Raw genomic sequence first — 72089 nt, 5'->3', positions numbered from 1 at the left:
TGAGTTGCTGTTCAATTCAGTGTACCTGTGCTAAGAGATGTCTATAGGATCTTACCCAGTTGCCATCTTGCTCTGCCTCCCCTAATTTTTATTTTGCAAGACATAGTTTATCCTTTGTCAAATTTCCCCAGGCAAATTGAGGTAGAATAGAAAAGAAATAAAATTAGAAAAGAGACAAATGGAAGAAAAAGGAGACTAAATTGAATCTGAAAGCATTTTGCTAAAATACCTCCTACCTTTTCTCATGAGGCCAGCTTTATTCCCAGGCCTGTCATTCCCAAATTCTTGAGAAATCTGTAAATCTTAAGGTTACTCTGACTTCACTCAAAATCTTAACATTACTGGAAATTCACTCACTTATGAAAATTGCAATGCACAAACACAAGTATTTTTACACTAGATTAAGCAAATAGGATATAATAGTAAACAAACCTATAACATAGGATTCATTCCAAACATGTATTGATCAGATAATGGAGACAATGATTTGGAGAATATTCAGACCACATAAAGCATCTTGTGATCAACATGCTGATGTCATTCTTACATATCTTCCCATGTCCTCTCCTCATGAAGTTTCCTTTAAAAGAAGAGCCCAAGAACCCCAAAGCACTGCTTACCATTCTTGAGATAACCTATGTTCTGCACTAAAAATACATGTCTTCACTTTTGCTAAAATTCAAGGTGTCCTTAAATTATTTTCTGCAATGTGTCAAGAGCCTAGAAGTTCCAAGTAGAGCTCTCTTTTTCCTCTGAAGAGATGCCTCCCAAACCTTCTTATGGTGACAAAAATGTTAGTTTTATTGTTTCTTATTCAAACTTTTAATAGCCTATTTTTTTCTAAACATTTTAAATATACTTATTTAATATTTTTTTCTGTTAATTTCAATGTTAATTGTCCTTTGAAGATTATTTTTTTAATTCAGCAAGTTTGTCATTTATGTTGATTATTGAAGGATTTTTTGTTTTTGTTTTTGTTTTTCATGAGTTTTGATTATGAACTCAACATTAGGCATACAAATATACAGATGAAAAATAATTCAATATTAGGAATCCAATTAAAGGAATTCATCGATTTCATATGTCAAATGGGATAAAATACAGATAGATCTCACAGAGGTTAAATACTTTGCCCAAGGTAACAAAGTTAATGAGTGGTAGTAGGGATAGAATTCAGCAAGGTTTCTTATGCTAGCTGTTGATTTTCTTTCCACTGATCACACTGTGTGAATTAATTTATTAACTTTTTATTTGTTTTAAAGTGAGTAGCAATAAGTAACTTTAACACTGGCACTGTTTATTTACAAAGAGACTCTAAGATTCTGAGAACTCAAGACAACATCAAGATTGTGGTATTTTTCTCCTCTCTCATTAAGAAAATGTGGCACACCCTTTAAAAGATGATTGCTGAAAATCATTCATCTTCAAATGACCTTCTTTTGTTGTTGAACTTCAAGTTGGCAATAAGATAATATGCAAACGTCATAGATTTCAGTGATGGAGCATGTAATTAACACAGATTTTCATTAGGAAGATGTAGTAGTTAGCTTATCATTTAACCAACGTTTTAGAGGATTTTTCTTCTGCTGCAGTTTGCACTAGGAATATTTTATCAAATATTATAGAAAGTCAAAAGGTTGAGTCTTACTTTTCTTTTTACTTGGCTTCTCAAACATCTGCTAAAGAACAGATTTATTTTGACAAGGGAATGTTTGATCCCAGCTGGTTGCTTTGAATAGTGACTTAATGAGAGCTAGCCTAGTAAATAGACTGCTTATATATTATGAAGTCTTATGTTCTATATAGTCATCTGGATAAGTCTTCAGATCATATGAATGAAAAATGTTCATGGCAAAATGCTGAGAGATGGCCAGCAGCTGCTGCTTTTTGGAGATGGGGCATTAGGCCAACACACATATGAAGATGTGTGAATTAACTTGGCTGAGCAAGAATGCCATTAAAAGACCCTAGTACTTGTGACAATCTTCATTTCTCTTAATTATTTCTAATCTGATTCTTTTTTCTTGCTTAATATAAGAATCTGTTAGATATATTAGATTAGACACCAACTTAGGCTTAACTTCCAAAGGACAGTGTTCCATTCTTAAGGCATAATTAGCTGTAGGTGGTGAAATAATAGACACAGTTCACTACACATGAAATTAGCCAACTGTTGGCTTTTTGGGCTAGTTTATGGAGCAACTGACCACTTGAAAGTTATTTAGTGAGTTCAAGCATCCAATTACAGATAACAATTATTTGAGGATCTAATTTGTCCTCATGTAGTTAATTCAGAGCAGACAATTCTATGTGATTAAAAGAATGACTGTGTAAGCTCATTTATTATAAAGGTGTCTTGTAAGCTTGCCTAGAACACTGAGTGGACAATGCAAGAGACTCAGAATCATGGTAAGATCATGCAGATATTATAGATTTATAAAGACCAGCAGGAAGATTTGAAAAGTTAGACTCAATCAACAAACACATAACAATCACCTACAGTCTGTGCCAGGCACCAATCTTAGCACTGGGAATACAAATAGAAAGAAGATTTAAGTTTCACATTCAAATAACTTGCAATACATATTTTTATACTCTGTCTAGCATTCTGTGGTAATAGTCATAAAGCCAAAGTGCTATAAATGTTTTGATGAAAATGACAAAATATTTTAAATCTAACTGCATACTCTATTTCTACTCTTACTCCAAGTTGCTGTAGTGAACTCTATGAATTTTTGCATGGTCAGCAACATCTTGGCCAATAAATTCATATTAAATTATCCCCATCTTAGTTTCTAATATACAAGATATTAATAGATATAACCCACATTGGGGTCTTCTACATGTTTCAGAATGAAAAGAATTAATGAATGAATGATGCACAGAAATCATACAAAAACTTAAGACCATTACATATATATGGTAAAAGTTGAGAAAAGAGAGATAAAAAGAATAGAGTCACAAACAAACTCTGGTTCCAAAATATAAGCCGTGAGCAAAAGTAAAGGTGCTGGTGAAGTACTTTGTGAAGGAGTAATCATAAAAATAAGAGTGGGGCTATTAGAATGCAATATTCAAGTTCCAGCTCCAAAGCCACTAGCTCTAGGAAGCCTTCCCTGTATTGAAATCATTTCCCCTATATTTCTTAATCAAAACAAACTTCCTTTTTTTAGTGTTCAAATAACACTGTATATGGACTCATTTTCTTGTTATGTTCCAGCTTTTGAAAAGTAGATTTGACTAGATTTGGACCTTGAATAAGTTGTTTATCCTCTTTTTACCTTACTTTGATCTGTTATGAAATGGGAATAATAATACTTCACAAGATTATTCTGATGGAGCACAAAGTAGTATTCAATTTAGAGGGGTATATGAGAGAATGCTTATAACATAATTTTAAGAGTTCCTGGAACATAATAAGCATTGAATAAAGTACTTGCTATTATAATTAACATTATTTATTTTTGAACATATTTATTTTTTCAATTAAATGTAAATTCCTTAGGGGAGGAACAAGACCATATTTAAATACAGTACATTTTACATATTAGGCTCTAAATACATTTTTTGTTGAAATGTATTGAAATACATTGAGGAAAATTACAGATTAGAACTAAGTTGCTTCACCATATTGCACAGCTTAAACAGAATGTGTTTCACTAAGAGGTCTTATGGTCATCAGTTAAAGAGAGGCTTATATAGTTGAATGAAATGATAGAACAGAATGCAAAATAGTTATATATAACTACAATGATGTGATAAGGGAGGTAACTGGATAAGATTATGGGTATGTTAATTTGCTGGACTATAGTAATCACTTCACTCTGTATATTCATGTTAAGATAAGCATATCAAAACATCATATAATATGCCTTAAATATGTATAATAAAAATAAGCATATCTTCTACAGAAACAAATTTTAAATGAAATAGAGGATTTGAACTCAGTTTGGGAAGGAAGATTTTTTTTTTTTTGCTATTGTTTTGTTTACTTTGCTCCAGACATTCAGATGGATATTTTACTATTCTGGAATTACTTTGTAGTGATTTTAACATTACTGATTTTAATTTGGAACCTGGTCAAACTTCCACAAAAAATTACTCACTATTTGAGTTTGGTGGGTTTACTTTTCTTTTTAATAAATGATGAAATAACAAAGTTTATAAGGGAAAACTGTTGTTATAATTTCCTATTAATAGTATCACAAGAGAATTTTCCACTGGGAAAAAAACATTTGCTATTTAACATTTTTTTAAAGACGAGAGAGACAGAGAGAGAGAGAGAGAGAGAGAGAGAGAGAGAGAGAGAATTTTTAATATTTATTTTTTAGTTTTTGGTGGACACAACATCTTTGTTGGTATGTGGTGCTGAGGATCGAACCCGGGCCGCACGCATGCCAGACGAGTGCGCTACCGCTTGAGCCACATCCCCAGCCCCTGCTATTTAACTTTTAAAGATAATGGGACCTACTTTTTCCTATAAAAAGAACAAAGATGGAGGGATATGTAAAATTGAGTAATCTTTAGATATAATAGTTAAACCAACCCAATATAAAAGTGATATAAAAGTGAATTCTATGATGTATATCCATCAAACAAGATGATGTGCTTGTATTCTGTGTGATGATTTCTACTTTTAATATTCTTAAGAGAAAAATGCTGCTCAATTCAACTATAATTTGTTCTACTGTAATACATTTTTTCTACTGTTAGAAGTGGACCTAGGTGATCTAGAGCACATTCAGTCTTGCCCATAAAATTATATAAATAATCTCATATGTTTTCCTTTTTTCCAATTAATCACTGGATATAGTGACCATGAAGTACCTAGACAAGGGAAAGTTATATAATAGAACAATCTTTCTCTAAAGGACCAAATGAAAGTTGCCAACTTATAACACACCTTATTCTGTGGCATGATTGAGAAAGCATATATATTGTGTATGTGTGCCTGTGACTAATCATTGATACTTTTCCTTTTTTATTGTTGTTGCAGCAGCTTGCACTACTTTCCTGCCTAATAAAGTTACATAGAAATGGAGTACTAATTACAGCAAACAACTAAAATATGTGGCATAAATTTAGATCTCAAACAGTAGGTGGTAAAAAAACATAAAAGACTACAATGTGTAGAATATATCATTGGAAATATTTACTAAAAAGCTCTAACCTCTACAGACCTGACAGTGTAGACCATAGGTCTGCTGTTCTTGTAGCTCAGGGGCAATTAGTTAAAGGGAGCAATAGTTGGTTATTCTTGTATTATGTTAGACATACAATTTTTGATAATTTTTTCACAATGAAATAAGCTTAAGTAAAAATTGACTAGTTTCCAAAAGTGAAAATATCTGTGATCATATTCTTACAGTGAATAATATGAATACAGGGAAAAATTCTATAACTTCAATATAGAGAGATGTCTTAATATATTATCCTTGAAGTATATGCTGTATTGTCACATGTGCCCTTTCAGTAATTATCACCAGAGTGATGGAGATAACTACTGTATAGTGTTTGATGTTACATAGCCATGATTCACTACCAAGGATAGCTACAATATGCTTTCAACAAATTTCTTTTAACCACTAGGCCATTAGTTTATCAATATTTTTTAAAATGACTTTTAAATCAGCAGTATTAAAACTTAAAACTTATTGAAATAACAGATTTAAAACTGCTATAAGCCTCCATTTTGGGTATATCATGGGTTTAATGTAATGTTATCCCTCAAGTGTCAGCCCTCCTTTCTGTTTCTATGTGACAAGTATTCTAAATCAATTTAGATTATTGTCCTTATGAATGTTTATTTTGGTGAAAATACACAATCCAAAAATCCAATCTGGCTTAAGAAAAATGATACCAGTGAGTGACTTTGTTTTGTTTTCTGTTCTATTTGTTTTTATGGTACCAGGGATTGAACCCAGGGGCACTTGACCACTGAGCCACATTGCCAGCCCTATTTGGTATTTTATTTAGAGACAAGGTCTCACTGAGTTGCTTAGTGCCTCGCTATTGCTGAGGCTTGCTTTGAATTAGCAATCCTCCTGCCTCAAACTCCCAAGCCACTGGGATTATAGGTGAGCACCACCATGCCCAGTCCATGTACTCTTTCCCATGATCAGTGCTTTGTTCTCAACTATAAAACATTGCAAGGCTCTAATTTCAGAAATTAATCTTGAGACTAGCACTAGAGAGACTGGAAATTGCTGATAAGATGTATAATGACCTAAAAAAGAAGGATGTGTTTAGCATACACAGTCAGTAGTTAGGAGGACAGAACTCTAATTCACCATATTTTCACACCACTCTCCTCATACTGCCAAAAATCACTCTAAGTGATCAATATCTTTTTATTTCTGAACAAAGAAAATAAAGGTACTGTTCAATCAATGTATAGTATTAAGAGAAGTGATTGAAAAAATAGATGCCTTCCTAATGAAGTATACAAGGTGTTTAGAATATGACAGACCCTGCCATATGTAGAGTTTGCAATACACATTGTTTTGTTTCTTTGAACTGCAATATAACTATGTAAAGTTCGTAGGGTGAGGATTATCATAAAAGTTTTATATGACTTATTCCCAATTTCTCCAAAAAATAGAAGACAAAGGTGTCTGTAAACTTGAGCTGTGGGACTTCAATTTCACCTAATTTAAAATTCACTGTGACTGAAATTTCATGGGACAGTTTAGTATAGGTGCTGAGCACATAAATCTTCCTAAAGCCCGTCCATTCTTCTTTCTTCCTTTCTCAGTTCATGGCTCAAGGAAGGAATTTTAAAGGCTCAAACTCTGTGAGGAAATTGAAGTTGCTAATACTAAAGAATTCTCCTACATCCACTGCAATAGGATTGCTGAATTCATTGTTTTTTTTAAAAAAAAAGTTTAGAAAGTTTGCTTTTCTCTTATTTTTATTTTACTATAAAAATTAGCATGCTGTGCAGCTGGGCAGAGCACTTGCCTAGCATATGTGAGGTGCTGAGTTCAATCCTTAGCACCACATAAAAATAAACAAAGGCATTCTGTCCATCTACAACTATATATATATTTTTTTAAATTATCATGCTGCTAGTTGAAGAATTTGAGTTTATAATCTAGTTTTTTGGGGTTGAAGTGGGGAATGGACATTGAATCCCTGAGCACTTTATCAGTGAGCTACATCCTTCATCCTTTTTATTTTTAATTTAGCAACAAGGTCTCACTAACTTGCTTTGGCCCTTTATCTTGCAATCATCCTGCCTGAGCTTCCAGACTCACTTGGATACAGGCATGTGCCATCACAGCCATTTATAATCTAGATTTGATGCCAATAATTAAGTATGTAATTTTAGATAAATTGACAATTGGCCTTGCATATATGAATATTCCCTATTTTAAAATGGTGATGGCCATTTAACATACCCAATCACCCAGTAATTAGATGTTACAATAAAAGAAGATACAGAGGTCAAAATTGTTTTAACCAATCTGAACTAGGAGGGAGCTTGAAAGGATTTCAAATGCTGGCTCTCCCACTTGCCACCTGTGTTAGCATGGGTAAACTGCTCAAAATAGCTAAGTTTTCTAACATGTAAAATGCTGACATGTATATGGTTTATAAGTCTAAATTAAAAAATAGGAAAACTGTGGGTCAGAAAGGGACATATATAGTAAATATTCAATATAAGTTAGCTGGAGCATCATGGCAATTATAGAATTGTGAGAGTCTAGGTCAATAATAGGCATTAAATCTAATTTTGTTTTCAAAAAATTGAAATAGAGCCTACAGAATACTTGAAAAGGATATTTGACCTTTTCTAGATATATGCATTGTTAGGAAAATTTCCCTTTAGGTTTACAATTCTTATAATTTTTAATAATTTGTCTGAACCCTGTTGAGGTATACAAATCAATGTGTTTTATATTAGAATATGATACCTATCATCCAACAACAAATTTTCTCTTTTATGGGGTAATAATAATTGGGTTTTAACTTTTACTTAAATTACATGATTTTAAGATTATTTCTTTCTAGTTTCCAAGCATTAGAATATCCAATTTGTAGGTATTTAGTAATTTGTTTACTGGATAAAAGTTTTGAGAATTTCTATATGTCAGATACTATGCTTAGAACTTGAAAAAAGAACACAGAATAGATTTAGACTTAGACTTTGTAGAGCACATCTCTTGCATCATTCATACCAGTAACAATCCATAAAACAATTTCACAAAATAAGAAAAGAAAGTAATCAGTTCATATCCAGACACAAAATTTTAATTTCAAAAACCACAAAATCTGTAACCTGTATTAATTATTCAAATTTATAGATAGTATACTAAGCATTGGGAAAATATTTGAAATGTTCTGTAAATTTTTAATTGGAATACAATATAATTCTTGATGGACTCATGAATAATCTATATGAGGAAAATAAAAAAAATGTGATTATTGGGTTTGTTTGTCTTAGAACAATTGATTTGCTAAATGATACATCATAATCATAGTCAAGAGCAGTATACTCTAAAACTATCATTGTGTTCAGGTCACTGATTTCCCCTTTACCTTAATTTTTGTGATGGTTTTGGGAGATTAGAAAGCCTTTCCAAACCTTGGATTTCTAAGATAATATGATTAAATGAAAGCATAACACCAAGATTTTCTTTACTCAAAACTAAAAATATAATAAAAACAATTGTGAGTGACATCTAGGAGAATAAGACAGAAGTGAACTATGTAAAATAAATTTGTCATTCTTGCAAAGTGGTAAATTTTTAGAGAATAAAAGAAACATCCAAAATTTGATGAGCTATTGTTCTTCCACATACTGAGAACAATTAAAAGGTTAAGAAAATAACTAGATACTTCTATTTTTAAATAATGTTAGTACTGCCAAAAAGGAAGAATGTACACAGAGGATGTAAGTAGATGGCCTATGAAGAAAGATATAAAATTTCCTTTATTGTATCCAATAAGTTATAGATTTTTTTTGTAACTGGCCAGGAAGAAGATAGAGAAGAAAGGCATGATGGTAATGATCACCTAGAACTAATAATCTATGGCAATAAGGAAGAGTATTTTAGAAATATGAAGAGAGCAGAATTTCTTAGAGTAGGCTGTATAAATTCTGTGTGTCAATTTGACTTATTCACTCATTCACAGAGTATCTAATTGGTCAAACATGATTCTGGGTGTGTCTGTGAGGATACTTTTAAATGAGGTTATTATGTGAATGGGTACTTTGAGTAAAGAAGATTGCCCTCCCTCATGTTGACGGGCCTTATCTAATCAGTTGAAGGCATGGATAAACAAATTTAATACTCCCCATGAGTTGCAGGCATTTTCTCCTGCATGATTGTCTAGGTGGCACAGGCTTTTACTTACTCTCAGACTTAAATTGAAATATTAGGTCTCCTTTTCTATTATATCTGCCAACTTTACAACTAAAACTTATCCCATTGGCTTTCTTGATTCTTAGTCCTTTGGACTTAGAATGAAACTATCACAAGGATTTTCCTGGTTTCATAGCTTGCTGATCATATGCATATGTTGGGGCTTCTCAGTCTGCACAATCATGTGAATCAATCCTTTATAATTCCTCTCTCTTTCTCTCTCTCTCCTTTACTAACTGTTCTACATCCACACTAATATGTGCGCACGCACACGTACACACATACACACACATACACTTGCACACATTATTTTGGTTTTGTTTCTCTGGGGAATCTAGACTAATACAAATTGGTATCAACTATGGTTCTAGTAGAATAGAATGTGAAGGATGAATTTTCTAAATTGATTCTGTGTTTCAAGAATGGGCTTACTAATATCATTAGATTTAAAGATGTCAATGAATCTATTTCCCTTAGTCCATAGAATAACTTGACAATATCATCACTGAATATTCCTAAATAACCACTTATAATAAATAAGACCTGGGTAACTTTGCATATGATACTTTAAAATATGTTAGAAAACTAACATATATCAAAAGATTAGCGGATTGCTCCCAGTGAGGAAAGGAAAGGGTTTATGGATTTAAATTCCCAGGATAAGTGATACATAAATGATCTGAAAGTTTCTGTGTCTGCCCTGAAGGAGCCTCTTATCTCCTATAGCCCAAGGAAATCAAACCCAGAATCTCATCCTGTGACCCACTGAATTATATACAAGTTGAACTCTCCACCTCATAGGGTGCTTACTGTTAAAATGGAGGCATGATTGGGAAGGAATGGGATTCTGAAAGTTGGAATTGGAATGTGTGGAAGACTCTCATGGAGCCAGGGATATGAAGCCTCTAAATTTTAAGGAGTCATTTTGCTCAGTCCACTCACAATGGAAGCAGTCTGTCAAACCTCAGTGGGTTCCAACCCTGATTGAAAGAAACAACCCTGTAGTGTCTGAGGAAACTGTAATTCCGAAGGCGATTACTGTGAAAGACAATGCTGAATCTCAAGATATTCCCTCTGTCCCTCTTTGCATCTAGAGCTAAAATTAGAATCAGTCCTAATAGGCTCCTAAAATTGAGGTTCACCATACCACCTATAAGGAGGTATGCTATACTCCAGAACTACTTGACTTTTTTGATTCATATAGACAGAAATCTAGGGAAAATGCAATGGAATGAATATTAAGGATATGAAATAATTTTGAAAGGAACATTAAGTTGGATCAGGTAAAATTTGTTGACCTAGACTCACTTAAAAGAAACTCCACATTTAACATCAAAGCTTAGGGTAGGGCTCGGTTGTGGCTCAGTGGTAGAGCACTTGCCTAGCACATGTGAGGCCCTGGGTTCAATCCTCAGCACCACATGAAAATAAATAAATAAAGATAATGTGTCCATCTACAACTAAAAAAATATTGGAAAAAAACTTAAGGTATTAGGAAGAGTACTCAAAGTGATTTTTTTTTGGGGGGGGGGGATTTGGTTGACTGAAACATGGACCAAATGGTGGCCCAAGGTAAATAGATTAGAACTACCAGAACTGCCTTGGTTTAATGGAGAGTGAATGTTAGTAAAGGCAGCCTCATATGCTGTCTTTTGATGCCCACCCAGCCACATAAGAATCCATCCTGGGTCCATAAAAAAATACTTCTTTACCAATAGAGGGTCTATGAAAAAAGAAACCCACATGGTCTATGATGGGCTTATCACCTTGGGTGTAGCTATTTATTTCTGTTTCAGATTCAATGAGGGTTCCTTTACTGCTTAAGCATGTATGTCAATGACCCTCAGGCACCCTTGGTACACACGTTTCCATATTCAAATTCCATGGGGATGGAATTAGTTTTCTTCCTTCTACTGTGACACAAGATAAATGACTACAAGCCAAATTCCCTGTGTCAACTCCCTAGGCAAGGGAACCCACTAGCCATGAGTGATTTGCTAAAACTACCATAGTTTCCTTTGAAAATAATTTATGTCATGTTTTGGGTTATTCCATGGGACTTCAACCTAAGGAATATCTTTCATTGGTGTAGCAACACAATAGTGGATATATTCCCACAGATTGTGATGGCTTTGGGTTCCGTCAACCACAAGGTAATGTAGCCACTGAACAATGGAGTAAGCAACTTAGACTACAAATCAAGATAGAACATGTTTGAATCAGCTTTTTCATCACTATGACTAAAACACCTGACAAGAAAAATTAGAGGTGGAAAAGTTTATTTGGGGCTCATGGTTTCACAGGTCATAGTCCATAGTTGGCTGACTCCATAACTCTGGGCCTAGCATCATGGCAAAAGAGCATGGTAGAAAGCAACTCAGAACACGGCAATCAAGAAGGAGAGAGTGAGTTCCAGTTACCAGGGGCAAAATATAAACCCCCAAAGGCACACTCCCATTGACATACCTCCTCCTGTCACATTCTACCTACCTATAGTTGCCACTCAGTTAATTCATATCAATGAATTAATATGCTGATTAGGTTAATTCTCTCATAACCCAATAATGTTTTTCACAACCCAGTCATTCCCAATCACAAACTTTCTTGCATTGTCTTACACATGAGTTTTGGGGAGTCACCTGCTAATAGGATAGTATAGCTATCTGACTAAGGCAATATGGACATTGTGTTCAATACAAGGAGAACGTGGCACTACAGCATGTTAGAAATATTGAACTCTAGTGATGAGTGTGGAAACAAGTTACACCTGAAAAATCTCAATCTCAATATTCCCAATCTTGAGAGAAGTTTGCAATTCAGCTTGCCATAGTGTTCCAGACAGAGCCCCATGCCTGGATCTGGAGGCATTGCTTCCCATAGGCACTTCCATTCTTGGGACCCCACAGGATATGGCACAGGATTATAGAGTACTAAGGCATTAGGGTCCTTTCTAGTAGTGCCAGGGACATCTAATCCTTTCATTATTGTGGGCACTGTTATCAGATATGTCAAAAAGGCAATGGCTAACCACAGAGGTAGTAGCTTTAGGACTAAGAAAGATGGTCGGGGTTTTTCTCCTTAAACAGCTAGTATCTCAAATAATAGATAGGAAGGCCCCTGATAACAATAAGTATGGGAATTTGGAAGAGGCTGATCTTTCCTTCATATTCCTTCATAATACTTAGGGGTAACTGAAGATTACCATGCAGTAGCAACAGGTAGAGATTTGAAGTATTACTGTCTCTGGAACCTATGTATTCTGAGCATTTCTTCTAACATGCAAATAATCCACATATGGCCTGTTGTGAATCTGACAGGGGTTCCAAAGGCCATCAAAAGTTCCAATTGAAGAGTGACACTCCCAGTGCAAGTTCAGATCCACAGGATAACTAATACCCCATGCATGAAACTTACCTACAATATTAACATAAATTCAGATACAGATTTTAAACAGTGTTGATGGTTTGAGGTAGTCTACACATTGTGCAACTTAAGTCTATGCCAACTAACTCATGATTAAACCAAATGTAAGCTTTGTAAGAGTGGACTAAAGACTCATAATGACTACTGATGACTAGAGAAATGTGTCTTCCTCCACGTTATATATTCCTCTGTGGGGCATTCTGAATTAAATGATATGCTTCTTATCATCAAGGCATAATTTTTGGGAAATAAGGCTCCTCAGGTATTTGCACAAAATAACACTTTTAGTTGGAAGGGACCTGCACAGAAGAGTGTTGCTAGAATGAGAGATGGATCATCATCAAAATCTTCCTATTTTTTGTGTCTATAAATAGTTATAGAAGGACATGTGTTATAGCAGTGTTATATTTCTGAATTCCTTTTGTGCTATAAATCAGAAATCATATTATTATATTTAATTCCATTGTATTTGATGATTTACCAGATAGAAACTCATGTCACTGTTTTGAAAGCAAAATATTAGAAATTGCCTGATTTCTCAAACTTTTATCATCTGGTTTTGGGGTCATTTATTTCATAATCATCTGAGAAACAGACCAGTGTTTATTTTTCAAATTAAATTTACTTTAACTGATAGACAAAGTTGCACATATTAGTGGGGGACCATGATATTTTGATACATGTATATATTGTGTAATGCTTAAATCAGTGCAAATATTATCCTCTTAAACCTTTATCATTTCCTTATGGTAAAAGCTTTCAAAATTCTTTCCTCTAGGCTTTTGAAACGTACAATTCATTAACATTGTCTATAGTTACCCTACTATTCAGTGGAACACCAAGAGTTCTGCTACTTTCTAACTTAGTACCATTGATCAACCTTTTCCCATTCCTCCACACCCTATTCTGATATCTGGTAAACACCATTCTACTCTCAGATTCTATGAATCAACTTTTCTTTTCTTTTTTTAGATTTCATATATAAGTGAGATCAGTGTGGTACTTATCTTTCTGTGCATGACTTTTTTCACTTAACATAATAATTTCCAGTTCCATATATTTTGTTGCAAATGATATCATTCTTTTTATGGCTGAATGGTATTCTACTGCATAAACATACCATATTTTCTTTATCTATTCATCAGTTGATACACACTTAGATTGATTCCATTTCTTCACTATTGTGAATTGTATGGCAATGAACTTGGAAATGTGTATGTCTCTTCAACATTCTGATTTAATTTCCTTTGAATGTATAACTGACAAATATTCATTTAGAACCTACTGTATGTAAGTCACTGTTTTAGGCTCAAATTATAAGATGGTGAACTAAAGAACATAAAAATCAATGCCCTCAAAAAAGTTATATGCCTCTAACTAGTCCACAAATTCTAAATATGCATTTATTTAGAATACATATACATATCTAAATATGTATGTATTCAACTTTTATTTAGAGTCAACTTTGCATATTTAAAAGCTTTGGGGAATTAAAGTATTAATTTCAATTAACTTTGAAAATAAAAGCCTTTTAATATTGACAGATTCATCTTATCACTAGTTTTGAATATATTGCTTTACAAAATTGTCAAGTTACAGATATAACTTATTAAGAATTTGGAAATTGACTGTCAAATGAAATGATTGCCCAAGATGGTGTTCATTGTCAAACTAATCAGACTTACTCTGTCAGAAGTCTGACTTCCAATTTTTTCTTTTCAAAAAAATGTATTAATATGCTCTCCATGACTGCATCTCACTTTTGAATTTTAAATCTAAGATGGATAATACACAAAGTATACCTTAAGTTTATCACCTATCTAAAATAAAGCACCAGAACCTTCCATACATCTTAACAATGCTCTCTTTGTTTTGCTCACACAAAAGGCCACTGATTGATGAATTCTTTGAAATTACATGGGGATATGGAGGAAGAGAGTTCATTAAATAAAATTGTTCCATCACCATCCCATCCTCCCATGCAGCTGAATTCAGAATCTGCCAATACAAGTCCAAACAAAATATTTCTGCTACTATTTTTCATATAAAGAAAGTTTCACTGATATTCCAAATTTCCTCCTTCCTTCTAGGTTGTCAGTATAATTAAAAGCACTAAAGTAAGAATACAGATATGTTGGTTGCCTTTCTTTTGTAAAGTATGAGAAGGACAATTTTAAAGTGGACATGTAAAGCAGAACCTGTGTGAGGCCTGGACCAGAGGATTATTCAGACAGGTCAATTTAGAAAGAGAACATAAGGAGGTGGATGATCTAAGAACTGTCATTCTTAGACATAACCATCTCTGTAGAGCACTTGGAAATTCTTTGTGTACTCCCAGGAGTATGTCTCTCACATTAAAGATCACTGGTTTAGCGGGCATTCACTTGAGCACTGCTGTGTTTAAATCAGTAGGTTAAGCACTGGGTTGTGGGAGGTTAGAAAATCCTCTAAGCTTCAGTCTCTGCCCTTTCTGAGTTGAAACCGTGCCCCCCAAGTGAGCAAAATTAAGGCAAAGTCAATGTACAAGTTGAATTAAAGATGAAAATAGCCTACTCTCAGGTTCCAAAATGTGGGGTTTAGTTTGTTGCCTTACTTCTGTTCTGACAATATGGATGAAGGCTGGAATATTACTGTCCAGGTCTGGTACAGGCTATTTGTTTGGAAGCTTTTCAAATTCAAAATTGTAATATTTAAGAGACATTTCTCTGATATTCCTCCCATTCATCCTTTTTTATTCCACAGTGTTTTAAAATAATTTTATTGTGAAATAATTTGTATACCAAGTCTGCACATAACGAATACAAGTTGATGAGTTTGGGTACATGCATTTACACAGGAAAAATCACAATAATCTAGATGGAATATATATATGCAACACTTCCAAATTTTTCTTGCTTTTTGTTTGTTTCTTTGCAGTATTAGGGATTGAACCCAGGTGTGCTCTAACACTAAGTAATATCCCCAAACCTTTTCAATTTATTTTGACACAGGGTCTTGCTAAGTTGCCCAGGCTGGACTCAAACTTGTGAGTCTCCTGACTTAGCCTTTAGCGTTTCTGGGACTACAAACATGCACCACACTGTGTTTGGCTTCTCTTTTTTTTTTTTTTCCGTGTGTGTGTGTGTGTGTGTGTGTGTGTGTGTTGTATTTTGTTATTGCTATAAGAACATTTCATGTAAGATCTGCCTTCTTACCAATTATTTTGAGGAGTAAATCGTTTATTATGCATAAGCTCTAAGAGGACATAGCAAGTCATTCATATATATACTGTTATTCCAGGGTTTCTACAATAAGTGGTTGATTTTCTCAATTTTTAAATTGTAGAAATTTATAGGATAAACTATGATAATTTAATACACATGAACAATGTTTAATTAGCATATCAGGTGTTATGGTTTCCATACATGGTGTCGCCCAAAAGCTCATGTGTGAGACAATGCAAGAAGGTTCAGAGGAGAAATGATTGGGTTGTGAGAATCTTAACCCAATCCGTGAATTAATCCCCTGATACTACTTAGGTCAGTGGTAACTGAAGGCAGGTGGGATGTAGCTGAAGGAGGTGGGAATTGAGGCATGTGTTTGGAGTATATATTTGTATCTGGAAAGTGGAGTCTTTCTGCTTTCTGATCATCATTTTAACTGCTTTTCTCTGCCACACTCTTCTACCATGATGTTGTGCCTCACGTGGAGCTCTGATGAATGGAGCTGGCTGTCTATGGATTGAGATCTCTGAAACTGTGAGTCTCAAAATAAACTTTTCCTCCTCTAAAATTGTTCTTGTCAAGTCTTTTAGTCACAACAGTGAAAAAGCTGAGTAAAACATGAGGGCACTTAATGTCTCCATCTCCTTATTTTTTATGTTTTACAGTACATTATTGTTAACTATGGATATATTGTACAGGGAATCTCTAGAACTTAATCATTTTGCATAACTGGAATTTCATACATGTTTAACAAAAACTTGACATATTGCTCTCTACTCAGCCCCTGACTACCATGCACCCCTTAATTATTTTATCTGGTGAAAGAACTGTTTCACTCTGGAACACTGAGAAATCATCTGGGTACAGTGGTAAAGGCATGCTGCATACTGTCTATAGGTAGGGACCTGTGCTTAGTACTGGGACTAGTATAGACTGGAAGACTTAGAACTTTGCACATGAAAAATCATAGTCTATTAAGGAATTTGGAGCCTGACCCCACAATATATAGATCAGAGCCAACTTTTTCTTCTATCAGATGCAGAGTCTCTGTTTTGATATCAAGCTCCTTGATCCATTTTGAGTTAACTTTTGTGCATGGCGAGAGAAAGGGATTCAGTTTCATTTTGTTGCATATGGATTTCCAGTTTTCCCAACACCATTTGTTGAAGATGCTATCCTTCCTCCATTGCATGCTTTTAGCCCCATTGTCAAAAATAAGATAGTTGTAATTTTGTGGATTGGTCTCTGTGTCCTCTATTCTGTACCATTGGTCCGCCCGCCTGTTTTGGTACCAGTACCATGCTGTTTGCTCTGTAGTATAGTTTGAAGTCTGATATTGCTATACCGCCTGATTCACACTTCCTGTTTAGACTGCTTTTGCTATTCTGGGCCTTTTATTTTTCCATATGAATTTCATGATTGCTTTATCTATTTCTAGCACAAGAGTTAAAAATAAGAATCAAGAAATGGGACTCACTCAAACTAAATTTTTTTTTTTCTCAGCAAGAGAAACAATAAGAGAGGTAAATAGGGAGCCTACATCATGGGAACAAATTTTTACTCCTCACACTTCAGATAGAGCCCTAATATCCAGAGTATACAAAGAACTCAAAAAATTAGACAACATGATAACAAATAACCCAATCAACAAATAGGCCAAGGACCTGAACAGACACTTCTCAGAGGAGGACATACAAACAATCAACAAGTACATGAAAAAATGCTCACCATCTCTAGCAGTCAGAGAAATGCAAATCAAAACCACCCTAAGATACCATCTCACTCCAGTAAGATTGGCAGCCATTAAGAAGTCAAACAACAACAAGTGCTGGCGAGGATGTGGGGAAAAGGGTACACTTGTACCCTGCTGGTGGGACTGCAAATTGGTGCGGCCAATTTGGAAAGCAGTATGGAGATTCCTGGGAAAGCTGGGAATGGAACCACCATTTGACCCAGCTATTCCCCTTCTCAGACTATTCCCTAAAGACTTTAAAAGAGCGTACTATAGGGATACTGCTACATTGATGTTCATAGCAGCACAATTCACAATAGCTAGACTGTGGAACCAACCTAGATGCCCTTCAATAGATGAATGGATAAAAAAATGTGGCATTTATACACAATGGAATATTATTCAGCACTAAAAAATGACAAAATCATAGAATTTGCAGGGAAATGGATGGCACTAGAGCAGATTATGCTAAGTGAAGCTAGCCAATCCCTAAAAAACAAATACCAAATATCTTCTTTGATATAATGATAGCAACTATGAACAGAGCAGGGAGGAAGAGTAGGAAGAAAAGATTAACATTAAACAGAGACATGAGATGGGAGGGAAAGGGAGAGAAAAGGGAAATTGCATGGAAATGGAAGGAGACCCTCATCGTTATACAAAATTACATACAAGAGGAAGTGAGGGGAAAGGGAAAAAAACAACTGAGAGAAATGAATTACAGTAGATAATAAATGAGGATAGGAAAGGCAACATAATTAAAAAAAAAGAAAGGTAGTAGAATGAAACAGACATTATTAGTTTATGTATGTATGTGACTATATGAGCAATGTGATTCTACAATATGTATATTCAGAAAATGAGAAATTATATCCCATCTATGTATTATACATCAAAGTATATATGTGCATTCTATTGTCATGTATAATTAATAAAAACAAATTAAAAATTAAAATAAGAAAAATCAAAGTCTAGTGTCACTCACAAAAATTGTTGTAGATGTTCTCAGCATTGAAGCTGAAGGCCATAAAGGAAGATCTGTACAACAAGGTGAAAATCAAACAGAAGAAAAATAGAATTGAGGTAAGTAGAGAATGATTAGAAGAACATTTTATGAAGAAGACCCTTGTAGGCCTGTGCGATTCATTATTCTTCTAGTATACAAACTCAAACAGGGAAAATATAGCCCTACATATCCAACAATAATTGAACCAGGGAAATTGGTGCAGATTTGAATGTTGACTCTATTAATTTGCTCATGGCACAACTTGCATACCAATGCTCATTTTGTCTTTTAAGAACTTGAAAGATCCCCAATTTACCAAATTATTCCCTGTAGATGCCAAGGTTATATGTAGCCTTTTTTCTTTGTCTCATTGGAAGACATTGATTGGAAGCCCTATTAAATATCTGAAGCATCAAAAATATGACCCAACACACAAAACAATTATATTAATAAAGACAATAAAGACAATAAAAGAGAATTGCCAAATATTTCACATTCACCTTGGACATCTCTAATAGAGGTTATGAACATGCTCTGAGGGAGTTGACTTTACAGGTAATACACATATGGATAAAGAAAATATGGTATACACAATGGAGAATTTTCAACCATACCAACAAATAAAATCCTATCATTTGAACTAAAGTAGATGGAACATAGAACAGCATGTTAAACAAAAGCCAGACATAGAAAGAAAAATAGCCTATGTTTTCTCTCACATGTGGAAACAAGCAAACAAAAAAGGTGGGGTGAATAACCTGAAAGTAAAAGCACAACCTCAATGTAGCAAAATGCATTTTACTGTCATATATAATAATTAAAAAATTTAAAATTAATAAAAAATAACTACCTGAAAGGTAGGGTAAAGGAACCTGGGGAATGGGGGAGAAAGGGGAGAGGCAAAAAGGGTAAAAGGTAGGATCATTATGATCAAAGCACAATGTTTACATGTATGGAACTGTCACAGTGAAATCCACTAATTTTGGCAACTAATATGCATTAATAATTATAGTCGATATATTTAACGAGTTGCTAAAAATATACTGTTCTGTAGAAACTAATATTCTGCATCAGTGCCCATGACAAGGATGTACTTCTGGTTCTGGCATGTGTACTGTGCACAATGATGCAATGTTTAATAATACTTCCATGTATATGATATCTTTAGTTTCCATACAATATAATGTGTGTTTGTACATATGTGTTTTACTTAATCATCGAAAGACACTCCATGTCAGCTACTACTTCCATTTTTAATAAAGAAACTGAAAAACTGACAGCATAAATAACTTTGTACAAAGCTACTCAGGAAGTCAGTGGCGAAATAAGCTTATCGACACATTTTAAGGCTCCAAAATCTATGCTGCTTCCTTCAGGCCTTGCTTTCTCACAAATAGACAATCAGCTTTGATACCACATAATGCTTTGATAAATCTTGGTTGCTTCTCAAGAAGCGTTACTGTGAGTACTTCCTACATGCTCTTTTAAATTAAACTTAGGTCTTCCACAAATGTGAATGCTGCTTAGAGTTTACAGTTTAGTGGAATAGCAAACAATCAAAGGTTACCACATAGGCAAGACAAGGCAAATGTAGGATCTGATATTTTCAAGTTTTGCAGCAATACAGAATTTTTTGGTTAGAAATCAAAATCCTGGCCCAAATATGCTTACTGATATGAGGTAGTAAAACAATCAGATTGATGGTCATATGGGGCATATTATCTTCTCTACCTTAAATGTCCTTTTATTTATATATCGTACTATGAGTTAATGATATGTGGTATGACATATACTTTTCTTTTTGATATTGAAGCATTTTCCTGATGATTTATAGAGATAAAGACATGCAGCTCCAACAAACATGCATTCAAATGTATTTCAAATGGTTACAAATATAGGTAAAGAAATGAAAATGAGTTCAGTTCCAAAATTACATAAAACAGTGTGCTGTTTAGATATTATAACTAAGTTAAATACTTTTTGGCAAACACAAGAAAAAGGGTGCTCTTAGAATGTTTTTTTGCCAATGCTCCAGATTTACAGTCTCTAACTTGTATTATGATAAAATAAACAGGGGTGAAGAGACTAATTTTTGTTATATCTCTGGTTTTATGTTTTCTGCTGAAAACTCTTTAGCAATCAAAAAGAACAAATGTGATTCCTATCAGATAAAAACTCTGGCTGCTGGGGCTGGGGTTGTGGCTCATTGGTAGAGTGCTCACCTAGCACGTGTGAGGCCCTGAGTTGGATCCTCAGTACCACATACAAATAAATAAAGATATTACGTCCAACTACAACTAAAAATAAATATTTAAAAAAAAAAACCTCTGGCTGCTAATGAACATGTAAAGTATGTAGAACTTCAAAATCTGTCCCTACAGTGCATTCCATTTTATGGGTAGCTGTAATCCTTAAAGAGCTCTTGGATAAAAGTTATCATCAGTATAGGGTATGGCTCATCATGACAATGGATTCGCTTTGGTTTTACACGATGCTTCTCTGAATGGAGCCCACATATTAGTCCAGAATATTTAGTGGGACAATTCTCAACTCAGATGTTACCAGCCCATGTAATATAAAAGACACTGCCCTGTTATTAGTTTAAATGTTTTTTTGTAGCTAAATACTTCCAAATTTATGAAGAAATATCAATCTGAAACCTAAAAGTCAAGCTCATGGCATGGTTTTGAATCTTTTACATTTGTGCAAGAATTTCAGCTAGAGAAAAAACAGTTTATCATAACAGACAATGTTCAAGCTATTAGATAAAACATCTATATTTAATCAAATTTTAAAATAAGGGGATGATGTTACCCTTATTACTTCATTCCCTGTACAACACATGATAAAAATACTTTTGCTCAATTTTTTGATGCAAACTCTATATCATGGATAAAGAGGTAAAATTGTTTAGTGGTGTTATGAATCACCAGTTTATGGAACTGGTAAAAAGTAATGGAAGACAGCAAATTTAATGATCTTATGGTCCTTGCCAATGCTCATTCACTGAGTCATGGATGAATTTTACAAAGATTTACTATACCATTAACTTCGACTCAAGATTTTCTTAAAAAAAAGGAATTCTTGCCAAATTTTCAATAATGCCATGATTTACATTTTTCTCACTGATATCATACTGTATCTCCATAAGCTAAAATTGAAGCCCCAAGGAAGCAAAAGCATATGACCTAGCTAGAAGGGTACAAAAATTTTTATGGAAATAGAACTCTTTCATGATATATCAATAATAATGACATTACACATTTTCCTATCATGAATCAACATGTGGAAGGTATTAATTATAGTTGACAGAATTATATATAGTGACTATAACAACTAAAAGTGAAATGTGAAGAACACTGTGTACTTATTGATGTATTTAAAGTTACTTTTAATGTATGAAATATCCCCTTTGATTTAAATATTATAAATATTGAGTGGACACAAGAGTTAGTAAAATATTAGTTAGTTAATCTAAAAGTTAACATAATGAACAAACATAATTTGAAAGTGATTTGCTTTTGCTTCCAAGTCAAATCAATTATTTTTTAAAAAGATGAGCCATTTTTAAGATTTTTTTTAAAGAGAGAGTGAGAGAGGAGAGAGAGAGAGAGAGAGAGAGAGAGAGAGAGAGAGAGAGAGAGAGAATTTTTAATATTTATTTTTTAGTTCTCGGCGGACACAACATCTTTGTTGGTATGTGGTGCTGAGGATCCAACCCGGGCCGCACGCATGCCAGGCGAGTGCGCTACCTCTTGAGCCACATCCCCAGCCCAAGATGAGCCATTTTTGATAATGTGGATACAAATATTAGAGCAAAATTATTTTTGGTGCCTATTTTAATTACTGTGTCTGTTCAGATCTTTTCCACTCCTCAACTTAGTGTCTTTCTAATTTTTGAGCTAAAAGAGTTATTTGTGTATTTTAGATGCATATTCTATGAGATATTTATCTTGCATATGTTTTATTCCATGCAGGAGAGGAGGATTAGTGCCATTATTGAAGAGGTTAAAGGCACATGCCTTTGTTCTTCTGCCATCTTAACACCATTCTAGCTTCTTCCACACATGAGGATACAAAAACAATGGGCCATCTTTGTGGCACCAGACACCAAATCTGATGACCCCTTGATTTTGGTCCTCCCAACATCCCAAACTCTAAGAAATAAATTTCTATTATTTATAAGTTATCTAGGAGTTTTGTGATAGCACCAAGAACAGATTGACATGAATGAGTAGGCTTAAATGAACTAGGAAATTGAAAGGGCTCTTATGGAAGACTAATGAGAGAAAAGCTGATTATACAGAATTATCCTAGGGAAATTATGTATTCCTGGAATAAAAGAATACCTTAAAAATCTCCAAGGTAATTTCCAAAGGATTTAGAATAGTGTCGTTTATTTCACATGTAATTCATAAATCAAAAACTCACCAGGACATTTTAAAAAATCATTGGAAGAAAAAAAAAGTAATTGGAAGATAAGAACTCTAATTCTTGAAGCCTAGAAGCCTATCTAAGACATCAATCATTAAGAGGGGCAAATTTTTAGAAAAAGTATTTTCCATCATTTGCAGATTCAGAAGGTAAATGATCTATACATCTTTACCTGAAGAAAAATGTTGAAAGTTGTCCTTTAACGACATAACTGAATCAGAACATAAATAAACATAATATAGACAAGAGAAAGTAGTGTGAGATTACATTATATCTTACAGAACATTATAAAATGATAAAAACAATTTAGCAACACTTCCAGACAACTAAAAGTAAAGAAAATTGATGAAAAAATATATAAATATCCAGATTTTTTTCATACTAATTAAGTAAACCCCAGTCAAATTAAATGCTTATTGATTATATATTGATGGTGGAAAATGGGATGGAAAACTTTAGTATACCCTTATTAATTTATTCAGAATCAAGTCTTAAGATTAAATAGGGGGGACAACATGGCGGCCAGCGAGGAAACAGCACTGTCAGTGCCTCCGCTGTAACGGAATCAGAAAGAATACACCCACAGGCGTCCTACTGAGAAACCTCTAGCAAAATTCAGCTGAAAGGAGACCTGCCTGGAACTAGTAAGTTTAATTGGAGGTGGCAGCGTGTCCCAGACGCCTGAATCTCGGCAACGCAGAGCTGGGACACAGTCGCAGAGCTGGGACACAGTCCCGCAGGCTGCCGCCAAATGGCTGCAGCCCACACGTTGCGGTAAACAGAGGAGCGGGCGCTGTCTGCCTGGTCCCACGCCGGCGGCTCTGGGAACCGGCCCCAGCCGCTGGTTGCAGCGACCTTGGGAGCGAGCGCTACCTGCCCGGACCCACGCCGGCGGCACGGTGAACCAGCCCCGGCCGCGGGTTGCAGCGACCTTGGGGGCGGGCGCTACCTGCCTGAACCCACGCCGGCGGCTCGGTGAACCGGCCCCGGCCGCTGGTTGTAGCGACCTTGGGAGTGGGCGCTACCTGCCTGGACCCACGCCGGCGGCTCTGGGAACCGGCCCCTGCCGCTGCCCATACGTTGCAGTGATCGTGGGAGCGGGCGCGGCCTGCCTGGACCCACGCTGGCGGCTCTGTGAACCTCCGCCAACAGCTGCTCACACGTTGCAGCCAGCTTAGGAGCGGGCGCTGCCTGCCTGGGCCCCCGCCCATTGGGCTCTGTGAGTGGTCGTCAGCTGCCGCCAAACGCCCGCTGCCCACACGTTGCAGCGACAGTGGGGACGGGCGCTGTCTGCCTGGGCCCGAGCCCGTCCAGCTCTGTAAATTGACACCAGCCGCAGACAGGCGGCCGCTGCCCACATGCTGCAGTGAGTGGGGGAGAGGGCACTGCCTGCCCGGCTCCAGCAGGCCCAGATCTGTGAACCCCCTCTGGCGGTGCAGGGCTCCAGACGACCACATCCAAACTGCCAGCCCAGCGCCACAAACGACCCCCGCCGGGCTCAGCAACAGGCCCCGCCCACAGGGCGAACAGCAGGAGTGGAGACCCGCCCAGTCCGGGAGGAAGATCTGCTGCACAGAGATTGAATCCCGACCACTGAGAGGAGGAACTTGGCCCGGTGGCCACAGCGCCATCTACTGGAAAAACAGTTAATCGCACTCTAGGACTGCATTTATAAATATTTTTTTTTCTTGTTATTTTTTTTATTTTTTTTTATTTATTTTATTTTATTTTATTTTATTATTTTATTTTATTAATTTTTTTATTATTATTATTATTTTTTTTATTGTTGCTGTCTTTTTAAAGGATATTTTTAATCCATTTTATCTTATCTTATTTTATTCCATTTTTAAACTTCATCTCTCATTTCTATTATTATTAGTTGTCCTTAAATTCTCTTTAATTCTCTATCCTTTTCTCTCTTTCCTTCTTTTCCTCTGTCTTTACATTTCTTTTCAATTTTCTTATTCCCCATTCCTTGAATTCTACCTGCTTACTCTCATTCTCTTTAGTGACCACCTCCCTTCCCTTCTAATACCTTTCATCCCAAGCATCAAATAAATTTATAGGAGTAAACAATAGCTCAACAGTCAAACAGAACAAGAAGCAACATGAGCAGCTTCAAAAGGCAAGGAAGAAAAGGAGTACAAACAATGCAGGATAGCCTAAATATTCAGGAGGACCTAGAGTCATCAGAAAAATGGTCATATAAAGAGCTCAAGGAACACCTTAGACAGATGGAACGGAACCTTAAAGAGGATATGAGACAGCAAATTCAAGCAGCGAAAGAACACATTGAGAATGTATTACATAAACAGATAAAAGAAGAAGTTAAGCATCTGTATCAGGAGATAGAGATTATAAAAAAGAATCAAACGATAATCTTAGAAGTGAAGGAAACTATAAACCAAATTAAAAACTCAAATGAGAGTATCACTAATAGAATGGAGCAAGTAGAAGCCAGAACTTCAGATAATGAAGACAAAATATATCATCTTGAAAAGAGTCTAGCCAACATTGATAGGACAGTTAAAAACCACGAGAGAAACATCCAAGAGATATGGGACAACATAAAAAAACCAAATTTAAGAGTGATCGGGATAGAGGAAGGGATAGAGAGTCAAACCAAGGGAATGAGTAACCTGCTAAAAGAAATAATTACAGAAAACTTTCCAGAAATAAAAAAGGAAACAGATATACAAATTGAAGATGCATACAGGACACCGAGCACACAAAATCACAGTAGACCAACGCCAAGACACATTGTTATGAAGATATCAAATATACAGAACAAAGAGAAAATATTAAAAGCTGCAAGAGAAAAGAGACAGATTACATTCAGGGGTAAACAAATAAGATTAACAACGGATTTTTCATCACAGACGCTGAAAGCGAGAAGATCCTGGAACAACATATTTCAAACACTGAAAGACAATGGATGCCAACCAAGAATTCTGTATCCAGCAAAATTAAGCTTCAGGTACGACAACGAAATAAAAATCTTTCATGATAAACAAAAGCTAAAAGAATTTGTAGCCAGAAAACCAGCATTGCAAAGCATCTTGAACAAAACACTACACGAGGAAGAAGTGAATAACAATAACCAAAGCCAACAATGGGAAGTACCTCAATAAGGACAGATGGTGGGGGGAAAGCTAACAATGGAGAAACAAACTAAACTATAAAAAAAAAGAGATAAATAATCAAACATGGCTGGAAGTACAAAATATACATCAATAGTAACTCTAAATGTTAATGGTTTAAACTCTCCAATAAAGCGACATAGGCTGGTAACATGGATTAAAAAAACAAATCTAACAATATGCTGCCTCCAGGAGACACATCTGACTGGAAAAGACGTACACAGGCTGAAGGTGAAAGGTTGGGAAAAAATATATCACGCACACGGGCCTCGCAAGCAAGCAGGCGTGGCCATCCTCATATCGAATAAAATCGACTTCAAGACTAAATCAATCCAAAGGGATAAGGAAGGACATTATATACTGTTAAAAGGAACCATTCACCAACAAGATATAACAATTATCAATATTTATGCACCAAATAATGGTGCTGCGACGTTCATAAAACAAATTCTCCTCAAGTTCAAGAATCAAATAGACCACAACACAATAATTATGGGTGACTTCAACACACCTCTCTCACCATTGGACAGATCCTCCAAACAAAAGTTGAATAAAGAAACTATAGAACTCAATATCACAATTAATAACCTAGACTTAACTGACATATATAGAATATATCAACCATCTTCTAGTGTATATACATTTTTCTCAGCAGCACATGGATCCTTCTCAAAAATAGACCATATATTATGCCATAGGGCAACCCTTAGTAAATATAAAGGGGTGGAGATAATACCATGCACTTTATCCGACCATAGTGGAATGAAACTGGTAATTAATGATAAAAGAAGGAAGGGAAAATCCTATACCACATGGAAAATGAACAATATGTTACTTAATGATCAATGGGTTACAGAAGACATAAAGGAGGAAATCAAAAAATTCTTAGAGATAAATGAAAACACAGATACAACATATCGAAATCTATGGGAAACAATGAAAGCAGTTTTAAGAGGGAAATTCATCTCCTGGAGGTCATTCCTCAGAAAAAAGAAAAACCAACAAATTAATGAACTCACACTTCATCTCAAAGCCCTAGAAAAGGAAGAACAAAACAACAACAAATGCAGCAAAAGGCAAGAAATAATTAAAATCAGAGCAGAAATCAATGAAATTGAAACAAAAGAAACTATTGAAAAAATTAACAAAACTAAAAGTTGGTTCTTCGAAAAAATAAATAAGATTGATAGACCCTTAGCCATGCTAACGAAGAGAAGAAGAGAGAGAACTCAAATCACTAACATACGGGATGAAAAAGGCAATATCACAACAGATGCTACAGAAATACAGAAGATAATTAGAAATTATTTTGAAAACCTATATTCCTATAAAATTGAGGATAGTGAGGACATCGAGAAATTTCTTAAGACATATGATTTGCCCAAACTGAGTCAGGAGGATACACACAATTTGAACAGACCAATATCAATGGATGAAATTGAAGAAGCCATCAAAAGACTACCAACCAAGAAAAGCCCAGGACCGGATGGGTATACAGCGGAGTTTTACAAAACCTTTAAAGAAGAATTAATACCAATACTTTTCAAGTTATTCCAGGAAATAGAAAAAGAGGGAGCTCTTCCAAACTCATTCTATGAGGCAAACATCACCCTGATTCCGAAACCAGACAAAGACACCTCAAAGAAAGAAAACTACAGACCAATATCTCTGATGAACCTAGATGCAAAAATCCTCAATAAAATAATGGCAAATCGGATACAAAGACACATTAAAAAAATTGTGCACCATGATCAAGTAGGATTCATCCCTGGGATGCAAGGATGGTTCAATATACGGAAATCAATAAATGTTATCCACCATATAAATAGACTTAAAGATAAGAACCATATGATCATCTCAATAGATGCAGAAAAAGCATTTGACAAAGTACAGCATGCCTTTATGTTCAAAACATTAGAAAAAATAGGGATAACGGGAACTTACCTCAACATTGTAAAAGCTATCTATGCTAAGCCTCAGGCTAGCATCATTCTGAATGGAGAAAAATTGAAGGCATTCCCTCTAAAATCTGGAACAAGACAAGGATGCCCGCTCTCACCACTTCTGTTCAACATAGTTCTAGAAACACTGGCCAGAGCAATTAGACAGACGAAAGAAATTAAAGGCATAAAAATTGGAAAAGAAGAACTTAAATTATCACTATTTGCAGATGACATGATTCTATACCTAGAAGACCCAAAAGGGTCTACAAAAAAACTACTAGAACTAATAAATGAATTCAGCAAAGTGGCAGGATATAAAATCAACACACATAAATCAAAGGCATTTCTGTATATCAGCGACAAAACTTCTGAAACGGAAATGAGGAAAAACACCCCATTCACAATATCCTCAAAAAAAATAAAATAGTTGGGAATCAACCTAACAAAAGAGGTGAAAGACCTATACAATGAAAACTACAGAACCCTAAAGAAAGAAATAGAAGAGGATCTTAGAAGATGGAAAAATATACCCTGTTCATGGATAGGCAGAACTAACATCATCAAAATGGCGATATTACCAAAAGTTCTCTATAGGTTTAATGCAATGCCAATCAAAATCCCAATGGCACTTCTTGTAGAAATAGATAAAGCAATCATGAAATTCATATGGAAAAATAAAAGACCCAGAATAGCAAAAGCAATACTAAGCAGGAAGAGTGAATCAGGCGGTATTGCAATACCAGACTTCAAACTATATTACAGAGCAATAGTAACAAAAACAGCACGGTACTGGTACCAAAACCGGCGGGTGGACCAATGGTACAGAATAGAGGATACAGAGACTAACCCACAAAGTTACAACTACCTTATATTTGATAAAGGGGCTAAAAGCAAGCAATGGAGGAAGGATAGCATCTTCAACAAATGGTGTTGGGAAAATTGGAAATTCATATGCAACAAAATGAAACTAAACCCTCTCCTCTCACCATGTACAAAAGTTAACTCAAAATGGATCAAAGACCTTGATATCAAAACAGAGACTCTGCGTCTGATAGAAGAGAAAGTTGGCTCCGATCTACATATTGTAGGGTCAGGCCCCAAATTCCTTAATAGGACACCCATAGCACAAGAGTTAATAACAAGAATCAACAATTGGGACTTACTTAAACTAAAAAGTTTTTTCTCAGCAAGAGAAACAATAAGAGAGGTAAATAGGGAGCCTACATCCTGGGAACAAATTTTTACTCCTCACACTTCAGATAGAGCCCTAATATCCAGAATATACAAAGAACTCAAAAAATTAGACAACAAGATAACAAATAACCCAATCAACAAATGGGCCAAGGACCTGAACAGACACTTCTCAGAGGAGGACATACAATCAATCAATAAGTACATGAAAAAATGCTCACCATCGCTAGCAGTCAGAGAAATGCAAATCAAAACCACCCTAAGATACCATCTCACTCCAGTAAGATTGGCAGCCATTATGAAGTCAAACAACAACAAATGCTGGAGAGGATGTGGGGAAAAGGGTACTCTTGTACATTGCTGGTGGGACTGCAAATTGGTTCGGCCACTTTGGAAAGCAGTATGGAGATTCCTGGGAAAGCTGGGAATGGGACCACCATTTGACCCTGCTATTGCCCTTCTCGGACTATTCCCTGAAGACCTAAAAGGAGCGTACTACAGGGATACTGCCACATCAATGTTCATAGCAGCACAATTCACAATAGCTAGACTGTGGAAACAACCCAGATGCCCTTCAATGGATGAATGGATTAAAAAAATGTGGCATCTATACACCATGGAGTATTACGCAGCACTAAAAAATGACAAAATCATGGAATTCGCAGGGAAATGGATGGCACTAGAGCAGATTATGCTTAGTGAAGCTAGCCAATCCCTAAAAAACAAATACAAAATGACTTCTTTGATATAATGAGAGCAATTAAGATTAGAGAAGAGAGGAAGAGCAGGAAGAAAAGAATAGCAATAAACAGAGTCATGAAGGGGGAGGGAAAGGGAAAGAAAATGGGAATTACATGGAAATGGAGGGAGAGCCGCATTGTTATACAAAAATACATATAAGAGGCTGTGAGGGGAATGGGAAAATAAATAAGGAGAGAAATAAATTACAGTGGATGGGGTAGATAGAGAGGATGGGAGGGGAGGGGAGGGGAGGGGGGATAGTATACGATAGGAAAGGTAGCAGAATACAACAGATACTAATATGGCATTTTGTAAAAATGGGGATATGTAACTGATATGAGTTTGAAATCTGCATTGGGGGTAAAAATGGGAGCTCATAACTCACTCAAAGCTTATGTAAGAAATATGCTATGTCAAGAGCTTTGTAATGTTTTGAACAACCAATAAAAAAAAAAAAAAGAAAAAAAAATAAAATTGATTTTGTGAAAAAAAAAAAAAAGATTAAATAGGAAATTATTTACATTCAACTATCATCCATTGAGCATATATAATATGCCAAAAACATGATGTAAGCTTTATAAATATTCTTTATCTGTGAATTTGATGATATTTTCATTTTATAGATGATAGAACTAAGGCTCAGAAATTTTAAGTCACCTTCACAAGGTTGCAAAATTATAATAAAGTTGGAACATGCTCAACCGCCTTAATACAATTTCAGGGTGTATTTCCCACTAAAACATATAGAACATAAATAGAATATGATCTTCTCAAATCAAGTTAATTTCCTGCATTCTCATCTAATTTTCTAATAGTTGGGAGGCCCAGATTCATGGAATGAACTTAGAAAATGGATTTGTTTCAATATCAATCTATTTAGAATACACTATGATTTTTCCAAGAGCTTTAAAAGGTGTCGCGACCCCCTTGCCTGCAAGGAAGACGCAACAACAGGAATCTTCTTTCAGCCGTTTATTCAGGTCCTTGATATTTCTTCTTCCTCTCGGATGCCTCTCCCAGCCTTAATAAAGCATCTCAAGCCCCAATGCGAAGCTGCCACGTGGAGCTTTCTCATAGGGTGTTAAAAAACCATGCGCCAACTCTCCCAAATAAGGAGTTGTTTGTTACAGACCACAGCGGAGCCAGCGCCATCTTGTAATGGCGACCACAGTCCGCAGAAACGGCTCACCACAGTTCCCCCTTTTGTTTTCCAAAAACAATACAGGCGAGAGTAGAGGTCCTATCCCACTGTGCAGAAGTGGCTGCATAGTATGGCTCAGCCCCAAGGAGGGCCCTTCCCCAGATCTGAGGCCATATCAGCCGACGCCTTTTTTCGTGGGACGGGGCGTGGACGCGTCTAACCCGCATGCAATAGGACATGCTCTCCTTGAGGTCCACTTCAAGGATCACTCAAGTGCAGTGCCTTGCCTCGCATCCTGTATCGTGATGATGGTGGACGAAGGGGGATGGCTGAGGCTGAACTGTGGCTGTATAGAAATACAACGACAAACAAGTTGGCAACACCCTAAAAGAAAGGCACGGGTCTTAAGGCGATAGAAAAGCACTAGTGTGGAAACCCATCTGCGTGCAATGGCAGTAAAGCCGGCAGAGTGCAAGGGCTTTCCAACACTAAGAGAATAACAAAGAAAGACATGTCGATCCCAGTGCAATGTTCATAAAACTTGGGGTGCAACGACCATGTCAAAGATTTACTGTTTAATCTGCGCAAGCCAGACTTGAGGTGAGATGCCATTTTCTAAAGCTGCAAGAGCTTGTATGATCATAGCTTTATCTGGACCAATTTCCGGCCAAATATTCGCCAATGATACGGGAGGCATTCCTGGAATCATTAAATCATGAACCGGCATCAGCATTGGCCAAGCCCGTGCCGCTGCCCACCACTGCATTGGTGTCGTCCATGTCATCGGCACCAGCACCAGAGCCAGAGCGCTCAGCAGAATGAAGATCCTCATCACGGGATTGCTGTGGTATTTCTTGTTGCTGAGTAGCTGGCGTCAAGACTCTTCTTGTCAGGCGTTCAGGGACCCACAATGGTTCCGTGCGATCCTGGGGAAAAACACATACAGATCCTCGTGCCCATGTCAGCACGGGGTCGGGGCCGTTCCATTGGCCTGTAAGAACATCTTTCCACTTAACATAGCCAATCACAGAGGGCTGAGGGGACACATGTCTATCGGCCGCAGAGCGACCGTGAATATCCAAATTCAAAAAATTAATGGTAAAGAGAGCTAAGGACAGGCGTTCTTTAGGAGTATGTTCAGCTCCTATTCCCCCCTTATGTTTTTGTAAAGTTTCCTTTAAGGTGCGATGAGCACGCTCAATAGTAGGCTGCCGCATAGTGGCAAGCACACATAATTGGAAAGGTTTATCACTTTGGAGCCTGCATAAAGTAGCATGTTGTATAGCTTCTTCTACTGTCATAAGGGCCGCTCTAGCCTCTTTAGTGAGGCTACGAGGGGAAGTAAGATCTGGATCACCCCTAAGAGTCAGCAGGGAAGTGATTATGCAAACTAGGCAAAATTAGCAATTGAGCAATCTGATCTCCTGGGGAGACGGACACAATGCCCCCTGGAGCTTCCACCATAACCTTTACTATCCCTACAGTATCAGGACTTATGACTCCGGGGAAAACACGAAGACCTTGTAAAATAGAGGATGCACGTCCAATTAGCAAACCTACAGTGCCAGGTGGTAAAGGCCCTTTGAACTCAGTTTCCACCAATTGGACTCCCATCTTAGGTGTTAATACGAGTCTGGAGGTGGAACAGAGGTCCAATCCCGCGGCACCTGTAGTGGCTCTCCGCGTTTCATGGGATGGCGTAGAGATGGCCATGTCTCGGGTTCGGGTGTAACATTCTCCACTGCTCCATATATTTGTGGGCCCTGGGGTCGAGGGCCCCGTCGGCCGTTTTTTGGCCCAGCTGAAATAGGTTGTCCATGAATGTCCCTCACTGATCTACACTCTTTTGCCCAATGCTTCCCCTTTTTGCATCTTGGACACAACCCCGGTAGACGAAAGCCATTGGAAGGGCCACCGTGAGGAGGTCCAGTAAAATTGTCTTTTTTGGGACATTCACGTCTGACATGACCGGGTTGACCACAATGGAAGCACGTTCCGGCGGCAGGACCGCCCCCTTTTGCAATCCGAAGGACAGCAGCTGCAAGACCTGCATTAGTTAAAGGTCCTCCAATCTCTCTACACACCTTCATCCATGCTTCTATGCCTTTGTTCTTATAAGGAGCGATTGCTGCTTTACATTCCTTGGTGCATTGCTCAAAGACCAATTGCTTAACAAGGGGCATGGCTCTATCAGGATCCCCAAAAATCTTTCCAGCGGCGTCCACCATCCTTGCTACAAAATCTGAAAAGGGTTCTGTAGGGCCTTGTATAATCTTGGTCAAATTACCAGATACCTCTCCTCTGTTTGGAAGTGACTTCCATGCCCGAATGCAAATGTTATTAATTTGATCATATACCTCAAGAGGGAATCCTGTCTGTTGATTAGCAAATCTACCTTGCCCCAAAAGCATGTCCTTATCCCAATGAGGATGTCCCGCCGCATGGTTTTGGGCGGCCTGTTCTATTGCGCCCTCTAACACAAATGTTCTCCAGTCCAAATATTTACCTGGGGAAACACAAGCCCGAACAAGGCTAGCCCAATCAGAGGGAGTCATACAGTATCTAGACAGACTCTCCACCTGAGTTAGTGTGAAGGCGGCATCCACCCCATAAGTGCGCACAGACTCCGCCAGGGTCTTCACAATTTTAAAATCTAAAGGCTCATGGAATCTTCCCCTATTATCGTCCTGAAAAACTGGATAAGCAAGACCCATCTCAGCGTGAACAGCCTTCCATGTTTGAGCATGGAAAGCTCTCCCCGAAACACCCCCACCATACGGCGGTGGATCCGGAGGATCACATTTCTTGAACCCCTGCTTATCTTTGCTCCCTTCTCCTACAGCTAAACTCCCTAGCTGGCGAGACAGCCTCCCAAGCTCCTCCTCCTCATTCTCCTCTTCCTCTGACCCACTTTCACATGGAGGTGTGCGCAGCGCACTGAGATCTGGATACAATCGCCTCTTCCCCTGTTTCACGCTCCGCACACTTCCATCCTCCCGAGATACCTCACTTCCTGCCGTCTCTGATTTCTCCTCATGTAATTGTTCTAGAACTTCCTGTCCTTTAGTAAGTGCGTCATGACATCTGTCCTCTGTGAGGCAACTACGGACTATTCTCCAAAGGGGTATCACCCCGCCCTCTAATATGCCCTGCTCAGAAGCAAAGTCAAGATCTTTGCCTAATTTATCCCAACTAAGTATGGTAAGGCTGCCCGAAAATGCAAACCACGGTGCAGCAATATCTATCTTCTGTAAAAATCTCTGTAAAGTACGATGCTTCACTTCCAGGCCCTTGGAACGTAACAGGCCATCTAGGGCCAGGAGAAGCGGACTTGAAGATGCGGCACCCATGACACAACAACAAAAGAAACACAGAAAACAAAAGACACAGACAACAAAAGAAACACAGAAAACAAAAGTGAAAGTACACATTGCAGCTGCAATAAAATATGAGGCTCTCTCTTTCTTTGTAGAGGAGCTGACCCCGCTTTGGTCGCGGATCCCACTTACTGGGACTATCCCCGCTTTGGTCGCGGGTCCCACTTACCTGGGACTATCCGGTGCACCACCCCTGACGACTGAAAGTTCTGGTTCCCGGGTTTCGGCACCACTTGTCGCGACCCCCTTGCCCGCAAGGAAGACGCAACAACAGGAATCTTCTTTCAGCCGTTTATTCAGGTCCTTAATATTTCTTCTTCCTCTCGGATGCCTCTCCCAGCCTTAATAAAGCATCTCAAGCCCCAATGCGAAGCTGCCACGTGGAGCTTTCTCATAGGGTGTTAAAAAACCATGCGCCAACTCTCCCAAATAAGGAGTTGTTTGTTACAGACCACAGCGGAGCCAGCGCCATCTTGTAATGGCGACCACAGTCCGCAGAAACGGCTCACCACAAAAAGGCAAAGTACTTTAAAAAGACAATGAATGTACAAGGCCATAGTATAAACTAATCAAGAGAAAAATTATAATTTGGAAGATCCTTTAGGGTGTTTTTTACTTAAACATGGATGTAGTCAGCAACTTAATTTCATTGTTGTCCTGTAAGTTGGGACAAATCAGTTAAACTAACTTTGCCTTAATTTCCTTATTTATGAAATGTGAACAACAGTAGTAATTAATAGACTACTGTAAGTATGAATTATTTTAATATATATAACAGGTTTAGAAGAGTGTTTGGTACTGAATATACAGTCAAAATATATTAAATATTAATTAGCAATGAATTCAGTTCTGATATGACCCTAATACTCAGATATGCCATGCTAGCTATTGCTTGGAGATGGTCAATGGAAATTAAATACCTATTGTAAAAATCTATTAGAATTGTTGCAAAGTTCAGCCTGGCCTCCATCTGAATTCTTTTGAATCCATGAATTATAAATTAAATTAGAGTATGTATTTGATAGAGTAAATATCTCCAACAAAATGCTAAGCAAAGGAAAAAATGCTTTTTCACATGTATGTCTGCATCTGTTTGTCAAAATAATTTATATATAAAATTTCTAAATATATGCATATTTAATAAAAAGGACAGTTGGATTTTATGTTATGAAAAATTGGAATCAAACAATTACAGGTTAACATCCTGTTTGTATTTCATTTAATTTATAGATTTATTATATCTCAATAACCTTAAAGTTAGAAATTTCTCTGTTATAAAACCATAGCCCAAATTTAATATTCAACATGAAATATTAACATATTGAAAATTATTATTTCTATTTGTATTCTTTCTTTAGATAAACATATAATACCAAGAGGTCAATTTGAGATAAAGAAAAGGAAAATGCTAGTTTTTGTCAGACAAATTTTATATTGGTATTTGGATATAAAATATTAAGAAAACATAAGAAAAGACTATATATATTTTGCCTTGGACAAATGTAAACTTCTAATTAGTAATATATCTAAGCATGAGAAACAGTTTCTGTTAGTCAATTATTGATGATAACATTAAGCCTTAGATATATGAATCACCTCTTTTCTTATATGACTCACATAATCCATACAACTGTTAAAACGGAGGGTCAATTCATGACTCCCAGGAATGATGTAAAGTCTTCTTCTAAAAGTTAAAAAAAAAAGTCACTGTTGACAATTTGTAAATTTTTAGCAGTGTGGGAACTTCCAGAAGAGACTGTGACATACTCATTTACCAATGAAATAGTTATTTTAAAAAAGCACGTAGCTGGGAGGGACCCAAGATGGAGGGCTAGAGGGAGGCTGCATTCTGTGTCACTCCATCACCTGGGATTCAAGTAGTGGGAATACTGTTTTTCTGTGAGTTATTAATGGAGGTGATAAGTAACAGTTGCCTCTGCACAGGATACCCGGCTGCTGTCCACATGCAGGACCTTCAGCCAACACTCCCATGTGGACCCCCGTCTACCAACATGGGACTTCCCCAGTTGCCTCCATCTTGGGACACTGCAACCACTGCCATAGTTCCCTACATGCAGTAGCCTGCACATGAAGACACAGGACAGGGTCTGGTGACAGCTGTCAGCCACAACACTGCACCCCACAGAACTGCATCTCTGAACATGCAGTCAAATGCCACCACCCAGCCCCATCTGACCCAACTCCTTATTGCTGAAAGCAGCCGCTTCCATCTTGGGACACCTTTTTCACCTTCTTTAGTTGGGGCAACTCCAAGCTTGGGACACCTGCTGGGGCCTATAAATAAAATCAAGGTACCTATAGTCCCCAACTCCCCCTCTGCCCCACAGCCACTAACCCAGCACAGTGCTTGTGGCTACTCAGCCAGTGTGTAGCTCACAAAGCCTGGCCCTGAACTGCTCAGTACAAAACAACTCTCCATGCAGATGTGCAGCCCCCAGAGAGCAGCCAACAAGACCTCTGGCGAGAGAGAGGTTCCTGATTGGGAAATAGAAAGGGAGGGGGTGAGTGAAATACAGTTTAGAGACTAATTTAGAGACCAGGAGTTGTGAGGATACAGGCGATATAAGGAGATAAGAACAGGTGCCCACATCACACAAGGGGGCCCCAAAGGAGATATTTGGGGTACAGTCTCCCATCAGGGAATGGAAAGTTCTATACCCCACTTCCAGGAGCTCTGTCCCCAAGACCAACCCTCACACCCTAATAACCTTCACCATCCTGAGGGTGGAGATACTAGCAAACAACAGAAAACCCCACCTATTGGATGAGAAGGGAAGCAGAAAAGATACTGATCTCCAACAGAAACAATCCATGTATATTCCTTAGAGAATTTTTTTTCTCTTTTCTCTCTCTCTCTCTCTCTCTCTCTCTCCTCCCGCCCTCACACCCTAACATTTGTAAAACCAAATACTTTTTATGAATTAGGCTACTGAGAACTGGGATGTCTGAATAGTATATTTCAATTGTATTGTATATTCTTTTATCTCCTATTTTTACATTTTTATTTTAATTAATTTTTATGTTTGTTTTCTGTACGCTCTCCATTGTCTTCCAACTTACTTGTCTCCCCAAAATTACTTTCTCTCTCTTCTCCTGCTACTAACCAACTTCTTTAGATTCATCTTTCACACTTCCTAAAATCTAATAACTCTATCTCCTAACCTGCTACCCCTTCAACATCTCATCTTACACCTCACCCCGGGTTCTTTGTCCACTGTCTGAAACTATAGACCCTTTTGCAAATCTACAGTTTATATTGTAGATAATAATTGAACTCACAATTTCTGTATATTGTGACAAAACCATAAACATCTTAATAGCACCTACTTAGTATAAGGCTGTATATTGTTTGTATTGAGATCTGTTAATATTGTTCTCCCCCTTAAAGGAGAGGCATTAGAAACTGCAGGACTCTATATACCTATAGGATAAAAACTGTAACACTTCAGATCCACAGAGCTAGAAGAGAAAGCACACAAACAACATGAAAACACAAGGGAAGAAAGTGTACCCAACAAACAAAGATATTGTATTATTAGAATCCATGGCAAGTACAACAGAAGAAATTATAGATAAGGAGTGTAGGATGTACATAATTGAAATGTTCTGTGAATTAAAGGATGACATAAGAGAGCAAATACAGAAAAGCAAAAGATCTTTTTTGTAAAGAGCTACATAAGCAAATACAGGAAGCAAAAGATTACTTCATAAGGAGATATAGGTTCTGGAAAAAAAGCAAACAGAAATCCTTGAAATGAAAGAAACAATAAACCAATTTAAAAGCTCAGTAGAAAGCATCACCAACAGATTAGATCACTTAGAAGATAGGACTTCAGACAATGAAGACAAAATAGATGACCTTGAAAAGAATGTTGACCACATAGTGAAGATGGTAAGAAACCATGACCAGAGCATTCAAGAATTATGGGATAACATAGAAAGACAAAATTTAAGAATTATTGGGATAGAGGAAGGAATAGAGTTCCAAACCAAAGAAATGAACAACTATTCCATGAAATATTATCAGAAAAATTTTCAAATATGAAGAATGAATTGGAAAATCAAATACAAGAGGCTTACAGGACACCAAATGTATAAAATTACAAAAGATCCACACCAAGGAACATTACAATAAAATACCTAGGATACAGACTAAGGAGAGAATTTTAAAAGCCACCAGAGAAAGGAATCTGATTACATATAGGGGGAAAACAATTAGGATATCTGAAGACTCTGAATGCTAGAAGATCCTGGAACAACATACACCAAGTTCTGAAAGAAAATGATGCCAACCAAGAATCTTATATCTGGCAAAATTAAGTTTTAGATTTGATGGCAAAATAAAAACCTTCCATGATAAACAAAACTTAAAAGAATTTATAACTAAAAAGCCTGCACTACAGAACATCCTCAGCAAAATATTCCATGAGGAGGAAATAAAAAAACAACAATGAAAATCAGCAAAGGGAGATATTACACTAAAGGAAAAACTAATCAAAGGAGAAACCAAGTCAAGTTAAATACTAAAAATAAACAAAAATGGCTGGGAATACAAATCATATCTCAATAATAACCTTGAAGGTTATTGGCCTAAACTCACCAATCATAAGACATTGACTGGCAGATTGGATTTTTATAAAAGACCCAACAATATTCCACCTTCAAGAGTTTCATCTCATAGGAAAAGACATCTACTGACTAAAGATGGGAATAATCATACCACTCACATGGACTGTGGAAACATGCAGAGGTCTCCATCCTCATATCCAATTAAGTAGACTTCAAGCCAAAGTTAATCAAAAGGGATAAAGAAGGACATTTCATACTGCTTAAGGGAACCATACATCAACAAGATATAACAATAATAAATATATATATGCTCCCCAAAATGGAGCATCTACATTCATCAAACAAATTCATCTCAAGTTCAAGTGTCAAACAGACCACAACACAATAATTCTGGGTGACTTTAACACACCTCTTTCACCACTGGATAGATCTTCCAAACAAAAGCTAAACAAAGAAAGTATAGAATTGAATAATGCAATCAATAACTTAGACTTAACAGACATATACAGACTATTTCATTCATCAATGAGTGAATACACTTTCTTCTCAGCAGCACATGGATCCTTCTCTAAAATACACCATATATTATGCCACAAAGAAACTCTTAGCAAATAGAAACAAGTAGATATACTACCCTGCATTCTATCAGATCATAATAGAATCAACTTAAAAATCAATGAAAAAATAAAAAATAGAAGCTACTCCATCACCTGGAGACTAAGTAATATGCTATTGAGTGAACAATGGGTTGCAAAAGACATCAAAAAGGAGATTAAAAATTCTTAGAGATAAATGAGAACACTCTTACAACATATCAAAATCTCTGGGACACTATGAATGCAGTACTAAGAGGAAAGTACATTGCATGGAGTTCATTCCTTAAAAGAAGAAAAATTCAACAAATAAATGAGCTAACATTATATCTAAAAGCCTTAGAAAAAGAAGACCAAATCAAAAAAGCACATAGCTAACAAATATAAAATCTGAAAATACACTTGTTCTGTAGCTAACATATAAAACACATTGGGTTGAATTAATGAAACTATAACAAGAACACATACTCCAGGTGACTGCATGTTTTCCTCATCCTGATTGAGAAATGGGCTAGGAATTCCACATTTTAACAGGATCTTGGTTTGTATCTCTTTAGTGCAAAAGAGGACAAGAACAAGTAAGAGCTGATGAAAATGCATCTTGGGACAAGCCATACTCCTGCTTAAATGGGAGAGTTTCTCTGAAAAAAAAAGTCTATCAATCATTTTTATAATATCAGCAATATACTTTAGTAAAAATAAAATGTGGGAATGAAAGAAAAGTAGGAGTTATCATTTATGGAGCAGAAACATTGTGTTGAGTTGTATTCAGCATGTTTATGTGCATAATTCATCTCCCAAATAACTATAAAGATTAGTTGTTAATATTCCCATTTGACAGATGAAAGAGCTAAAACACAGTGAGGTAATGACAAATTTACCATAATACATTTTAAGTAAGGCAATAATAGCAATTGTGAAAATTGTCTTTTTATTTCGTGGATTGTACATAAGACATATAGGGAATAGTCCGAGAAGGGCAATAGCTGGGTCAAATGGTGGTTCCATTCCCAGCTAAGATAGGAAAGGTAGCAGAATACAACAGTCACTAATATGGCAGTATGTAAAAATGTGGATGTGTAACCGATGCGATTCTGCAATCTGTATTTGGGGTAAAAATGGGAGTTCATAACCCACTTGATTCTAATGTATGAAATATGATATGTCAAGAGCTTTGTAATGTTGTGAACAACCAATAAAAAAATTAAAAAATAAGACATATAGGGCATATTTAATAAATATTGCCAAATACATAAATATGTGAATAATGAATTAATGAACAGTGTAGCAAGGAAAACCATTAAACATATTTTTATTTAGTTCCTAAAGCCAGAGTCTGTGAAGAAAGTTATAGAATTTTAATTATACTTGAAAAACTTGCTTATAATACTAATTTTGGCTGTCAATTTGACTGTGCTAAGGAATGCTCTGATAAATGGTAAAATAGTATTGGTAGATGTGTCTATGAGAGTATTTCCAGATGGGGCTAGAATGTGAATGGGGGACCAACCGAATGAAGATGGCTCTCCCCATGGTGGGTGAGCATGATCCAATCCACTAAAAACCTTTAACCAATACCTTGAGAAATAAAATGGCAAGGGGATCCACAGCATCCTTGAAGAGGCAGGTTTGTGATTATTCTCTTTACCTAGACCTTACAGAGAGAATCACAGTCACTGATGTGGGAAACCTAAATGCAATAGGAATAGTTGGATGCCAGAGTGGCAGGAACCAAACACTGTAATACAACTGCCAAAAGCAAGGTAGGCATGGATGCTATAATAAACAACAGAGTCAAAGCAGTAATCAGAATAGTCTAACTCCTGAAAACCTGTGGCTTTGACTTATTGATCGTAGTACTCCTAGAAATGAAATAAATAGAAAGCCTACTTATTTGTTCACTATCTCAGTAAGTATAGGCCATGTGAGAAAAAGTTTCACTGGAATCATAAAGAAAATTGTGGTCCCTCAGTTATTTCTTGAACCTGTTTATGCAGACCCAGAATTCTTTGAATTAGTCAGATCCTGGGTACCCCGGAGGAAGAATTTCATGCACTGCAGAAAAATTTATACCCTTAGCTTTCTCCCAGGCTTTCCCAGAGGGGCTCATGGCCTTTTACCAGAGTAATTGTATAATGAAGAAAATAAAATAATCATACATTTATTGTATACTAGCTCTGAACTGACACTGATTCTAAGGAGCCATGAAGTGTCATTGTGTTCCATCTGTCAGAATAGGGGCTTGTAGAGGTCAGATGATCAGTGGAATTTTAGCCCAGGTTTTCCTGACAGTGATTATCTGAATGCATCATGTCGCTATTTATTGAGTTCCATAATGCATAATTGGAATAGAATTATTTAGTAGCTGGCAGAATTTCCACATTGATTCCCTCAACTTTGGAGAGGGCTACTATGGTGGGAAATGCCAATGGGGCCATTAGAATTTTCTCTACATAGGAAACTAAAAAATCAAAAGCAACATTGTTTTCCTGGAGAGACTGCAGAGATCAGTGCCATCTACAAGAACTTGAAAAATTCATATGTTATAATTGTCACCACATTCCCATCAGCTCTCCTATTTGTCCTTTGCGGAAGACTGAAGAATGTTGAAAAATGACAGTAATTTTCATAAATTTAACAATGTTTTTACTCCAAGCACAGCTGATGTATCATTGTTTGAACAAATTTAAACATCCCATGGTATATGGTATAAAGCCATTGATCTGGAAAATGATGTTTTCTTTCATAATTGTCCATAAGGCTCAGGAGAAGTAGTTTTCATTATGCTGTCAAAGCCAGTAATACCTACTAATGACCTTACCATATTTACATTTGTTAAATATTAACAAATTTCCTTCTGGAAAAGCCATGCCAGTTTGCATTTCTACCAATAACACATGAGAATGCCTGTTTCCCCACAACCTCATCACCAGGATTTGTTACATTTTAAATTTTTATCAGTTTTTGGTAAGCAAGATATGAGATCACAGCATTATTTTGATTTGTATAGCTCTGATGATAAAGGGTTGGCAATATTCTTCAATATGTGCAGAGTATATGTATTATATATGTATATGGCAGTGGGTTATCCATGTATTTTTCACATATTTCTATTGATTGTGTACCTTTTCCTTCCAAAGTTTAAGTGTCTTATACATTTGGGATATTAACTCTTTGTGGTATATCTATTATTTATATTACAATTTTTTATTAGTTCATAAGCTTGCTTTTAACTTTAAAAGAGTGTTTTTGTCATATATATGTAAATATTTACATACACATATATACATACATAAGTGTTTGTGTGTATATATATGTGTATATGTGTGTGTGTGTGTGTGTGTGTGTGTGTGTGTATATATATATATTCTCAAAATGTTCTATATTTTGCTTTTATTCACATTTAGGAAATTTTCCTTACACTGAAGTTAAAAAGGAATTCAGTCGTATATTTTTTCTAGTATTCTGACTTTTTTATATTTTCATTATTAATTTTTTACTTTACATGCCTACTCTAGCTATATAATAAATATTTCATTTATTATATAGTATATAATAAATAGTTCATTGTTTTTTATGTTTAGGAATTTGAATCTAATTTTATCTTTTTTTCAAGTGGCTACTCAGTTATTCTAACACAATTTACTTAAAAATTAATTTTAATCTTTGCCTCAGTGATTTGAGAGCACACCTTACTCATATTTTAAAATTTTAAATGTGTATGTGTATACTTCTGAAATTTCTATTCTAGTCCATCAGTCAGCTTTTCACTGCTGTGAGCAAAATATCTGACAAAAACAATTTTGTAGGAGGAAAAATTTGTTTAGAGCTCATGTTTTTAGAAGTCTCAGTACATAGATAGCCAACTTCATTCTTCAGGGCCTGAGGTGAGGCAAAACATTGTGGTGGAAGACTGTGGTGGAGGAAAGCAGCTCAGGACATGACAATCAAGAAGAAGAAAGTCACTACACTTGGCTCACCAGGTACAAAATATACACTCCAAAGCTATATCCTGGAGACCCACCTCCTCCAGCCACATGCTACCTGCCTACAGTGATCACCTACTTAATCCCTATGAGGGGATTAATTCACTGTGTATATAGCAGCTCTCATTACCCAATTATTTCACCTCTAAATTTTCTTGCATTGTCTCACACATGAGCTGTTGAAGAACACTTAATATCCAAACCATAACAGTCTATTTATTTATTCATGCAACATCACGAAGTTGCTTTAATCATACAGATGTCATATTTTGTTTAAGTGTCTTATAACATTTATTTTCAGTGTTTTAATTTTGCAGGTTTGTTTTCCCATATGAATATTATATTCAACTTGTTTAGCACTATAAAATGTCTTGTAATTTTACTATGATTATATTGAGTTTATAATTTATGAGGACAGTAAACTTCTAACAATTATCTTATTCAAGACTGAAACATGTTGCTGGGCCCAGTGGCACATGCCTGTAATCCCCGTGGCTCGGGAGGTTGAGATAGGAGGATCATGAGTTCAAAGCCACCCTCAGCAATGGTGAGGTCCTAAGCAACTCAGTGAGTCCCTATCTCCAAATAAAATAAAATACAAAATAGGGCTGGGGGTGAGGCTTAGTGGTTGAGTGCCTCTGAGTTCAATTCCCAGTACCAAAAAAAAAAAAAAATGAAGCATGTCTCTCCATGTGTTTCAGTCTATCTATCTTTCAGAAGAGTTTTAAAATGTTCCTCCTGTAAGTTTGCATATTTCTTGTTAAAATTATTCCTAAGGAGTTTAGTCTTTCACTTACTCCTGCAAATAAGATTTTCTCTATCACTATTTTCAATTTATTATTCCTGTGTGTGTAGATTATTTGTGTGTTAACTTTTTCTTATGATTTTATTAAATTTATTTATATATTGTTTAAGTTACTTTAAGTTTAATCATAGATTATCTGGGAATTTCTTGGCATTCTATCATCTATACATAGAGGTAATTTTATATCTTCTTTACTTATTCTTATGAGTCTAATTGGTTTATTTTTGTCCAAATGCATCCCTTTCTAATCCAAATTTAAATAGAAGTTAATGAAATGTGATTCCTCACCTTGCTCCTCATCTTAATGGAAATACTTTTAATGTTTGCTTTTTAAATAAGAAAAAAAAGACTATAAATCAACATTCCTCATAAATATCAACACAATATACTATATATAATTATATATATATGTGTATATAATAAATAGTATTTTATCATTGTCCCTGCTTATTCCCATTATTAGCTTTCCTCTTCTTGCCAACTTATATCCTGCATATAAACTATATATGTATTATACATATATATACATATAATATTTTATATATACATATAATATTATATATATATATATATATATATATATATATATACAGCTATGAAACATAAAAATATATGGAATCTGTCAAATCCATTTTGAAATACAAATAATGTTATATCTTTTCTTTAGATTTATTAATATAGTATAATTGTTAATGATTTGCCTAATATTAGAATGATCTTGCATTTCTGGAATACATATCAATTAATCATTCTGTATTTCTTCCCATCCCCTCAGCCCTTCTCTTCTCCTCACTTCCCTCTGCCTAATCCAAAGTTTCTTCATTCTTCCCTACCCACCCCCATTATGAATCAGCATCCACTTATCAATATTTGGCTTTGAGTTTTGGGGGATTGGCTTATTTCACATAGCATGATATTCTCTAGTTACATCCATTTACCTGCAAATGCCATAATTTTACTTTTCTCTAAGGCTGAGTAATAGTCCATTGTATATATGTACCACATTTTCTTTATTCATTTATCTGTTGAAGAGCATCTAGGTTGATTCCACCTTAATTTAACTGTTGTGAATTGAGCTGCTATAAACATTGATGTGGCTGTATCACTGGAGTATGCTGATTTTAAGTTCTTTGGGTATAAACCAATGAGTGGGATAGCTGGGTCAAATGGTGGTTCCATTCCATGTTTTCTGAGGAATCTTCATACAGCTTTCCTTATTGGCTGCACCAATTTGTAGTGCCATCAGCAATGTATAAGTGTACCTTTTTTTCCACATTCTCATCAATACTTATTACTGCTTGTATTCTTGATAATTGTCATTCTGATTGGAGATGAAGTCTTAGAGAAGTTTTGATTTTCATCTCTCTAACTGCTAGAACATTTATTCATATATTTGTTGATCAATTGGATTTCTTCTTCTGTGAAGTAGGTGTTCAGTTCCTTAGCCCATTTATTGATTGGGTTATTTGGGTTTTTTGTTGTTGTTGTTAAGTTTTTTGAGTTCTTTACATATCCTGGAAATTAGTGCTCTATCTGAGGTATGTGTGGTAAAGATTTTCTTTAATTCTGCAGGCTCTCTCTTCACACTCTTGATTGTTTCCTTTGCTATAAAGAAGCTTTTTAGTTTGATTCCATCCCATTTATTAATTCTTAGTTTTACTTCTTACACTTTAGGAGTCTTGTTAAGGAAGTCAAATCTTAAGCCGACATGATGAAGATTTGGCCTTACTTTTTCTTCTATTCGGCTCAGGGTCTCTGTTCTAGTGCTTAAGTCTTTGATCCACTTTGAGTTGATTTTTGTGCCGGGTGAGAAATAGAGGTTTAATTTCCAGTTTTACCAGGATCATTTTTTGAAGAAGCTATCTTTTCTCCAATATATGTTTTTGGAGCATTTGTCTAGCATGAGACAATTATATTTATGTGGGTTTGTCTCTGTGTTGTCTATTTTGTACCATTGGACTTTATGTCTATTTTGGTGCCAGTATCTTTTTTTGATGATCTTAATGAGTGATGTTACTTTGTAGTATTCTTTGTTTTTATTCCATCTGGTTTGTGTAGTATTATATTTACTTCTAAAAATAATTGAGGAAGATTTTTTTCTTCTTAATGCTTTGGAATAATTTATTGAGATTTGCATTACTTTCAGGATTTACAAAAAATTCACCTATGAAATTTATACACAATGGAATATTACTCAGCACTAAAAAATAATAAGATCATGGAATTTGCAGGGAAATGGATGACATTAGAGAATATTATGCTAAGTGAAGTTAGCCAATCCCCAAAAAACAAATGCTGAATGTTTTCTCTGATATAAGGGGGTTGACTCAAAGTGGGGTAGGGAGGGAGAGCATTGGTGGAAAATTACCTCTAGATAGGGAATAGGGGTGGGAGGGAAAGGGAGGGAGAAGGGGATTAGCATGGATAGAGGAAGGAGATGGTCATTACTACACAAAATTTATGTATGAAGATGTGAACTTGGTGTCAACGTACCTTATATACAAACAGAGATTTGATAAATTGTGGTATAAAGGTGTATTAATAATTGTAATGCAAAAAATATGAATGTAATGAATTCCTCTATTGTGATGTATGTAAGAAACAATAAAAAATACTATTTCATTATGCTTTATACATTTTGAAATTTTTCACTGAACAGGATAATTATTATATTTAAATAATATTCCTCAAACAAATTTAATACAATCAAAGTTCTTAATTCTGTAACACAAAATAAAATCCATGATTGGTGCTGGCTATAAATAAATAAATAAATAAATAAATAAATAAATAAAAATAGCTTATTTGCTTTCTTGAATGGTATGAATCTAAAATTATGTAGATAAAAGTAAGCCCTATTTTTATTGTAATAACTAGTATACTTTGGTCTACTTTGAATATGGTCAACTAATTTTGTGCTATAAAATCTATTCAAAGACATCATATTTTATGTTTTATGTTTATCTTAAAACAATATCTTATACACTGTGATTGATTCAAGCTAATGTGGATACAATCTCCTTTTAATCACTTGACTATTGTGATTGTTACTCTTGAGATTATTGTTACTCTACTTTTTCAGGACAGAAGGCAAGTTCTTATATGATCAGTTATATCAGCAATTTTCACGTGCAGTTCCTCTTCCAGTAAGGAGATACTGACAATGAAGTTTGTCTTTTTCTTCATTTATTTAACATATTATCTCCTTAAACATTCCTTTAATATTTTGGAATATGTATGGTACTCTCGTATAATTTCCAATACTGATGTAGATTTCCTTGTATATTATTCTGTCATCATCTCCAACTACTGAACTACTGAAAATGCCTTTCCTATGGTCACCATCTCACAAGGAAGTTTCAAAAAACATTATATTTTTATCTTAATAGTGTTTATTAATTATATATACTGGAATACTATGTTTCAAAGATGTGCAACTATGCTTTAGAAATATAAGTAATTCAACTAAGTCTACACACATTTTAGAAGGCAAAATTGACATTATAATCCAAGTATTCTTACCTTTTTATATCTTTATTTCATTTTTATATAGTCCTGAGTTTTGAATCCTGTACCTCACATGTGCTAGGTGAGCGCTCTACCACTCAGCCACAAACCCAGCCCCAGTATTGTTTTCATTTGGTGTTTTTTTTTTCCTTTATGTATCATCATTCACTTTCTTAAACAATTCTTTCAAGCAGTTTGAAAAGCAGAATAGGATGACTCCTTGGAGTCATTTATTTGAGTAGTTTGGAAATTATATGAAATTATATTCTGATATTTTGTATTCTTACATGAAGATTAATTTCTACATATTAACCAAAAGCAATATAATCACAGTTTAATTACCATGTATGAAGCAAATCATAATTCTCTAAATTATTACTCTCCTTTTAAAGTCATATTTCCCAATTAGATATTAGCTGTGGAAGTTAATTGGTATTTGCTTCTTTCAACTTGTTTTAGACAATTAATGCCTTACCAACTTTAAAAAATGCATTATTGAATTATAGTTATTATATATATATATATATATATATATATATATATATATATATATATGGGTTCATTTTGTCATAGTTCTATATGCATGGGATATAATTTGCTCCAATTTGCTCCCCAGTGCTTCCTCTTTCCCTCTCCCTCCCCCTGTTCCCTTTCCTCTACTGTACTGGTTTTCCTTCTTTTCATTCATAGTGTTTTGTTAAATTAGTGATTTATAGATATGCATAAAGGTGAAATTCACTGTGATATTCATATATATATATATATATATATATATATATATATATATGATAGTTTGGTAAATTTCATTGTACTGTGCCTCCCTTTTTCTGTCCCTTTTCCCTCAGCTTTTATTCCCTTCTTCTACTCTACTGATCTTCCTTCTGTTGTCATGATATTCCCCCACTCTTTGATCAAATCTAATTTGATGACTACACAGGACTTAATGACAAAACATTTTCTGATAGACATGTACTTGAACAAGTTAGTATGATCAGCATAAGACAATTCAAAAAAATTGACAGCAAGATGATGTACAGCAGAATGAATTATGAAGAACAAAAGCAAAACAAAAAACTGAGTTTTATACTCCAGTGCCACAGTCTGGCTGCAGCAAAATAACCGGGGGGGGGGGGGGTGGGGACAACTGGTGTACGTTGATACAGCAGGAGTGGAAGCCGTTTATTGTAGGACAGGAGGGGTATATATATACATTCCACACAGCTTATCTTAATTAACATAAACTAGATACAGCAGTCAACCAATAAGAAATCTCCACACTTAATGGCTCACTGGTGCCACTTCACAAACCACTCCCTCTGCAAAATGCCAGGCGCCATCCAGACTTGTTTACAGACTCTAACACTCCAGTAATATAGCTTTCTTTCAAAAGTGAAAATTGGTTTCTGCACTAAAATTTGTATTTTCTATGAGTAAATGTTTTCTTGTGTATTTTATGCATGTGACCCATTTTTATATTCCTCATGCCAAGATTTAAAAGGGATTCATATTTCAATTAACATTTCATTAATAATACATTTATATTATGGATTTTAATATTTATCCAACTTTTAAATATAGTATTTGAATACTTGAGTTTTCTAAAAGTACTTATTAATAACTGAGTATTTTAATCTTTTACTTTTGTACTTTGTGTCTAGACTGAAAATATTTGCCTCTAATGTGTGTTGACTTGATAGTAGCCTAATTTTCATTTGTCTCTATTTTCATGATACTGACATCAGTACATACCTCCTACAGAATGATCTTAAACCTTTCACAGGGTATCTTTATATAATCAACAATTCTGTTTTAAAAGTGTGACTGTACCCACTCTTCTAAGAGTGCCCCCTCCCCACAAATAAATAGACAAAGGGAGTTCTCAAAGCAAAACTTATTTCTCTATCAGTGCATTAGTTCATTTTATGTTGATTCAACAAACTATTGGAGGCTGGATAACTTAGAAGAAAACAGATTACTAAAATACATGCATTATTTAGTGCATAGTACCAGCATCTGGTTGACACTTCTTGAGAGCCTCATGGTGGATGGCATTTTATGAAGGGAATAGGTATGAGAGTGGCAAGCAGGCATGTGCAGAAGAGGCAAAACACTTAGAGAAACCATGCTTTAGGTAACTTGATCTCATAGTAACTAATCTAATCCTGAAAGACTCAATTCACTTGTTCAAGCCTAATCCAGTCCCTTAAGAAGGTTGAGCCATCATAAATTGGTTATCTTTTGAATGCCCCACTATCTCTCAGCACAGTCACACTGGGAAGCAAATTGCAACAAGTTTTGGTGGGGATAAAACATGTCCAAACCACAACAAGCAACCACCTTATATATGAGATCATTTTTAAAAACATTTCACCAGGCTGGGGTTGTAACTCAGCTATAGAGTGCTCGCCTAGCACATGTGAGGCAATGGGTTCCATCCTCAGCATGACATAAAAATAAATAAATAAAATAAAGGGTTTCTTTGTTTCCAACTACAACTACAAACATTTAGGGAAAAAAAAAACATTTAGCACTGATATTGAGTTTAGAATACCATGAGTCATAATATTGAAAACAAATGTTTAGGACTCAAAATGAATTTCAATACATGCATTGTTGTTGTTTAAGTAATAAGTAACTAAAATTTCATGTTTAGAAATTCAATCAGCCTTTCTGTTCACAGTCTTCTTAATGTTGTAAATCTGATTTTTAAAACTACTAAAATTTTTTAACCAAGCGATAGATGATGGTGGTAGCAGTAGTGATGTTGAGAAAGGATGAGAATGTACATAAAGTTGAAATTAGAGTCAAGAGGATTTTCTGTTAGTTTGGACTTGTGGTGGGAGTTTCTCATCTTATGTGGCATATGTATGCTCATCTGTTAAATAGGAATAAAATCTATAAGAGTGTCTTTGCCTTAGGGAGATTGCTATGATTAAGAGAGCTGGTATATGTAAAATGTTTGGTATAATGCATGTATTTTAGTAATCAATTCAACTTATTTGTATTTTAAGAGACTTTAAGAAGGAAGCCTGTAGAAGCTTCATCAAATCCAGTTCAGTTAGCTAGCCATCAAAAGAACCAAGATTTATTTTGACTTTATAACTATGATGCAGGGAAAAGAAAAAAATTAACTTTTTTCTTACAATATCTTTACTTTTGCTTTATGGGTAAAGCTTCTTTCATACTAAAAATAAAAGGATGCAATTTTACAAGGGGGCATTAGATTTTAATATTTATTTTTTTAGTTGTAGTTGGACACAATACCTTTATTTTATTTATTTTTTATGTGCTGCTGAAGATCGAACCCAGGGCCTCCCATGTGCTAGGAGAGTGCTCTATCGCTGAGCCACAATCCCAGCCTAATGGTGGCATTTTTTAAGCCAAGGTCATTTCTTTGTCTTTGTGTTACTGGCCTAAAGAGTGAAATTTTAGAAATATGGCTCATTTTAAAAGAGATTTTTGTTTTCTGTACTTAAGTGGCAGAACCCCACTAACAAGCATCCCTCCCTGATTCCATTTAAAGGAACTTGGAAAGCTAATAGAAGTGTCTGCATCAGTACTATTCATAAAAATAAGGTACTTTCTATGCATGATATGTACTTTTATATGCTTATTGCTACCCATCACTACTAATAAAGTATTGTAGTTACATGTAAACAGCCACATCTTTCCTAGTACTTCAGCCTCATTCATTTAGCGACATTGGAAAGTTTCATAATGGTCTGTCATATCACTTTTTCTTGCATGTATGTTCTTGTTTAAAAGTCCCTGAAGTCCCATAAAGGCTATATTTTCTCAATGTAATGCTTCATGGATACATAAAATTTAAAAATTCAGTCCTTGGAAATTGTCTGTGATTTCATTGCACCATTCTTATTGATGCCTTCATTAAAAACATATTCTATGCAACTTATTTGACTTATAATAATATCCAACCTAGATTGTTCCACAAGAAATTACTGAGTCTCTCAGTCTGTAGACCCTAAATCTCCCTAGTACTTGTCCTACCATTTAGTAACAATAGGAAACATCAGTGTAACTTGAAAACAGATTAAACCTGTATGAACTGGAAGCAATTATTCAAGAAAAGCTGACCAGGCTGATGGTATATGAGCCTCCCAAACCACTAGGATTACAAGCATGTGCTACTGCATTCAGCCCAATGATATTTTTCTAAACAAATTGTTTTATAAGTTACATTTTAATATTTCTTAAAGTGAAACAGGAAGACATTTGTGTTTATACAATGCTTAAAAGTTATCTACATAATTAGTGGTCTTTGAAATTTCCTCTGGATCTAAATTAGGTACAGTCACTTGCTGGCTTAGTCCGTTTTGGATTGCAATAGGATAATACCAGTGAATGGGTGGTTTATCTCCTCAATGTTCTGGAATCTGAACAAAGATCAAGGTGCTGGCATCTAGTGAGGGTCTTCTTGTTGTGTCATCACATGCAGAAGCAGAAGAGCAAGAGAGCATACATGCTTTTTTATTTTTTTACATGTCCAGGCCAACTTTTCCAAATCATTACTTTATGCTCCAATTTTTTAAAAAAAATATTTATTTTGTAGTTATAGTTGGATGCAATACCTTTATTTTATTTATTTTTTTTTTTTATGTGGTGCTCAGGATTAAACCTAGGGCCTTGCACGTGCTAGGCAAACGTTCTACCACTGAACTGCAACCCCAGCCCCTCCAATCTTAATTATAATTTTTTTTGAAATATTTTATTAGTTGTGGATGGACCTTTATTTATTTATATGTGGTGCTGAGAATCAAACCCAGTACCTCACACATGCTAGGCAAGTGCTCTACCACTGAGCCACAACCCTAGCCCAATAAATTCTTTTGTTAAAACATTTTACTATTAGTAGTTGATTATTAGTAGGTACTAGTAGTATCAGTAGTGCCATGCAGCACCTTGAACAGTTTGCTGCTTAGAGATTTCTTTCACCAAATATCCTAGTTCATTGCTCTTAATTGCTGCCTTCCACAAAGTGCTAGAATATGGACATAATTCAGCCAGTCTCTGCTGCTTTGTAACAGAAGCACTTTCCCTCTGTTTCTAATACCTCACTACTCACTTACATCTGAAATATCACCAGGATAGTCTTCACTACCACAACAACTTAAGGAACCTTTAATAAAAGAATGAGGCTTTTCCCACAATTCTTTTCTTCTAAACAATCACAGAAGTATCCTTGATGCTCCACTTAAAGCAAAGCAGGATTTTTTTCTAGCATTCCTTAAAGTTTGTTGCTTCTCAATTGATTAACTAGTCCCAATGCCACATTCACATTTTAGGGATTTGTTCTAGCAGTGCTCTAGTCTCCCAACATCAATTTTCTGTCCTTGTGTGTCTGTGCTACTGTACCAGAATACCATAAATTGGGTAATTTAGGTAGAATGCAAATTTATTTTCTCACATTTCTAGAAGCTTGGAAGTCCTAAGATAAAGTCACTGGCTGGTATGGTTGCCTGGCAAGTGCTGCTGTTTGCTTCCTAGATAATGCCTTTTGGCTGCATCCTTTGCAGGGAAGGAATGTGTCATTCTGGAAAAGATTTGGTTGGATTTTGAAAGAATCCTCCATGCAAAGACACTTTGCCGGGAGAATTCCAATTTTATTGCAAAAGGCTGTGTGCTTATATAGATCTAAGGAGAGATGGCAGGGCTTAATGGCAGGCCACCCGTTTATTGGCAAGTTCTTCCAGATATCAGCTCCGGAGCCCAGGAATTAGTTCTTATTGGGGCTAAGGTTCCCTGCCAGCAAGATTTGAAATTGGTGCCAGCAGGAGAATTCACACCTGTGGGAACTTTTCGAGCCAGTGGGGGAAAAAAAAAAAAAAAGGGGGGGAAAGTAGGAAGAGAAGGTTGTTAGGCGCCATGTTAGGGTTTTTCTCTGGGGTGTGGCTGCAATTTATACTTTTCCCAACAGATTTGGATTAAGGAATGACACATTTTAATTATTAAACAAAACAAATCTGAATAATCAATATTTTTATTATCTTTATTTTTATTTATTATTTTAAGTGGCACTGAGGATCGAACCCAGGGCCTCGCACATGCTAGGTGAGTACTCTACTGCTGAGCCACAATCCCAGCCCATAATCAATATTTTTAAGTACTAAATTTAGCTGCAACAAATGAAGCATCTTACAATGTGTTATTCAAAACTCAGTAGAAACAATTCCCAGAAATTATCTACTACTATTATAATAAAGATATTGTTGACTTTCATTTAGACAAGTTCTTAGGTTTTCAAGATCTAGTATGAAGAGTTGTCCTTTTGACTATCTCTTGAAGATGAAAATGTAGGTTTCTAAAATGTTTATTTTTCATTTCAATCTTCCAGAACCTACCACTACAAAAATGTATTTAGCATTACATTCACTATACTCCTAAATAAACAACAATGCTTATTGTGAATGAATCAAATTTTTGTTCTCTTCTTCCCTCCCCATTCTATTATCTTCAGTTAATCTGTTTCATTTATTCAACTTAACTGTAAAGATAAAGATTTGTGAGTACTCACAAACCTTTTTCTCAATTGCTTTTAAACATTAAAATACTAATTTTATTGTCCTCAATATTTTTTTTAAAGAGAGAGTGAGAGAGGAGAGAGAGAGAGAGAGAGAGAGAGAGAGAGAGAGAGAGAGAGAGAGAGAGAGAGAGAATTTTTAATATTTATTTTTTAGTTTTCGGCGGACACAACATCTTTGTTGGTATGTGGTGCTGAGGATCGAACCCCGGCCGCACGCATGCCAGGCGAGCGCGCTACCGCTTGAGCCACATCCCCAGCCCCAATTGTCCTCAATATTGACATTATTAGAATTGCATGGTGCTTAACATGTTGTCTTCTATCTTTGTAAATAAACTAACATACATATTTTGAAAGAATTAGAAAATGCAATTGGAAATAAATTATTATTCTTTCAATGAAATCAGCAGGAATAATATTAAATTAATTTATTCCTCTGGGTTACGAGTAATTGATCTGAATGATATTCCATGCTGTAAAGAAATATTTTAACAACCTCATTCCTGATGATAGAAATCTCCAATCTCACTGACAGTGTGAAAAGGAATAACAGAGGATGAGAAATATGCTCAGTGAATTATGATGTAAACTAAAGGACAAGTAAATTAATTGATGGTTCAGAGATGGGTTATTTATGGTTTGTATGTGAGGTGTTTGTTCCCTGAAAGCTCAGATATGAGACAATGCAAGAAGGTTTGGAGGGAAAATGATTGGGTGATAGACTTAGCCTAATCAGTGAGTTAATAATTCCTAATGAGGGGCTGGGGCTGGGGCTCAGTGATAGAGTGCTTGCCTAGCACATGTGAGGCACTAGGTTCAATTCTCAGGACCACATAAAAATTAAAAAATAAATAAAATCACTAAAAAAAAATCCCTGATGAGATTAACAGAATTGGTAGGGTGTGGCTAGAGGAGGTAGGAATTGGCGCATGGCTTTGGTGTACGTATTTGGATCTGGAAAAATGAACTCTCTTTCTCCGCTTTCTAATCTCATGTAAGCTGCTTCCCTCTGCCACACATTCCACCATGATGTTTAGCCTCACCTCAAGCACCAAGGAAAGGAGCCTGTGTTTATGGACTAAGACCTCTGAAACCATGAGCCCTCAAATAAGCTCTTTCTCCTCTATATTTGTGCTGGCCGGGTCCTTTAGTCACAGCAGTGAAAAGCTGACTAATATGGATAGTATGTAGCTCATGGCAGCCCCAGTTTTTGAACTACAGTTAACTCTAGGCCCCTCCACTCTTCCATAGTCTAGGAATAAAGACGGCATACTAAAAAATAAATATTTTATGGCAGTGCTGCTAATCAATTAATACCTTATCAGGACTAAGAACTACACTGATACCAAAGATATAGGAATATGGTGTGTATCATGGAGATTCTAAGAATGTAGTTCAAAAAAAATGGGAAAACTGACCATTTAATGATGATAAGTACAAAGATTTTTGTGAGATAACAGATTCCCCTAATCAGGAAGAGGTCAGATTTAGTTCTTCAGTTTTGAAGAACAATTACCTATAAGCTGTCAAGCAGGAGAGACAGCAATTCTTTCTTGAGCATATGGAGAGGCTTCCTAGGGAAGGAGAGATTTAAGTTGTTTCACAGTTTGTGTAGGAATGAATCTGTTTCCTAAAAATAGAAAATCTGAGGCTAAGCTCTGGGGACGTTTTGGGCCCTCATTTTACATGACCACAGAAACAATAACTGATATAAATCATCACAATTGTATGTTATGTAACAATCTCCAAAGATGTGTATATCCCATTATCTAACTTATGTTTTCCAACAGTTCTGTTTAGGATAGCAGAAATTTTATTATTTTCCAATGTTATATATGAATAAATAGAGGTCACAGTTCCTGGAGTGTCATTCTTTTTTTTTTTAATGTTTTAGTTGTTGATGGTCATAATACCTTTATTTTACTCATTTATTTTTATGTGGTGCTGAGGATTGAACCCAGTGCCTCACGCGGGCAAGGCAAGCACTCTGCCACTGAGCCACAACCCCAGCCCCTGGAGTGTCATTCTTATGCTATATTATATTATTCTCCTTCTGTGTTTGATGATATTCTATTATATTTAATGAACTGATACCAAGTCTGATGTGAGGGGAAGAAGCAAGTGTTCAGTAGATCAGGGAGAGAGCTGACATAAGAGGCTCTTGTTGAAGTGAGTAAATGGGAAGCTGGGAGAGTTATTCTTTTTTAAATATTTTTATTTTTTATTTTAGTTATACATGATGGTAGAATATATTTTTTGAAGAATATACATACATAAAGTATAACTTATTCTATTCAGGTTCCCACTCTTCTAGTCATACATGATTTGGAGTTACACTGGTCATGTATATAAGTACAGGTGAGGAAAGTTATGGCCAATTAATGCTACTGTTTTTCCTATTCCCTTCTGTACTCCCTTCCCTTAATTTCCCCTTTGTATAGTCCAATGGATTTTTATTATTCCCATCCCTTGCCTCCCTTGTTTTGGGTTATCATCCACAAATCAAGAGAGAATATTTGGCCTTTTGGGGGGGAGGTGGATTGGCTTATTTCACGTGGCATGATAGTTTTCAGTTCCATCCATTTACAAGTAAATGCCATAATTCCATTCTTCTTTATGGCTGAGTAACATTCCACTGTGTATATATAGCACATTTTCTTTATCCATTCATCTGTTGAAGGGCATCTAGTTTGGTTCCATAGCTTATCTATTGTGAATTAAGCTACTATAAATAATAATGTGGCAGTGTCACTATAGTATGACTATTTTTAAGTCCTTTGGGTCTAGACTGAGGAGTGGGTTAACTGGGTCAAATAATGGTTCCATTCCAAGTTTTCTAAGGACTGTCCATACTACTTTACAGAGTGGTTGCAACAATTTGCAGTCCTACCAATTTATGAGAGTACCTTTCTCCTGCATCCTTGCCAACATTTATTGTTACTTGTATTCTTGGTAACTACCTTTCTGACTGGAGTGGGATGGAATCTCAGTGTAGTTTTAATTTGCACTTCTCTAATTGTTAGAGATATTGAACATTTTTCACACATTTTTGACCATTTGTATTTCTTCTTCTGTGAAGTGTGTGTTCAGTTCCTTTGCCATTTATTGATTGGGTTACTTTTTTCTGGTGTTATGTTTTTTGAGTTCTTTGTATCCTGGAAATTAATGCCTTATCTGAGGTACTGAAGGTGAAAATTTTCTCCCAACCTATGGGATCTGTGTACATGTACATTTATTGATTCTTAATTTTATTTCTTATGCTTTAGGAGTCTCATTGAGAAGCTCAGTTCCTAAGCCAACATGTTGGAGAGTTGGGCCTACTTTTTCTTCTACTAAGTGTTGTGTCTCTGGTCTAATGCGTAGGTCTTTAATGCACTTAGAGTTGAGTTTGTGCAATATGAGATATAGGGGCTCAATTTTATTCTATTAAATACAGATTTACACTGTTCCCAGCACCATTTGTTGAAGAAGCTATCTTTTCTCCAACGTATGTTTATGGCACCTTTGTACTGTATTTGTGTGGATGTGTCAGCAGAATTGTTCTTGACAGGATGGTGAGTCCAAACCACCCCCTTATTTCTTTAATCACAGCCTAGAAGTAGTATAGGTAAGATAGGAAGGACAATTAACTCCAGAGGTGAATTTAACAAGTAATCCAGACTTAAAAGAGATGCTTAATTAGATAGAAGAGAGTAGGATGTTTGTATATGTGTGTAATTTTATTGGTGGGTAGAGTGGTTGAACTGTTAAAATTGTTATTTTGTACATATTGATGAACACAATACCATATCAGAGTAAATAATAAAGAAAAAAGGAAGTAGTGATGGAGTACATGGAGGGAAGAAGGGTAAAATATAAACACAAGGAAATTTGAAAGTATATTGGTATAAATGGTGGGGGTGTCCAGCATTGAGGTAACTTAACAGATGTGTATGGGGGAGAATTATTACTTAGAGTGCTGAGGTTCATGTGTTGTTTGAAGCAAAGCATAGTCAGCTTATAAGTCTAAAATAATGATAAGGAAAAAATAATCATATGTCTAGGTTTCAGTAGATAGAGGCAGCCAAAAATGGAATTAAAGTAGAATGTATACAATGCAGGCACATTAAGAAAAAAGATTGTTTTTATTTTATTTTTATTTGTTATATATATATATATATATATATGAATTAGAGTATAATTTGAGATATTACACATACATGGAGTATAACTAATTCTAATTAGGATCCCATTCTTGTGGTTGTACATGATGTGATGTTTCACTGTGGTATATTCATATATGAGCATAGGAAACTTATGTCCAATTAATTCTATTGCATATCCTATTTCCATCCCCCTCTCATCCCCTCATTCCCCTTTGTCTAATCCAATGAACTTCTGTATTTCTCCTCCTTTACCCTTGTGAGTTAGCATCAACATATCAGAAAAAAAAACATTTGATGGGCTGGAGTTGTGGCTCAGAGGTAGAGTGTTTGCCTCACATGCATGAGGCACTGGTTTTGATCCTCAGCACCACATAAATTAAAATAAAGATATTGTGTCCACCCATAACTAAAAAATAAATAATTAAAAATGTTTGGCCTTTGGTTTTTAATAATAGAAAACAAAAGGGAAGGAAAGGTAGAACATGATCCCCCAAATAAGTATCAATATGAGATACATTATAGAGAGGATGGGAGGGGAGGGGAGGGGAGGGGGGATAGTATAGGATAGGAAAGGTAGCAGAATAAAACAGTTACTAATATGGCATTTTGTAAAAATGGGGATATGTAACTGATATGATTTTGAAATCTGCGTTGGGGGTAAAAATGGGAGCTCATAACTCACTCAAAGCTTATGTAAGAAATATGCTATGTCAAGAGCTTTGTAATGTTTTGAACAACCAATAAAAAAAAAATAAATAAATAAAAATGATTTCACCATTGCCATGTGGTGAAAAAGTAAAATTTCAAAATAATATTAAAATAACAATGAAAAATAAATAAATGGCAGAACTTAAGTCAAATACTAATGCCAAAAGAAAAATGTTAGAGTGAAATAATGAACAACACACTAAAAAATTTCAAAAGGAAGTAAAGTCAGACATTTTATTATCTGATGAATAAGACATGAAGAAAAATATCATAAAGGACAAAGAAGGACAGTGTGTTCTAGTAAAAGAAACAATAGATCAAGAAGATATAACAATTTTTAAACTAAAACACAGAATCAAAATATATAATGCACATTTGACAGAATTATGGGAAGAAGTAAATAAACTAGTGGTTGCGTTTAGAGAGTTTGACACAGCCTACTAGGAACTGATAGATCAAGGAGACATGATGAAGCAAGCATATAAAAATATAACAATATCAGTAAAAGCCTAACAAATAATATGTATAATTAATACATATTAATAATGTTATGGAGTAATTTATTCCATGTATATGTCTGTATACTCATAAATAATGGTATATAAATTCTTTTAAGTACAAATGGAGTATTCAAAAATATACCAAAATGCATTTCAAATAATCAACAATCTTTTTCAGCATATATAACCTATTTTAGCTGGGAAAAGCAAAGTAAAGATTTTTATCTTCTGTTTAGGGTGCAGATAGCTTAAAAGAATGTTGTTCATATCTGAAAATGCTAGATAATTTGAAAAATTGCAACTTCTCTTAAACTCATCAGAGAATGGAGAATACAAGACAAATAACCAAACTGAAATCTAAGTAAGGACAGACACTTCCAAGGAAAGATGATTGGTGAGCATGATGTACTCAGTAGATTCTATGCAAAAACTGCAAGGAAATTTAATTAACAATTTTTAATGACTTATTAAAGGCAAGTGTGGTCTAATATGAAAGTATAGAACTCCTGGAATCTGCAGACGCAATTAACATTTAAATTCTATTTCATGACTTTATCTGCATGATTATGGGAATATTAGGGTACAGCCTGGAGAAAGCCTCTCTTTTGGTTCACATCTCGGGGTGGGGAATAGCAAGTAATTTGGGAAAGGTAAATGGTCCTTTGATTTTTTTCCCTATGTCCCCAAAGAAATAAAGTCTTCCAATGCTGGTGGAAGTGCAAAAATGCTTAGGATACAAACAAAGACCCATTATGGTCAGGAAAAGGGTACCAAAAAAAAGGAACAAAACAAAACACAAACACCCTCTAATCCTGGGGAAATTAGGATTCCATTAGAAGATGTTAACAAGCTAAGGATTGTTCAGCATCACTAAGAAGGCCCCAGCTTAGAAGCCAGGGAGATCAAGCCTTATTATATCAATGGAGAAGACTTTCAAGAATTTAATAAATAAGCGATAATTAACTCTACATAAACCCTTTCAGAATATAAAAGGGAGCATACCACTACTCATTTTATAAGAAACACCCTGACACCAAACCAGACAAAGACATTACAGTCAATAAAAACTAGACTAATATCCCCTATTAAACATACTTATAAAATGTCATCAAGAAAAAAATAGAAAATAAAATTATAAAATATATAAAAATAAAAATGTACTATAGCTAAGTAGGGTTTGTCTAAGAATTTCAGTTAACTAAACATCTGAAAATCAATTCATATAATCTCCTGTATTAAAAAAACTAAAAAGTAAAAAACATGTGATCTCCCTTGTAGATGCAGAAGATGCTCTAAAAATTCCAACATCCTTTCTTTATGAAATCCCTTTGCAAACTAGAAAGAATCTTTCACAACCTGATAAAGGACAATTATGAAAAATAAAATTTAAAAATACCGAATAATTAATGTGATTGTGAAGCTTTGCTAATTGTGAAATACAAAAGCTTCCCAATTAATAACATAAACACGACAAGAACTTCTACTCAGGAAATTTTTATTCAACATTGAATTGAAATTCTGATGATGAAATTAAACTAGAGAAAGATATAAAAGTTGTCCATCTTGGAAAAGAAGAAGGAAAAGTGCCTTTCCCCCGGAACCTTCCCCTATACTCTCCTTACTGCTTCATTTTCATGAGCTGAGGTTTCCTGTACCATGCTCTTCCACCAACATGTTTCTGCCCTGGAGCCTGCTGATAATGGACTGAATATTCTGAAACCCTGAGCCCAAGTCTTTTATCCTCTAAATTGTTCATGTCAGGTATGTTGGTCATAGCAACAACAATCTGATTCACAAAGTCCTAAATGCAGTATCTTCAAAGGTGGAGCTTTTGGGAAGTTATTTATTCATTGGGCCTCCAGCCTCATTAGAGGATGAATTCATAAAGGGATATACAAACTGATCACATTATTGGGAGGTGGCAGAAGCCATTGAAGGTTGGATATAGTTGAAGGGAGTAAGTCCTCAGGGTATTTTCTTAGGGACTATATCTGGCCCCAGCTCCTTCATCTAATATTCTTTGCTTTCTGGCTGCTATGATTCACAACACCTTCCCTGCCATGATGTACTTCCTTGCCTCAGGCCCAGAAACAATGTACCAGACTGACCATGGGTTGAAACCTTTGAAACTATGACGAAAACTCAATCTTTCCTTCTTTAAATTGTATTTTCTTACAGCTACAGAAACATGACAACCAACCAGCCTGATTCCTTCTTTATCTTCTTTCCCATATCAAAGAACTCAAAAAGATGCTCATATCTTAATACATAATCACTATAACTCCACATAATGTACAACCACAAGAATCCTAATTAGAATAAGATATACTCCATGTATGTATAATATGTTCAAATACACTCTACTATCATGTATATCTAAAAACAACAAGTTAAAAAAAAGATATACCTCTTAGAAGGAGATCTTTTCACAACTATTTTATCTAATTTTAATCATCAAAATTTATATACTCTATTGTTATAATAATAGTATTTACACTGTGATAATTTCAGGCTTCTGGAGATACTGCTGATATTTCTGAGGTCTGTGGCCTTAACTGTGTAGTTACTAGCTGTGTATCTCCTAAATTGGGTTTATAGATGGTCTTCATCTTTATTCCTTTGTTGCTTGGGATTGGTTTTTCCATATCTGTACTAGACTTCTCTGGTTTTCTGGTCACCTCAGTCACATTGAAAGGTTTGGCCTATTCCAAACCTCCTAACTTCTAACATCTCTATATGTACCCCTCTTCTGAACAGTAGTAACATCCTTTAGTTTGTATGGTGAAGAGTTGTTCTCTTCCAGCAGATAGTCAGAGTGGGATTTCTTAGACATTACAAAGCACTACTTCTGATACATCAATTATGGTGGTACTGGGGTCCTGGGGAGAACAAGATGCTCTTGTTGGGGAAAGAGAAGATTTCTTTATCATTCTATAAACAGATTCATCAAAATGATCTGCTGAACCTCCTCATCCCAAGTTGAATTCTGGTAATGCACAAGGCAGGATGAGGATGATTCTTCAAAGCTTTTCTCTATAGCAACCTCAACCACTAGTTTTTTGTGGGTTTTTTTTTGTTGTTGTTGTTTTGTTTTTGTTTTTGTTTTGTTTTGTTTGTTAATTATTTAATCTAATTTGTTATACAAGATGGCAGAAATGCAATTCATTTCATAATACACATATAGAGCACAATTTTTCAAGTTACTCATTGTATACAAAGTATTTTTACACCATTCATGTCTTTATTCATGTACTTAGGATAATGATGTCTAACTCATTACACTATCATTCCTACCCCCTTGCCTCCCTTCTCCTCCCTCCCCTTTGCCCTATCTAAAGTTCCTCCATTTCTCCCATGTTCCCCCCCCCCATGACCATTATGAGTCAGCTTCCTCATATCAAAGAAGACATCTGGCTTTGCTTTTGGGGGATTGGCTTGCTTCATTTAGCATTATATTCTCCAACTCCATCCATTTACCTGCAAATGCCATGATTTTATTCACTTTTAATGCTAAGTAATGTTTTATTGTGTTATATATACCAAAGTTTCCCTATCCATTCATCTACTGAAGGGCAACTGGGTTGGTTCCACATTTAGTGATTATGAATTGTGCTGCTATAAACAGTGATATGGCTCTGTCCCTGTTTTTAAGTCCTTTGAGTATAGACCAAGGAGTGGGCTATCTGAGTCAAATGGCGGTTCCATTCCAAGTTTTCCAAGGAATCTCCATACTGCTTTCTTTATTGGCTACACCAATTTGCAGTCCCACAAACAATATATGAGTGTGCCTTTTTTCCCACATCTTTGCCAACATTGTTATTTGTATTCTTGATAGCTGTCATTCTGACTCAAGTGAGATGAAATCTTAGTTTTGATTTTCATTTCTCTAATTTCTAGAGATGTTGAACATTTTTTATATGTTTGTTGATTGATTGTATATCCTCTTCTGAGAAGTGTCTTTCAGTTCCTTGGCCCATTTATTGATTGGGTTATTTGGGTTTTTTTGTTTGTTTTTTTGTTTGTTTGGGTGTTAAGGTTTTTGAGTACTTTATACATCCTAGAGATTCGTGCTCTACCTGATGTGCTTGTGGTAAATATTTGTTCCCATTCTGTAGGCTCTCTATTCACGTCACAGATTGTTTCTTTTGCTGAGAAGGAGCTTTTTAGTTTTAATCCATCCCATTTATTGGTTATTGTTTTTTTATTCTTGCACTATAGGGATAACAGGAACATACCTCAACATTATAAAAACTATCTATGCTAAGCCCCAGGCCAACATCATTCTAAATGGAGAAAAATTGAAACATTCCCTCTAAAAACTGGAATAAGACAGGGATGCTCTCTTTCACCACTTCTATTCAACATAGTTCTTGAAACTCTAACCAGATCAATGAGACAGACTAAAGAAATTAAAGCAATATGGATAGAAAAAGAAGAACTCAAATTAACACTATTTGTAGATGATATGATTCTATACGTAGAAGACTCAAAACATTCCACCAGAAATCTCCTGGAACTAATAAATGAATTAAGCAAAGTAGCTGGATATAAAATTAACACCCATAAATCAAAGGCATTTCTGTACATCAGTGACAATTCTACTGAAAGAGAAACTAAGAAAACCACCCCATTTACAATAACCTCAAAAAATACTTGCAAATAAATTTAATGAAAGCGGTGAAACACCTCTACAATGCAAACTGTAACGCACTAAAAAAAAAAAAAGAAATTAAAGAAGATCTTACAAGATATAAAGATCTACCTTGTTCTTAGATAGTTAGATTTAATATTTTCAAAATGACCATACTACCAAAAGCACTATACAGATTCAATGCAATTCCAATCAAAATCCCAATGACATTCTTCATAGAAATAGAAAAAGCAATCATGAAACTCATCTGGAAAAATAAGAGACCCAGAATAGCTAAAGCAAACCTCATCAGGAAGAGTGAAGCAGGTGGCAGACCTTAAACTATACAACAGAGCAATAGTAGCAAAAACAGCATGGTACTGGTACCAAAATAGATTAGTAGACTAATGGCAAAGAATAGATGACACAGAATCTAACCCACATAACTACAATTATCTTATATTTGACAAAGGTGCCAAAAACATGCATTGTAGAAAAGATAACCTCTTCAACAAATGGTGCTGGGAAAACTGGAAATCCACATGTGACAAAATGAAATTAAACCTCCATCTCTCACCATACACAAAATTCAACTCAAAGTAGATCAAAGACCTAGGAATTAGACCAGAGACCTTGCGCTTAATGGAAGGAAAAAGTAGGCTCAAATCTTCATCATGTTGGATTAGGCCCCAAATACTAGATTGATGAATGTTTTGGTCCATAGTCTTCCAAGTTAATGTTGCCATATTTAAGTCTCTGTGAAATGAATCAACCCTCTTCCTCATATCCATTTCCTGTATCTTAAAGTTAATTCTTGCATATTACCAAACAACATTCCTATCTTCATCCTTTCCCCAGTGTCCACATAATTTTCTTCAGTTTTCAATTTTCAAAAAACTAATCACTGAATAAACTTGCACTATTGAGTATATTATTCCTGTTTTACATCAAAGGGCCATGTTCATCTTAGTGGAGATAGTAGCTAGTCTCAAGATTACTAACATATGAAAAATGAGGCAGTAGTTATTCACATTTGAAGTTTTGCTGGGTATTTCCATGCAGGAAATTACACCCTAAGACTGATAAATACTTCCAGGAAGGAGGCTGACTTATTCAAAGGTTTGCATGCCTTATGCTACAAGCTTCTCTCCAGCTGTATCTTCACTTACCAGCAATTCTTACTTTGTTTTACTGCTGGCAATTATAACATGCTATCTAGATTCTTTTTTATAAACACCTCTTAGATCAGCAGTGCTTACCCCACAACTGGGACACTGATAAATTTGTTTATATGAATAGATATGACAAGCAATTAGTTTTTGGGAGGAGACACTGTATCATCATTTGCTGTCTAGATAAATCCTAAAATACAGGTTGTCTCCCTCAGCTTTATGAACCTGGAGGAATAAGGTAGTAGGGATAGCCATATATCTTATGTTCCCAATAAACTAGCAGATTCAGCCAGTTTGGGGTCTTCATCTGGGAACACAAACTTTTGGCTTAGTGGGTATACCAATGTGTGATTTATGGAGTACTTGCTTCCTGGTGTCCTCGCATTGCTTACTCACCCAAGATGTATTATACTGCTTAATTTTTTTACATAAGGAATCAGGATTATAGAACATAACATACCATAAACCAAATCAAAGATTACTGATAAACTTGAAAAATATATCTGACATATATCTCTAATAAAGGGATAATATCTGCATTATAAAATGTCTCTTAAAAATTTATAGTTAAAGGACTGGTAAAAATAAGTGATGAGCAAACCAAACAATTTACAAGATATATAATTAGACATATTAAATGTCAGTGATGTAAATTAAAGTGCAAATTAAAACTTCCATGTGAAATGAAAAATAACTCCAAATTGATAACATTTGTGGAATTATCAGATAAAGGCATTGAAACAACTATTATAATTGTTTGTTTTCTGTGTGTTCAAACAACTTAGTAGACACACAAAAGACATTTTAAAATCCCAATATATATGTATAGAGATGAAAAGCCCAGAGTTTGTGATGACAAATACCATTGATTGGATGAATACTAAAGGAAAGTATTGTACACTTGAAGAGTTAGCAGTAAAAACCATCCAGAAAGACAAAGAGATTTTGTCAATAAATACAAAAGATGATCAATTAAGGTTTGTCCAGGAATGTGAAGTTGGTTAATCATTTGAAAATCATTCAATGTGATTTATCATATTAACAACTTATTATTGAAAAAATCTTATAATCATGTTGATATATGCAAAAAATAATTTTAAATTTTCAACCATATTTCTTTAATGATCTTAGGAAACTAGGAATAGATCAATTTGTTAAACCAATGTAAGAACAAGAATGAAAAACCCATAGTAAGCATAATACTTAAAAATGAGGAAAATGATGTGTTCCCTAAGGTTTAGAAAAAACAAGACAATGTACCCTACTCAAGACAATCTACTCTGTTGGTCTTCCTTGTATTTATTAATTGATTTTTAAATTGATTCTTTATAGATACAATTAGGAAAAATTCACTGTGGTATATTAATATACATATATATATATATATATATATATATATATATATATATATATATATACTATAATTTAGCATTATTTGGTCAATTTTATTCTACATTTTCTCCTTTTTCCCATCTCTCCTCCTTCTTACTAAATTCATTTCATATACTCTATAGATCTCCTTTCGATTCTCATAGGATAACCGCTTTTTCCCTTATTGTGCTCTAACTAATACATATAATAGAAATCATTTGATTTTCTGAATCTTGACTTTCTGAATCTGGTTTAATTCACTTAGCATAATTTTATTTTTCTTTATAGCTGAATAAAACTATACTATGTATATAGACCTCATTTTCTTTATCTATTCATCTGTTCATGGGTACCTGGACTGGTTCTGAAACCCCACTATTGTGAATTGTATTGCTGTAAACATTGATGTGCCTATATCACATCACTACAGTATGTTGACTTTAGTTGACTTCAGTTCTTTTTTTGGTTACTAGGATACCAGCATTGAATCTTGAATTCAAGGGCATTTAACCACTGAGCCACATCCCAATCCTTTATTTATTTATTTATTTATTTTGAGTCAGAGTCTCTCTAAGTTGATCAAGGACTCACTAAGTTGCTGAATGATTTTAGTTCTTTTGGGTAAATTCCAAGGAGTGGTGTAGCTGGGTCATACAGTGGTTTCATTCCAAGTCTTTTGAGGAATCTCCATACTGCTTTCCAAAGTGGTTGTACAAATTTACAATCCTGACATCAATGCATGCATGTACGTTTTTCCCCACATCCTCAGCAGAGTTTATTGGATTCCTGATAACTGTCATTCTAACTGAAGTGAGATAAAATCTCAGTGTAGTTTTGATTTGCATTTCCCTAATTGCTAGGGCTGTTGAACGTTTTTTCATATATGTATTGGCCATTTCTAGTTATTCTTTTTATAACATTGTTATAGAATATTTTATTTGGAAAATTCAAGCAATAATTGTTTTATTTTAATGCATACTGTTTGGAAAAGAAGAAATAAAGCTGTCTCTATTTGTTGACAATATGACTGTCTTGGTAAATTTCAAGGGATCTTCAAAAAGCTATCTAGAACTAATAAGTAGTTTTAACAAATTTTCAGAATACAAAGTAAATATGAAAAGGTAACTTCAGTTAATATACACTAGCAATAAATCATTGGGAATTATGATATGAAAATAGGATTATTTATAGCAGCATCAAAATGAAACTGAGATAAATCTGCCAAAATAATGTGTACTAATTTCATGCTGAAAACAACAAAACATTGCTGATAATATTCATGAAAAATCTAAATAAAATTAGTTATATTGCATTAATTGATCAGAATGCTCAATATTTTTAATATTTCCCAAATATATCCCCCAATTAAAGTCCTAACTGGCATATTTTAGAATTTGCAAGCAGTTTTTAAAAAATCACATGGATCCAGAAAGGAAATAGAATAGCTAAATGACTTTCAAAAGGAACAAAGATAGAAGATATACATTGTAAAATGTTAAGATATTATATAGCTATACTAATTGAAATAGAGTAGTATTGGAAAATATTTTAAAAAACAGAAAAGTAGCACAGAATCAAAATTAAAAATAAGGTAGTGAATATATAGCATATTAGTCACAGTTTTATGGAGATGCAGTACAAAATGTATATTTCTATCAGTACATGCATGTATGTATGCATTTATCTAGTCTAGAAATGGTATAAAATTTATTATTAGAAATCAATTCATGGGGTTGAGGGTATAGCTAAGGGTTAGATTTCTTGCCTAGTATTTGTGAAGCCCTGGGTTTCATCCCCATCAACATATTTAACACTTATAAAAAATTGGTTTATGTCGTCATTGAGGATAAAAAGTCTCACAGTCTGCTGTCTGCAAGCTCATATATTGCTGGTAGGATTAAAACATGGTAAAAAGAAAATAGTTTGGGAGTTTGTTATGCAGTTAAGCATATATTTCCATATGTCTCAGGCATTCCATTTCTGGATATTTACCCAAGAAAAATGAAAACATGTAATACAAAGACTTGCACTTGGATTTTCATTGCTTAATTTGTAATATGACAAACTGGGAATAATCTAAGTATTCCTAACTTGGAGAATTTATAAACAAATTCTGAAACACAGATATCATTGAAATTTTCTCAGCCACAAAAGTGTGTCAACATATGTGACTCTGAATGGCATTAACTTAGTCAAGGAACTGGACTGAAATGGAAATACTTTCAAAAAGATGAAATACAGGGACAGAAAACAAACTATAGCTTCCAGGGCATGGATCTGAGTGAAGATATTTATTACCAATGGTAATGAGTAATTTTTTGAGTCAATGGAACTCTTTTGTGCTCTGAGTATGATGGTAATTATAGAACTCTATTATTTGTAAAATGCTCATTAATATACACCAAAATGTATGAATTTATTTTATGTGAAATATATCTTTTAAAAGATTAGTATGTAATTCTTGTGTCAAGTGTGTAAGAAAGAGCCAAAACATCCCTTTTGCTCTTTCATCAGATTTTGGTTCCTTCCACAGTACTTGGATTAATGTCTACCTCATCCCACTGATTTGGTTTCCTGAAACTCACACATCTGCTGTATGAAATATTTTATCATTGACCTTAAATACCAATAATTTCTAGAACAGTAATGCTGAGAAAACAGGCTCAAATATTCGACTAAGATTCAGGAAATTTGAGCTCCATTCCTGTCCCTGCCACTATTTCACTGTGTCATCTTTCCCATTTTCCCTCTCAAGAATCTTGATTTCTTTCTCTATAAAATGATAGAGTGAGTCTAGATGAGCTCTGAGGCTCCTTCAAGCTTCCTGATTCTACATAGGAAGCAGGTTCAACATACTGAAAAATTTTTAAAACTGCATAATAATTTCTCACCCAAGAATCTTATTTGCCAATTTAATATTATAGATTGTTCAGGCAAATAGATTTATATATATATCTTCATATACATATTACTTTAATTAAGACTTTATTCCTTATTTAGAACTTTAATCTTTATGGAAATAACTTGGTTAGCAGAAAATTCTGTCTAAAAGCAAAGTCAATTAATTGATGATAACTTGATAACAGGAAGTCAAAAAGTTCCTCTAAAAGTAGAAAGCTCATTTTCATCCTAATATTTTTACATTCCATTTTCAATTTTCAGCTTAGCAAATGATGCTTAGGCTCACTGTGTGCTTGCATATATATATTGCAATTTAAAATTATTTTGTGCAGATTGAAACTCATATTTCATTCATTAAATGATTAATGAACTCCTACAATGTGCAAAGCCAGTGATTTCCACTGTAGGAGGGATGAACACATCAAAAACCACTATAATTTATTTTTTTCAAATTATGGAAATAGATTCTGACACAGAGTTTCTAGCATTTTCTGTATCAGAATTTTCTAAACCGTTTTCAGATCATAATACCCACAGAAAGATATTTGTAGAGCTCACTGGAATAAATGAACAAGGCATCTCAGGATACTTAAACAGCCCAGGAGATCCAGTTATTCCAGATATGAATTAGTTAATTTGATTCATATATTTATATACCTCTACCCATTCATAGCATCTTTTCTTTCATGCATGTCACCCTCACCCACAATCAGGCCATTTTTATCTAAATACCATTTGCTTCAGATATATAAACATAGACAAAAAGTGAATTCTGGGATCTAGTTCTAGGCACTATACTGAGTTCTATAGATTACACAGATGAAAAAGAAATGAGTGACTTCTTACACCAAGGCTGCAGAATGCTAGAAAAAAGGACAAAAAAAGTCATATTTAGCACATAGTGTGATAAGAACTGTAAAAGTTTTTTCACTGTGTAATTGTATCACACAGAGTATATTAGTTTAGGTCATCTGAGAAGCAGATACCAAGAGTTTGAAATATGCAGGAAATCTGCTGGGGGAAATAAACAGGCATAAACAAGAAAACTTCAGTTACAAATCAACTCTGATTTCTGTAAGTAAGACTGTGGTACCATTTTGAGAAAGATTTTGTCAGGTTGATGGGAGTTCTTTAAGCCAAATCTACATTTTAGAAGTGTTTTGCCTTCTACAGGGATGGGTCCACATTAAATGTCAATAACCAGGGCTGGGGTTGTGGCTCAGTGGTAGAGCCCTTGCCTGGCATGTGTGAGACACTGGGTTTGGGCCTCAGCACCACATATAAATAAATAAATATATAAAATAAAGGTATTGTGTTTAGCTACAACTTCAAAAAAAGTCACTCACAGGTAGGGGCCTAAAAAGACCTGACTGACCTGAATCTGTAAAGATGAGAGCCCAAGTTAAGGAGAAATAAAATAGTTTTTATTTGGATTTTCTTACCATGAATTTTTATTTGTTTTTATGATTCCATAACTGTAATATTATTGCTTATTTCAGTATCCAATTAATATGTTAATTATATGCTTTTCATATATTCCCTCTTTCCTCTTTTTGGAAGTTCACTTCTGTTTCTTTTATGTTGAGTATTTTTTGTAAATCATAAAATGTTATTGGATTCTATCAATATCAATAATCATTAGTGTGGCTGACAGGTTTATGAAAAAATACTCAATATCATTAATGATCAAGGGAATGTATATAAAAACCACAATAAGATATGGCCTCACACATATTTGACTGGTATTACTAAAAAGACAAAGGATAACAAGTGCTGGTGAGAATGTGGAGAAAAGGGAAACCTTCTATACTATAGTTAGCAATCTAAATCGGTATAGCCATTATGAAAATTCCTTGAAAAAATAATAGAATCGCCGTATTACCTAGCAATCCCTATTCTGGGTATGTATCCCCAATATTGAAATTACTATGCTAACAAGATACA

At 35.2% G+C, this 72089-nt stretch overlaps 1 protein-coding gene across 1 annotated transcript; it reads right to left on the bottom strand.

Moving 5' to 3' along the window:
* Positions 1 to 23803: 23803 nt before the first annotated feature.
* LOC308639559 (uncharacterized protein) lies at positions 23804 to 40497 on the bottom strand (the record flags this gene model as incomplete). Its single annotated transcript, XM_081277761.1, has 3 exons — positions 23804 to 23887; positions 24065 to 24527; positions 40351 to 40497. 3 exons carry the CDS (start codon positions 40495 to 40497, stop codon positions 23817 to 23819), a joined length of 681 nt encoding a protein of 226 aa, XP_081133887.1. The 3' UTR covers positions 23804 to 23816.
* Positions 40498 to 72089: the final 31592 nt, after the last annotated feature.

Source organism: Spermophilus citellus, assembly GCF_964194105.1.
Source record: "Spermophilus citellus genome assembly, chromosome: X".
Lineage (NCBI taxonomy): Eukaryota > Metazoa > Chordata > Mammalia > Rodentia > Sciuridae > Spermophilus > Spermophilus citellus.
Note: the sequence above shows the minus strand (reverse complement) of the source record. Positions and strands in the feature narration are given on the sequence as shown.